Genomic DNA, 72,089 nt, shown 5'->3' on the forward strand with positions numbered 1-72,089 from the left:
GGGGGGTATTTGTACTTCCCTGGCTTGTTCGGGTCACAAGAAGCGAGATAGGCCACCAGTACATCAGATGTGATCAATTTTGCGCGATTCGCACCACAGCTTGTAGACTCTCTAACTTTCACAAAGACCAAATAATATCCACTAATTTGGGTTATTTTTTACCAAAGATATGTAGCAGTATAAATTGTGGCCAAAATTTATGAAGAAAAATGTATAATTTGCATAATTCTGTCACAGAAACAAAGAAATATGCGTTTTTTTTCAAAAATTTTGGTCTTTTTTCATTTATAGCACAAAAAATAAAAACCCCAGAGATGATCAAATACCACCAAAAGAAAGCTCTATTTGTGGGAAAAAAAGGACAAAAAATTCATTTGGGTACAGTGTTGCATGACTGAGTAATTGTCATTCAAAGTGTGAGAGCACCGAAAGCTGAAAATTGGTCTTGGCAGGAAGGGTGTTTAAGTGCACAGTAAGCAAGTGGTTAATGTTAGGTGCATTTCACACATGACATGTCAATTTTGACAGACTGCTAGCTCAGCAATGATCACTCTGTTTATGCGTTGCATTTAAAAATGGAAAGGTAGAAAAAGTAAAACTCAATGGGCAGGGGCATTTTGAAAGCGCTAAATACAGTGCTTCCAAGCCACTCAAAAAAAGCTGCTTGGAGGAATTTTTCTAACATCCCGCAAGTGCACTGCCCCAGTGTGAAAGCACACAATGCACAGAATGGGAGGCAGATTCCAGGCACTTTTTAGAGGCCATTTTTAGTGCTAAAATGTCTGAAACCTGCCTCAGTGTGAAAGGGGTCTTAAGGAGATTGTATAGTGTATGACCACCCTAAATGTGCATAACAAGACAGAAAAACTAGGTCTATGCAATGCGTTTTTGTTATGGTTGAAGTCAAGATCTCAAATAGTATACAAGTCCCTGGCATATTCCCTAATCTGTAGTGTCTTAAAGTGGTTGTATACTCATTTTTTTAACTTTTACCTACAGGAAAGCCTATAATAAGGCTTACCTGTAGGTAAAAAAAATATCTCCTAAACCAGTACGGTTTAGGACATATTCCCCTCGGTATGCACCGCTGACTGCAGCGGCGCATGCGCACAAGGGGATTCTCGGTCTGAAAATCCGGCAGTGGCCGACCGGCCGGAATGAAATCTCCCACGCACATGCGTGGGAGTGACGACATCGCGGCTCCGGCCACTCACAGCGCCGGAGCCGCGATACCCGGAAGAAACACAGAGGGAGCATGTCAGCTCCCTCGGCGTGGATCGGGCCAGATGTCGGGGCCTCGTTCTAAGGTAAGTATTTCATAATGAGCCACTTGGACGGGCGGCTCTCCTCTTCTCTGGCTGCCTTGCACACCAGCACCACAGATGAGCTGCTGCTGTAGTACCTGAACACATGAAGTCTATCTCCTCCTGGTCAGGTAGGTCAATCAGAGTTTGTATGTCAGGGACCAGGTCAGTGTGTGTCAGGTAGGTCAGTGTATGTATGTCAGGTATGTCAGCGTGTGTCAGGTAGGTCAGTGTGGGTCACGTAGTTCATCCTTTTTTCCCCACAAATAGAGAGGTTTTTTTTTTTTTTAGGTATTTGATTGCCTCTGCAATTTTTTTTTTTGCGATATAAACGGAAAAATCTAAAAAATATTGAAAGAAAATTATATTTTCTGCTTTTTGTTATAAGAAAAATCCAATAAACTCAATTTTATTCATACTTTTAGGTCAAAATGTATTCAGCCACATGTCTTTGGTAATGTTAATAAGTGTATATTTATTGGTTTGTGCAAATGTTATAGCGTCTTAAAACGATGGTACATTTTCTGGAATTTACGCATCTTTTAGTTTATGACTGCCTATCTCATTTCGTACAAGGTTGCTTCAGCTGTTGCTGTCCGAAAAGAGTCATCATACAGGCGTGCCATAGCCTTGAAGAACTGATCCAAGGTATTCACAGAAGGGCTGCATTGTTCCAGCAGGCCATGGGCCCACGTCTGGGGATCGTCCCTCAACAGTGAAATGGTGAACCCCACCTTGGTCGCTTCTGAAGAAAATGTCTAAGGTTGCAGGGAGAAGTAAAGAAAACATGAGTTCTTGAAGGATCTGAATTTCCTTCGGTCCCCATAAAAGTGCTCTGGGGCTGGGACTCGTGGTTCTGGAGAGGTTGAAGTTGTAAAAACAGGAACTTGACCAGAGGAGGTGGGCGGTTCAAGAGTGCTGCAGGTGTTCCTTCAGCCAGAGATATCTTTCTTGGAGCTCCTGAATAGCTGGAGTAAGGGCCTTAACTTCTTGTAAAATGGCCTCCATTGGGGAGTCACCTCTGTCGGCCTCTGGCATGGCTGGATTATACTGTCACGATCAGGAGTGAGGCCGAGATGCTGAGAGGGCTCCCCTTGCGGCCGAGTGCAGCACAACCCTGAAGATGACACAGGGATGCAGTGCCCACAGTAGCACAGGTTGCCAGGTAGCAGCAGCAGAGGACAAGAGCCTGGGTAAACAAGTCTCTGGGGGCAACCGTGCTAGGAAGTCCAAGAGCGGAGCAGCAGAAGTCCAGAAGAGTAGTCAAGCCAAGCCGGGATCGGGTGCAGGGAGCAGACAAGGAACGTCGGGTACAAGCCAGGAGTAAGAGCCAGGAGAACAACAGGAGCAGGTCGAGCAAGCCGGGTCGGTACACAGGAGATCGGATAGCAGAAATCACGGGTACAGGTACACAGGGGAGCTGACAATAATCCAGCGGTGCAGCACTGTCAGGCGAACGTTTAAATAGGCGAGGTGCCCAGGTCACGTCGTGAGCGCGTCGAGGCGATCGTACGGCTACGTCGAGTACGTTGCGTGTTCGTATCAACACCGCGTATGCCCGCCTGGTTAGACGTAGCGTCGGCCGTTCGTCTTGAAACTACCTTACGCTTCCGTAGGCGCTGACGCGCGTTAACACGAACGTACCTCGTGAGATTGCGCCTATTTCCCTGACAGTTGGTAATACGCTGAGAATAGAAAAAATTGTCTATCAGCATAGAGGTTGCCCTGATAAATTTGAAAAACTATGGGGGCCGTGGCTGGATACTAGTTTTTTTTCTGGATAAAAAAAAAAAGAAGGTCGACAACTTTATGTCAAACAAGGGGTCCGCTAGCAGGAGGAACAGACGCATTAGTCTTCCCAGGGGATCAGTTTTCACTGATCTATGCTTTTCCTCTAGTTCTGATACTTCCGCGCCTTGTCCGCAGGATTAAGCAGGAACAAGAAGAGGCGATTCTGGTGACCCCAGCCAGGTCCCAGAAGATCTTAATTTTTCAAGATCATAAAGATGGCAGTAGGAGTCCTTTGGACTCTGCCATTATAGCCAGACCTTTCTTGCACAAGGTCCGGTATTTCATCCAACTTTATGGACAAGGAGTTTATAAAAAGATAAAGATAAGACTCTATAAAAGATCGTGGGTGATCTCCTTCAGTAGTGTCTACTTTGACTAATGCCAGGAAGCCGGCTTCCACAATTACTTCCTATAGAATCTGGAAGGCATAGGTTTCTTGGTATGGATCCAGGAGTTGGCACCCCAGGAAGTATGTCAATAGGCAGGATTCCTGCCTATGTGATCTGAAATGAAGCTGGTCTTGACTTTTATCAAGAGCCAGATCCAGGCCATGTCGATGTCTTTTCCTACGGCCTGTTGCTTCCTACTCTTGGTGCGTAGCTTATTCAGGGGGTAACACAGTTTATCCCCCATATCAAGGCACCTCTAAATACTTAGGATTTAAAATTGGTCTTGTCGGCTTTGTTAAATCAGCCGTTTGAACCTTACGAGAAATTCTCTTGGTTCTTTGACAAGTAAGATAATCTTTTTTTGCTTGCCATTTCTTCTACTAGAAGAGTATTGGAACTAACGACTCTGTCTTGTAAGAGCCATATTTCATCATGCATAAGGAGGAGGTGGTTTGATGTCCTCATCCTGAATTCTTACCAAAGGTGGTAACAGGTTTTCATTTAAACCAAGATATTATTCTTCCCTTTTTCTCCCCAGAAGCCTTAATCTGGGGAAGAGAAAGCACTACAGTCACTTGATGTAGTAAGAGCGATCAGAATCTATTTAAATGCGACCGCTGAGATTCGCAAAACACGGGTTTTGTTTGTACAGCCAGAGGGTCCAAGATATGGACAGGCAGCATCAAGAGCCACTATTTTCCAAATGGATTTGTCAAGTGATTGATCAAGCTTCAGCTTAAAGAAGAAAATTCTTCCTTCTCATATTAAGAGCACATTCATCCAGGGCGATTAGTGCCTCTTGGGTGGTGCATTATTAGGCCTCTATGGCTAAGATCTGTAAGACCGCAACTTGGTCTTTGGTTCAGACGTTTATCTGTTTTTTTCAAATCGATATTAAAGGTCATGAGGATATTGCCTTTGGGCACAGTATACACTGCAGACTGCAGTATGAGTCCTCTGGCCTGCTGTTTCCTTGATTCTGTCTCCCCCCTTCAGTTGCCATTGCTATGGGACATCCCACATAGTTATTACTATGGCTCTGTGTCCCCTGATGTAAGAAAAGAAAATAGGATTTTTAAAACAGCTTACCTGTAAAATCCTTTTCTTTGATGTACATCAGGGGACACAGAGGTCCCTCCCTTCTTCTTCTTATACACTTTGATTGCTTGGCTACAAAACTGAGGACTCCCAATAATGGGAGGGGTTACATGGGGGAAGTTCACGCCTTAAGGGGCGTGCCAGTGTCCAGCACCTGATATGTCGATATAACCCACATACCCTGTTTCCCCGAAAATAAGACCTAGCATGATTTTCGGTGATGGCTGCTAACCTTCAATCCTGTGTCTGGGTTTTGCTGGAAACTTGTAGCCTCGAGTTCTCATCCCAGGAGTCAGGTGGGCTCCTATCAAGAGGTCAGAGTGTGTATCTGTGCAGTAAAGCTGAACGATTCTGGCTAAAATGAGAATCATGATTTTTTTTGCTTAAAATAAAGATCACGATTCTCGCTGCGTAACATCATCTTTTACAATATATAAAAAAATCGGGCTAGCGTCACTGTTTTTCTATTTATTTTTTATTTGTTGAAGTGTATTTTTTCCCAAAAAACTGTGCTTGAAAGACCCCTGCACAAATACAATGTGACATAAAATATTGCAACAACCGCCATTTTATTGTGTAGGCTCTGTTAAAAAAAATATATGTAATGTTTGGAAGTTCTAAATAATTTTCTAGCAAAAAATACTGATTTTAACTTGTAAGCAACAAGTGTCAGAAAAAGGTTTAATCTTTAAGTGGTTAAACTGACCTCATTTACACAAAGTTCATCCCTTTCATCTCTAAAAGTACTAAATGTTACAATGTTTATAGTTATCTCCCAGCGCTGACAATTTTGTGAAAAATGTGGCAAGCTACCTGTTTTTTTGACAGCTGAGTGAGTAGAGAACTTTCTGCACTTGTTACGGGAATGAATCAGGGAAATGCGCATAGAGATCGGGAGGGGGGGTTGAATCAAGATCACAATTTTTGAATGAATAATTGTGCAGCTCTACTGTGCAGCAAGGTGCAGCAATCTTCAAGGCTAAGCGAGTCTGAACAGCCGCTGGTCTGAGGGACTGGTATGCATAGCAGCAGGACTATGGAAGATTCTCGGTCTGAAAATCCGGCAGTGGCCGACCGGCCGGAATGAAATCTCCTGCGCATCGACATCGCGGCTCCGGCCACTCACAGCGCCGGAGCCGCGATACCCAGAAGATACACAGAGGGAGCATGTCAGCTCCCTCGGCGTGGATCGGGCCAGATGTCGGGGCCTCGTTCTAAGGTAAGTATTTCATAATGAGCTAGTATGCGGTGCATACTAGCTCATTATGCCTTTTGATTTGCAGGTGTTAAAAAAAAAATAGCGGGTTTACTACCGCTTTAATACAGTAAACATAAGGAACACAGCAAATCAATTTCCCTCATGCTTCTATGTGAAAAAAAAACAGCACACCCAGCTATTTTTGGTCACCGACAGGGGTGGACTGATGTGAAACATCCATAGTTTTTGCCGTATCCAGGGCAGAGGGAGTCCCTTTTAACGGCAAAAAATGCGCCATCTTGGACAGGCGGTCTACTACCACCAAGATGGTCGTAAACCCTTCAGAGGGAGGTAACTCTACAATAAAATCCATGGAAATTTCTTTCCATGGTTTCTCCGGGACTGGCAGTGGCCTTAACAGACCCCAGGGTCTGGCGTTAGATCCCTTGTTACGTTGGCAGATGGTACAGGAGTCAACGTATTCTTTACAGTCTGCCCTTAAGGTAGGCCACCATAAGGACCGCTGTACAAGGTCAATCGTCTTCCGGACTCCAAAGTGGCCTGCTAGTTGGTGGTCATGGAAAGTCTTTAATACCAGTAACCTGGCTTGCCGAGGAACAAAAATCTTGTCCCGATGCCATAGAAGCCCTCCTTGGCTTCTCAGGGAAGAAACTTCAGTTTCCATACACTGACTAGTGGCCTGCTCAATTGAAGACCTTAGATCCGGTTGAATCAGTAAGAAATTTTGGGGGGACAAAATTGTACTGGGTGGGACTCCTTCCGGGGTATCAGGAAACATCCGGGATAAAGCATCCGCTTTACTGTTCTTAGACCCTGGGCGATAGGTTATGTGGAAATTAAACCTTGAAAAGAACAAAGCCCATCGGGCCTGTCGGGGTCTCAGACGCTTGGCTGTGCGGAGGTACTCTAAGTTCTTATGGTCGGTAAAAATTAGAATGGGGTGAGCGGCACCTTCCAGGAGATACCTCCATTCTTCAAGAGCGGTTTTAATCGCTAGAAGTTCCCGATCCCCCACATCGTAGTTCCTCTCTGGGGAACTCATTTTCCGAGAGAAAAAGGCTACGGGATGCAGTAATGCCTTAGAACCTTGACGTTGAGATAAAATAGCCCCTGTGGCCACCTCCGAGGCGTCAACTTCCAGCACGTAGGGCAAGGCGGGATCTGGATGCTGCAGGATTGGTGCAGTGGTAAAGAGGGTCTTGAGCTGGTCAAAGGCGGACTGAGCTGCTGGGGACCAGTGGAACTTGGTGTGTTGGCGAGTGGTCTGGGTGATGGGGGCTACAATGGTGGAGAAGCTCCTTATGAATCTTCGGTAAAAGTTTGCAAACCCGATGAATCTCTGAACACTCTTTTTGTCAGAAGGAGCGGGCCAATCCAGGATAGACTTCACTTTCTGCGGGTCCATGGCAATTCCACCTGTGGTGATGAGACTAAATACTCGAAATGCCCGAATCTTGTTCTGAAAGCGGTCTTCCACTCGTCCCCCTCCCGGATACGGACAAGGTTGTAAGCCCCACGTAGATCGAGTTTGGTGAAGATACGTGAGGTGTGGAATCTTTGGAAGAGTTCGGGGATGAGCGGAAGTGGGTAACAGTTTTTAATGGTAATATTATTTAATTCCCTGTAGTCCACACATGGTCTTAAAGTCTTGTCCTTTTTTTCCACAAAAAAGATGCCTGCACCGGCAGGGGATGAAGAGGGACGAATGAATCCTTTGGCCAGGTTCTCATCTATGTATTGTCTCAGGGCCTCAAGTTCAGTCTCAGAAAGGGGAAATATCCGGCCAAAGGGAATGGGAGCCTCGGGTAATAACTCGATGGGGCAATCATAGGGGCGGTGTGGAGGTAGGGTATCGGCTTTCTTCTTGTCGAACACATCTCTAAATTCCTGGTAAACTGCTGGTATGTGAGGAACTGGACTGGGTACATGTTGAACGGTCAGACAACTGGGCAAGTCATGGGATACGGAATCCAGGCAATGCTGTTGGCAATAGGCAGATGTGAAGGATACCACCTTCTTGAGCCAATCGATCCAGGGGTTGTGAGCCTGTAGCCAAGGAATCCCTAGGATAACAGGGAACATCGGAGAACTCAGAACATCGAATTTAAGGAATTCCTGATGACCTGAATCGGTGATCGCCAGGATGGGTATTGTTTCCCTGGTGACATGGCCAGAACTAGGTAAGGAGCCATCGGCCAGATGGACAGTCAATCTCTGTTTCTTGAGGTTAAGTGGGAGAGCCAGACTCTTAGCCAGGGTTAAGTCCAGGAAGCAGCTACAGGCTTCGGAGTCAATTATTGCCTGTAGAAGAACTCCTTTACCTGCCACCATCAATGTGACCGGAAGGGTGATATGGGCGGAAGCCGACTTTGCTACCTGAAGGTGAAAAGGAGTGCAGTTGACTGGTTTACTTGCTCTTGTGGGGCAGTTGTTAATGAAATGTCCTGATTCCCCACAATAGAAACAAAGGTGTGCCTGTCGGCGATGAAGTCTCTCTTCGGAGGTTAAAGCGGGATGAGGCATGCCCTTCCAAACGGAGGTTACTGCTGGGCGAGCTGAAGGTGGAGCCTGGATAGAACAAGAAATCTGAACGCGTTCAGACTGGCGCTCCCGTAGACGCCTGTCGAGCTGGATAGTGAGTAGGATAAGATCCTCAAGGGTAGAGGGAACCTCTAATCTGGCTAACTCATCTTTGAGGGCTTCAGACAACCCCACCCGATATTGATATCTTAGTGCTGCTTCATTCCAGCCGGAATCAGAGCTCCAGGTACAAAATTCTACTGTATAGTCCTCTGCAGGCCGCTCACCCTGGCGAAGGGCGTACAAGGTTGCTTCAGCTGTTGCTGTCCGAAAAGGGTCATCATACAGGCGTGCCATAGCCTTGAAGAACTGATCCAAGGTATTCACAGAAGGGCTGCATTGTTCCAGCAGGCCATGGGCCCACGTCTGGGGATCGTCCCTCAACAGTGAAATGGTGAACCCCACCTTGGTCGCTTCTGAAGAAAAGGTCTAAGGTTGCAGGGAGAAGTAAAGAAAACATGAGTTCTTGAAGGATCTGAATTTCCTTCGGTCCCCATAAAAGTGCTCTGGGGCTGGGACTCGTGGTTCTGGAGAGGTTGAAGTTGTAAAAACAGGAACTTGACCAGAGGAGGTGGGCGGTTCAAGAGTGCTGCAGGTGTTCCTTCAGCCAGAGATATCTTTCTTGGAGCTCCTGAATAGCTGGAGTAAGGGCCTTAACTTCTTGTAAAATGGCCTCCATTAGGGAGTCACCTCTGTCGGCCTCTGGCATGGCTGGATTATACTGTCACGATCAGGAGTGAGGCCGAGATGCTGAGAGGGCTCCCCTTGCGGCCGAGTGCAGCACAACCCTGAAGATGACACAGGGATGCAGTGCCCACAGTAGCACAGGTTGCCAGGTAGCAGCAGCAGAGGACAAGAGCCTGGGTAAACAAGTCTCTGGGGGCAACCGTGCTAGGAAGTCCAAGAGCGGAGCAGCAGAAGTCCAGAAGAGTAGTCAAGCCAAGCCGGGATCGGGTGCAGGGAGCAGACAAGGAACGTCGGGTACAAGCCAGGAGTAAGAGCCAGGAGAACAACAGGAGCAGGTCGAGCAAGCCGGGTCGGTACACAGGAGATCGGATAGCAGAAATCACGGGTACAGGTACACAGGGGAGCTGACAATAATCCAGCGGTGCAGCACTGTCAGGCGAACGTTTAAATAGGCGAGGTGCCCAGGTCACGTCGTGAGCGCGTCGAGGCGATCGTACGGCTACGTCGAGTACGTTGCGTGTTCGTATCAACACCGCGTATGCCCGCCTGGTTAGACGTAGCGTCGGCCGTTCGTCTTGAAACTACCTTACGCTTCCGTAGGCGCTGACGCGCGTTAACACGAACGTACCTCGTGAGATTGCGCCTATTTCCCTGACAGTTGGTAATACGCTGAGAATAGACAAAATTGTCTATCAGCATAGAGGTTGCCCTGATAAATTTGAAAAACTATGGGGGCCGTGGCTGGATACTAGTTTTTTTCTGGATAAAAAAAAAAAGAAGGTCGACAACTTTATGTCAAACAAGGGGTCCGCTAGCAGGAGGAACAGACGCATTAGTCTTCCCAGGGGATCAGTTTTCACTGATCTATGCTTTTCCTCCAGTTCTGATACTTCCGCGCCTTGTCCGCAGGATTAAGCAGGAACAAGAAGAGGCGATTCTGGTGACCCCAGCCAGGTCCCAGAAGATCTTAATTTTTCAAGATCATAAAGATGGCAGTAGGAGTCCTTTGGACTCTGCCATTATAGCCAGACCTTTCTTGCACAAGGTCCGTTATTTCATCCAACTTTATGGACAAGGAGTTTATAAAAAGATAAAGATAAGACTCTATAAAAGATCGTGGGTGATCTCCTTCAGTAGTGTCTACTTTGACTAATGCCAGGAAGCCGGCTTCCACAATTACTTACTATAGAATCTGGAAGGCATAGGTTTCTTGGTATGGATCCAGGAGTTGGCACCCCAGGAAGTATGTCAATAGGCAGGATTCCTGCCTATGTGATCTGAAATGAAGCTGGCCTTGACTTTTATCAAGAGCCAGATCCAGGCCATGTCAATGTCTTTTCCTACGGCCTGTTGCTTCCTACTCTTGGTGCGTAGCTTATTCAGGGGGTAACACAGTTTATCCCCCATATCAAGGCACCTCTAAATACTTAGGATTTAAAATTGGTCTTGTCGGCTTTGTTAAATCAGCCGTTTGAACCTTACGAGAAATTCTCTTGGTTCTTTGACAAGTAAGATAATCTTTTTTTGCTTGCCATTTCTTCTACTAGAAGAGTATTGGAACTAACGACTCTGTCTTGTAAGAGCCATATTTCATCATGCATAAGGAGGAGGTGGTTTGATGTCCTCATCCTGAATTCTTACCAAAGGTGGTAACAGGTTTTCATTTAAACCAAGATATTATTCTTCCCTTTTTCTCCCCAGAAGCCTTAATCTGGGGAAGAGAAAGCACTACAGTCACTTGATGTAGTAAGAGCGATCAGAATCTATTTAAAGGCGACCGCTCAGATTCGCAAAACACAGGTTTTGTTTGTACAGCCAGAGGGTCCAAGATATGGACAGGCAGCATCAAGAGCCACTATTTTCCAAATGGATTTGTCAAGTGATTGATCAAGCTTCAGCTTAAAGAAGAAAATTCTTCCTTCTCATATTAAGAGCACATTCATCCAGGGCGATTAGTGCCTCTTGGGTGGTGCATTATTACAGGGCTCGACAAAACCCGGGCGCCAAGTCGCATTTGCGACTAGAAGTAGCGAACTGGCGCCTGGGGCAGCACAGCTGGGGGTATGCTGTCTCCGCGGACCCCCCCGGCGCGATCGCGTCGGGCCGCGCCGCCGGCGGCCGGTAATTTAGCCCCCGGCTTTGAGGCCTTCTACGATCCTAGGGTTCCTTCTGGAATCTGGCGCCCTCTTGTGGTGGCCGTTGGAATTACAACGAGCAATGCTAATGGATGCAATGCTAATTTTCCCTGCCTGCCAGCCTATCTTCCTTCCCTTTACTCAGAACCCCTAAAAATTATATATATATTTTATTCTAACACCCTAAAGAATAAAATGGTGGTCGTTGCAATACTGTCTGTCACACCGTATTTGCACAGCGGACTTACAAGCGCACTTTTTTGGGGAAAATGTATTTAATAAAAAAAAAAAAACACAACAGTAAAGTTAGCCCAATTTTTTTTAATATTGTGAAAGATAATGTTGCGTCGAGTAAATCGATTCCAAACATGTCATGCTTCAAAATTGCGCCCGCTCATGGAATGGCGACAAACTTTTACCCTTTAAAATCTCCATAGGCGACATTTAAAAAATTCTACAGGTTGCACTTTTTAAGTTACAGAGGAGGTCTGGGGCTAGAATTATTGCTCTCACTCTACCGATCGCAGCGATACCTCACATATGTGATTTGAACACCGCTTTCATATATGCGTTCGCTTCTGCACGCAAGCTTGGCGGGACGGGGCGCGTTTAAAATATATATTTTTTTATTTTAACTTTTATTTTTATTTTTTCACTGTTCTTTAAAAAAAAAAAAAAAGTGTGTCACTTTTATTCCTATTACAAGGAATGTAAAAATCCCTTGTAATAGAAAAAAACATGACAGGTCCTCTTGTATATGTGATCTGGGGTCAGAGACCTCACATCTCATATTTACACTAAAATGCAATTTAAAATAAATAAATAAAATGTCCCTCTAAGAGCTATGGGCAATGACTTGGAGACAAGTGAGGGGCTGGGGGCTATCTTCCCCTCACTCGTCTCCATGTCAGGCCAGGGACAGGTCCGGATCGCCGTCACGGACCCGGCTCCTAACTTATTTAGCTGGCTCCTAGATTCCAAGCAAATTTGTCAACCCCTGCATTATTAGGCCTCTATGGCTAAGATCTGTAAGACCGCAACTTGGTCTTTGGTTCAGACGTTTATCTGTTTTTTTCAAATCGATATTAAAGGTCATGAGGATATTGCCTTTGGGCACAGTATACACTGCAGACTGCAGTATGAGTCCTCTGGCCTGCTGTTTCCTTGATTCTGTCTCCCCCCTTCAGTTGCCATTGCTATGGGACATCCCACATAGTTATTACTATGGCTCTGTGTCCCCTGATGTAAGAAAAGAAAATAGGATTTTTAAAACAGCTTACCTGTAAAATCCTTTTCTTTGATGTACATCAGGGGACACAGAGGTCCCTCCCTTCTTCTTCTTATACACTTTGCTTGGCTACAAAACTGAGGACTCCCAATAATGGGAGGGGTTACATGGGGGAAGTTCACGCCTTAAGGGGCGTGCCAGTGTCCAGCACCTGATATGTCGATATAACCCACATACCCTGTTTCCCCGAAAATAAGACCTAGCATGATTTTCGTGATGGCTGCTAACCTTCAATCCTGTGTCTGGGTTTTGCTGGAAACTTGCAGCCTCGAGTTCTCATCCCAGGAGTCAGGTGGGCTCCTATCAAGAGGTCAGAGTGTGTATCTGTGCAGTAAAGCTGAACGATTCTGGCTAAAATGAGAATCATGATTTTTTTTGCTTAAAATAAAGATCACGATTCTCGCTGCGTAACATCATCTTTTACAATATATATAAAAATCGGGCTAGCGTCACTGTTTTTCTATTTATTTTTTATTTGTTGAAGTGTATTTTTTCCCAAAAAACTGTGCTTGAAAGACCCCTGCACAAATACAATGTGACATAAAATATTGCAACAACCGCCATTTTATTGTGTAGGCTCTGTTAAAAAAAATATATGTAATGTTTGGAAGTTCTAAGTAATTTTCTAGCAAAAAATACTGATTTTAACTTGTAAGCAACAAGTGTCAGAAAAAGGTTTAATCTTTAAGTGGTTAAACTGACCTCATTTACACAAAGTTCATCCCTTTCATCTCTAAAAGTACTAAATGTTACAATGTTTATAGTTATCTCCCAGCGCTGACAATTTTGTGAAAAATGTGGCAAGCTACCTGTTTTTTTGACAGCTGAGTGAGCAGAGAACTTTCTGCACTTGTTACGGGAATGAATCAGGGAAATGCGCATAGAGATCGGGAGGGGGGGTTGAATCAAGATCACAATTTTTGAACGAATAATTGTGCAGCTCTACTGTGCAGCAAGGTGCAGCAATCTTCAAGGCTAAGCGAGTCTGAACAGCTGCTGGTCTGAGGGACTGGTATGCATAGCAGCAGGACTATGGAAGCATAGCCAGGTTGGCTAGCATTTTCTCCAGTTCATGTTTTGATGTTGAAGAACTCTTGTATGGGAACCTATATTCATGGACTTTTTTAACACTAGGGCGGTGCTGGCGTCGGCGGTAAAGTGCTGCTATTTTTAGCGGGGCTTTACCGTCGTTTTAGCAACAGTATGCGGCCACTAGTGCTGCAGTTTTAACCCCCGCTAGCGGCCAAAAAAGGGTTAAAACCGCCCACAAAGCACCGCTGCAACGGCGCTTTGCCGGCAGTATAGCCGCACTGCCCCATTGATTTCAATGGGTAGGAGCGGTGAATAAACCGCTCCAAAGATGTGGCTAGCAGGACTTTTTTCACTGCCCTGCTAGCGCACCACTCCAGTGTGAAAGCGGCTGTTTTTTTCAGGCGCTACATAAGTGCTATTTTTAGTGCTGTAGCGCCTGAAAACCACCCCAGTGTGAAGGGGGCCTTAGGCTCCATTCACATCTATGCATGTTGCTTTTGAGCGTTTTTGCAGTGCTTGTTGCGTTTTTGGACATGCGTTTTTGCCGCGTTTATTATTTTTTTTCTTCACTGTGGTTGCTTGCCAACCAGCTATATACAGTGAAAAAAACAAAAAAAAAAAAAAAAACTGCAAATCGCAGTAAAAATGCAGTGCTTGCGTTTTTTGATGCAGCTCCATTGACTTCTATTAATGAAAAAACGCTGCATTTTTGCATGAAAAAAATGCCCCGCCCTTTCCAAAAATGCAGAGGCACAAAAATGCATTAATGTGAACATGTTCCATAGGAACCCATGTTAAAAAAAATGTCCCTGCATCTCTGCAAAATGCATCAAAAAACGCGTTAGTGTGAATCCAGCCTTAAAATCCAGTCAAGGCCAGTGTAAATGAGGCCTAATAGTCAATAGTCTGGTGTAAAATGCATAAAAAAGCACACCTATGCTTTTTTTTTTGTGCATTTTCAGTTTTGCATAAACACCCTACAGTCCATTTAACATGGTTTCTGTGAGGATCAAGGTATAAGAATAAAAATGGTTGACAGTATGTTTCACTAAATGCTTATCTCGTCTGTTTTCAGTTGTTTTAAAGACACATCATCCTTAAGGCCGGATGGGTGCAGTCACGTACACATAAGAGGAAACCATGTCGTAAGGGTCATCTGCCACATCAGCTCTAAAAGCAGAAGACACTTAGAAATTGCCTTTTATAGAAGTTGTTTTGTTTCAACATTTTTAACGCCTGTCTTTTTTAGTGTATAAAAAGAGCTGTGTGATAATAAAGGACCTCAGAGTGAGTGCGACCGTCTGAGCAGACATACTGAGAACTTCTTTCCGTGTCTCCTTGCTTAGATAAGACTCTAATAATAATTGGGAAACGGTAACATAACTTATGAATAGGTGACTTGCAGTAGTCACACCTAACATTTTTGGTGCACGAACAAGGGACTTCGCTAAAGAAACTACAAGAGGCGAACGAACATAAGGACGGAACGAAGAGGTCGGGCACATCAGGAACCACAGACAAAACCTGCGCAGGTAAGAAAAGCTTTATTTTCTTATAAACTCTGTGCTTCTTAGATTTGTGCCCACCCGATCTGTCTGTATTGTTCTTCAGGTAAAACCAACCTCTGTAGTAAGCGAGTCTTGAATTTAATATTTGACTTATGTTACCGTTGTTTCTTGTCTGTCTCCTTGTCATCTGTCTGTTGTGACTGAGATAAGCCCTGTTTGTATGGTGTGAATTGAAACATATATCATCCCAATGGGTAACGGAATGCGCCCTTAACTCGTAAGAGTACTTTGGGGTCCGACACTTAAGTTTGATATACGCTTTTTGATTCATGAGCCTAAAAACGGGTTGAAAGTATAAGTCCTGACTGCCTCGATAAAGCAGGAATAAGAAACGAATGCTGAGAGATTCCATGGTAATGGGAAGGGAATAAGGTCTCCACAAAGTCCGGAGATCTAGTTATATGTGTTTGGCCACCAAAAGGAATGCTTGTATATGTTGTAGCCGTCAGTCTGGTCATAATATTTGTCAGTTAGCTAGCATATAAAGTAATTCGATTTCAGAAATCTCATCCAGGAGAGGTTTTTAGTATTTTGGCACCCTAGGAGGAGAAGGCAACGAGACACTTAGTAAGTGATCCAAACGCCACCTAGGCAGGACTGTCAAAATGGGCCAGACACATGGTAAACCCCAGGAGGAATCTCAGAAATGTTATGCTGTTAAAGACATAATTACAATGTTGTATGGGAAGGACAAGGCACAGGGCACGAATAGGGTTCTCAAGAAATTTGGAATGGATGGAGAAAATGGGCTAAGTGTAGAAGGTTGGGGGAATATAAAGAGAGACAGACAGGGAGAGGTCCTGCAGAACAGATGGGTATCACAAATACAATGTTTAATTAAGGTTTCCAACAGGGCTAAAGAGGAGGGATGGAAGTATTGTCATGAACAGGGTGGATGGGACATGAAGGTCCAACGCAAGAGTCTCCCTTCTGCTCCCGAGGATGGAGTAAAAACGGAAGGTACTCCACCTCCTTATACCACTACCACACCAGGTAGCGAAAGACCAAAACTTTATCCTTCCTTAAGAGGAAGAGGATGGGTATGCCGAGTATGCGGTACCCAGAATACAGACTGGGCACAGGAATGTGTACATTGCGGAGCTCAAAGACCAGAGTCCGTAGCTCCAGTCCACAGTCGGACTAGGGTAATACAAGTAAATAATCCAAATGCGGGTCAAGCAGGACAGCCACCTACAGTGACTCAACAAGTCGTTCTGAGGACATGGACACCTTGGTCGGCTGACACTCTTATGGCATTAATACAGAATGCTCCTGATCCCGTAGCAAAACCTGCCGCATTCTGTAGATTCGTGACACAATTACTAGACACACATGAAGCAACTTGGCAAGATGGGGAAGATTTGTGTAGACATAAAATGACACTAACGATGTTTAATCAATTTATGAATGAAATTGCTCCACATAGACCACAAGGGGATCCAGCGACAAATCCACCAGGAGTACACCCCCGCCATATAGACTCTAGACTCCTGTTTATTAATCAGTTATGAGAATTTTGCCAAAGGAAACAGCAGGAAAGGGGTTCGACAGCGCCCATAAAACAGGCCCCAGGTCAGACTGTTACAGAATTTTACCTCAACATGGAAAGCATGATGGCTGACGAAGGTCTAGATTTAGCCTTACCCGTCACCATTAGGGCTTTCAATCGACAGTTTATGGAAGGACTAGTACCCCAAATAGGTGACAAACTGAAGGCATGTACTCCCGAATGGAGAGCCATACGGGACAGAGGAACATTGTTGCAGAAAGCACAAGGCATAGAGGCTGATTTAGCAGAAGCTAAACCCAGAAGGACACCGGGAGTTAACACTGTTGCCCGGGTCAATGAAGGAGGGAATTCCTCCCGTAAACCTCTTACCTGTTATTACTGCAACAAGGTGGGACATATAAAAAGAGACTGTAGGAAAAGAATAAAAGACGAACAGGAAGGAAACACGGACAGAGACACGAGGGACTACAGACAGAGGCGTACCAACGATAGGGACGATCCGACCGCATGACTTGCCCCAGTCCTAGCTGAATCAGAGAATAAAATGCTCCACATGTTGATGAAGGTGGAAGGTAAACATATTCCTTGTTTAGTTGACACAGGAGCATCACGCAGCTTATTATCTGATTCAGTAGTCCCTCCACACATGACATCCCGTGACACCATACCCATAAGTGGTTATGACGGTCTTTTGTCCGATGCCCCACTGACTAAACCTTTAAAAGTAAAAATAGGGAATCACATGTTTTTGTCACGCTTTTTGATTTCCAGAGGAGCCCCTACTAATTTATTAGGAGCAGATATTCTTCAGAAAATAGGAGCAAACATTACTTATCATCCAGATGGTATGGTCACCTTAGCAATAGGAGATGACCCAGAGGGTATAGAAATCTGTAATAAAATACAATGTTTGGAAGTAGAACCAGAACTGTCCAATACACCCTCGCCGGAAATAGATCAAATTCTGTCTAGCCTTCCGGAAGGGCTATGGGAAACACATCCAGCAGACGTTGGGCTTTTGCCCATACCCCCGGTTACTCTACAGCTGATTCCAGGAGCAGTTCTCCCCCAGCAGAAACAGTACCCACTCAGTGCGCCCCAGGAAGCAGCTATAGAACTACAAGTGGAGGCTCTACTCAAAAGTGGAGCATTAAAAGAAATACAGTCACCAGCCAATACCCCATTGTATCCGGTCAAGAAAAAGACATTGGGGGATGGCCCAGTAAAGTATAGAATGGTACAAGACCTAAGGGCGGTAAACAAAATATTGGCCCCAATAACGCCACTAGTACCAAACCCGCATACTTTACTTTCAGAAGTACCATCAGATAGCTCCTCATTTACTGTTATAGACTTGGCTAATGCTTTCTTTTCTGTACCCCTGGCGGAGGAATGTCAACCGTGGTTTGCGTTCCGTCTCAAAAACCGCCAGTTGACCTGGACACGCCTACCGCAAGGAATGGCGCATTCGCCAACTCTATACTCGCAAGCCCTACAGACAGTGTTGGGGGAATGGCAACCACCTGACACTTGTGTATTGTTGCAATATGTAGATGACCTATTGTTATGTTGTCCGGATAACGATACTTGTTTAAAAGCCACTCTATCATTGTTACAATTCCTGGCTGAAAAAGGGTGCAAAGTGAATAGAACTAAGTTACAGGTATGCCAGAAAAAGGTTGTCTTTTTGGGCCACTGTATATCCCAGGGTACTCGACACCTCACTGAAGAACGAGTCCAGGCCATAAGACAAATGAATGTCCCACGCAACTTTAAGCAACTTCGTATGTTTCTGGGAATAGTGTCATATTGTAGACAATGGATACCACATGCCAGTTCTCTGATGCAGCCATTATATGATTGCTTGAAAATAGTACCCTATGTACTCACAGAAGCAGGTCATAAGTCTTTTAGCACCTTAAGAAAGTTACTAATTTTGGCACCTGCGATCGGGATCCCTGACTATACCAAAACATTTCATTTGTACATTGCTGAAATCACGGGACACGCAACAGGGGTGTTGACACAACAACACATCAAACAAAGGCCGGTAGCATATTTCTCAGCGGCTCTCGATCCTGTCTCTAGAGGATCACCGTCCTGTGTACGAGCAGTCGCAGCAGTGTCAATTATCATTGACAAATCCTCAGAAATTGTCTTAGACAATCCTGTAGTGGTACATACCACACATGACATACACGCCATCTTGTCACAAGTTCAGCCAAAGCACATATCAATGGCGAGGCAGCTGCGTCTGCAATGCACCTTGCTCCTACCTCCCAATGTTACCTTCCAGCGATGCACTTCCTTTAACTTAGCACAACTTCTACCCTTACAGACAGATTTGACAGGGGGGAGTAATGGTGAAGGCACAGCACAAGAAACTCAGGATTCTGACACACTTTCATTTCATGACATAACATCTGATGAACACGATTGTTTTCAACTTATGGAACAAGAGATCACGGGGTTCCCACATGTCACAGACACACCCATTGCAAATGCAGAACACACACTGTACATAGATGGTAGTAGATTTGCCGATGACAAAGGTAAATATCACACAGGTTATGCTGTGGTAACGGACACACAGGTAATTGAGGCAAAGTCATTACCAGCACACATGTCTGCACAGGAAGCGGAACTAACAGCTTTAGAAAAAGCCTTAGAACACTTAGAGGGACAAGAAGGGAACATTTACACTGACTCTGCCTATGCTTATGGTGTTGCACATGATTATGGCCACATATGGAAAGCTAGAGGTTACCTTACAGCAGCAGGCACACCTGTTAAACATGGTGAAGGAATCAAAAGAGTCCTGAACAATCTTCAAAAAGTTAGACAGTTCTCTTCTGGTACGGTCTTCTGGTGCCTTTGGGGGTCTGCTTCTGGTGCGGTCTTCTAGTGCCTTTGGGGGTCTTCTTCTGGTGCGGTCTTTGGGGGTCTGCTTCTGGTGCCTTTGGGGGGTCTGCTTCTGGTGCGGTCTTCTGGTGCCTTTGGGGGGTCTGCTTCTGGTGTGGTCTTCTGGTGCCTTTGGGGGGTCTGCTTCTGTTGCAGTCTTTGGGGGTCTGCTTCTGGTGCGGTATTCTGGTGCCTTTGGGGGTCTGCTTCTGGTGGGGTCTTCTGGTGCCTTTGGGGGGTCTGCTTCTGGTGCGGTCTTCTGGTGCCATTGGGGGTCTGCTTCTGGTGCGGTCTTCTGGTGCCTTTTGGGGGGTCTGCTTCTGGTGCGGTCTTCTGGTGCCTTTTGGGGGGTCTGCTTCTGGTGCGGTCTTCTGGTGCCTTTTGGGGGGTCTGCTTCTGGTGCGGTCTTCTGGTGCCTTTGGGGGGTCTGCTTCTTGTGCGGCCTTCTGGTGCCTTTGGGGGGGGTCTGCTTCTTGTGCGGTCTTCTGGTGCCTTTGGGGGGGGTCTGCTTCTTGTGCGGTCTTCTGGTGCCTTTGGGGGGTCTGCTTCTGTTGCGGTCTTTGGGGGTCTGCTTCTGGTGCGGTCTTCTGGTGCCTTTGGGGGTCTGCTTCTGGTGCTTTTGGGGGGTCTTCTGGTGCCTTTGGGGGGTCTGCGTCTGGTGCCTTTGGGGGGTCTGCTTCTGGTGTGTTCTTCTGGTGCCTTTGGGGGTCTGCTTCTGGTGCGGTCTTTGGGGGTCTGCTTCTGGTACGGTCTTCTGGTGCCTTTGGGGGTCTGCTTCTGCTGCGGTCTTCTAGTGCCTTTGGGGGTCTTCTTCTGGTGCGGTCCTTGGGGTCTGCTTCTGGTGCCTTTGGGGGTCTGCTTCTGGTGGGGTCTTTTGGTACCTTTGGGGGGTCTGCTTCTGGTGCGGTCTTCTAGTGCCTTTGGGGGGTCTGCTTCTGGTGTGGTCTTCTGGTGCCTTTGGGGGTCTGCTTCTGGTGCGGTCTTCTGGTGCCTTTGGGGGTCTGCTTCTGGTGCGGTCTTCTGGTGCCTTTGGGGGTCTTCTTCTGGTGCGGTCTTTGGGGGTCTGCTTCTGGTGCGGTCTTCTGGTGCCTTTAGGGGGGGGTCTGCTTCTGGTGCGGTCTTCTGGTACCTTTGGGGGGGTCTGCTTCTGGTGTGGTCTTCTGGTGCCTTTGGGGGTCTGCTTCTGTTTCAGTCTTCTGGTGCCTTCTTTGGGGGTCTGCTTCTGTTTCGGTCTTCTGGTGCTTTTGGGGGGTCTGCTTCTGGTGCCTTTGGGGGTCTGCTTCTGGTGTGGTCTTCTGGTGCCTTTGGGGGGTCTACTTCTTGTGCGATCTTCTGGTGCCTTTGGGGGTCTGCTTCTGGTGCGGTCTTCTAGTGCCTTTGGGGGTCTTCTTCTGGTGCGGTCTTGGGGGGTCTGCTTCTGGTGCCTTTGGGGGTCTGCTTCTGGTGCGGTCTTTTGGTACCTTTGGGGGGGTCTGCTTCTGGTGTGGTCGTGGTCATCTGGTGCCTTTGGTAGGTCTGCTTCTGGCGTGGTCTTCTGGTGCCTTTGGGGGTCTGCTTCTGGAGCGGTCTTCTGGTGCCTTTGGGGGTCTGCTTCTGGATTGGTCTTCTGGAGCCTTTGGGGGTCTGCTTCTGGTGTGGTCGTCTGGTGCCTTTGGGGGTCTGCTTCTGTTTCGGTCTTCTGGTGCCTTCTTTGGGGGCCTGCTTCTGTTTCGGTCTTCTGGTGCTTTTGGGGGGTCTGCTTCTGGTGCCTTTGGGGGTCTGCTTTTGGTGTGGTCTTCTGGTGCCTTTGGGGGGTCTGCTTCTTGTGCGGTCTTCTGGTGCCTTTGGGGGTCTGCTTCTGTTGCTGTCTTTGGGGGTCTGCTTCTGGTGCGGTCTTCTGGTGCCTTTGGGGGTCTGCTTCTGGTGCGGTCTTCTGGTGCCTTTGGGGGGTCTGCTTCTGTTGTGGTCTTCTGGTGCCTTTGGGGGGTCTGCTTCTGGTGTGGTCTTCTGGTGCCTTTGGGGGGTCTGCTTCTTGTGCGGTCTTCTGGTGCCTTTGGGGGTCTGCTTCTTGTGCGGTCTTCTGGTGCCTTTGGGGGGTCTGCTTCTGTTTCGGTCTTTGGGGGTCTGCTTCTGGTGCGGTCTTCTGGTGCCTTTGGTGGTCTGCTTCTGGTGCCTTTGGGGGGTCTGCTTCTGGTGCCTTTGGGGGGTCTGCTTCTGGTGTGGTCTTCTGGTGCCTTTGGGGATCTGCTTCTGGTGCAGTCTTTGGGGGGTCTGCTCCTGGTACGGTCTTCTGGTGCCTTTGGGGGTCTGCTTTTGGTGCGGTCTTCTAGTGCCTTTTGGGGTCTTCTTCTGGTGCGGTCTTTGGGGGTCTGCTTCTGGTGCGGTCTTTTGGTACCTTTGGGGGGTCTGCTTCTGGTGCGGTCTTCTAGTGCCTTTGGGGGGTCTGCTTCTGGTGTGGTCTTCTGGTGCCTTTGGGGGGTCTGCTTCTGGTGTGGTTTTCTGGTGCCTTTGGGGGTCTGCTTCTGGTGCCTCAAAAGTCCTTGCACCAGCCCTGCCACCACCAAATCTGCGGTGGAAGCGTCAGTTACTTCAAGAGTCCTTTTTACAATGAGAAAGACCTCCTCAGAGCAGTCTTTTGGGTGGGTGAATAACCCTTTGCTCTTGCTGTTCTTTAGGTTCTGGGGTTACAGGCACACTGGTTTCTTCTTCCTGCATATCAGCTTCAGTTTCCTCAATGAAGGATGGAAAGTCTTAGGTGTCTGTTGTCAGCAGGTAAGATTGAGCGTCTTCCAACTCTTCAAAAGGTGGACTTTAAGGTCCAAACTCAGGATCCTCTGGCCTGAGAGTCACCTCAATCACCTTGGGAGGAGAAGAAAAGGGGAGGTGGCAGGCCCTGACATTTGAGATGGCCACAGACAATCTTTCTCTTTATCCTCTGTTTTCATCTTCAGAAACGGGTAGAGAGTGAGATACAGTCACTGGCTGAGATCTTTGTGAGTCCATGGGTGTGAACTGTAAATCTGGCTCTGGTGGCACGTTGTGGAAAATGTTAGATGGGGGGTGTCATAAGAGTCCCCCTGCGTTCATTCTCCCCTAGCTAAAGAGCTGACTGGGGCAGACTGACGCTGGTTGAGATCCGTTAGGTAACGTTAACACCACTTGATCTTACCGGATTTAACGAATATCTATTAGCCTGAATGATTTTTGGCCAGAAAATTTGATAAGGGGGGCTAACCCTTCCTTATGTACCACCTAATATCTCTATTTTGATGTGGAATATCTCTGAAATGATGTGAGATCAAACGTTAAAACCAATTGCTCTTCCCGGATCTAATGAATATCTATTTTTCAGGGCTGGTTTAGCCCTTACTTCTCTGGGTTGGCTGCTCAGCTGTCGGCTAATTGCCAGCTCTCATCTCTCTCCACAGTTACCAGCTGTTCCTTATCATGCTCGTCTGACCTGCCTACTTAAAGCTGTCCAGCTGACTTCATCTCTGCCTTTGCCTTGGTCACATCACAAGAAACCATCTCCTGCAGTTCTGTTTAAAGACTGGCTTGCTGACATCCCTTCTGGCTCCTTTTTCCGCTTGCTGCTGTTTCACTTGGATCCCTGACTTCTGGCCTGGCTGATTACCCGATCTGGTTATTGAACTCTGGCCTGGCTGACTACTCGATCGGGTTGCTGGAGTCTGGCTATGCTTTGACTACACTTTCTCTACTTACCTTTTTATTTTTATTTAATAAACAAGTGTGATTTAATTGTACTTCTGTCTCGGTCTGATTCATGGTTTCTGACACTATTAGCCTGAATGATTTTTGGGCAGAAAATTGCATGTGGGGGGGCTAACCCGTCCATATGTACCACGTAATATCTGTATTTTGATGTGTAATATCTCTGAAATGATGGGAGATCTAACATTAAAACTACTTGATCTTACCGGATCTAAGGAATATCTATTAGCCTGAATGGTTTTTGGGCAGAAAATTAAATAAGGGGGGCAACCCCCCTCATTATTCACTTAATAAGTCTCTAATTATGTGAGATCGAACGTCAAAACCACTTGATCTTACCGGATCTAATGAATATTTTTTTCTGGCCAAAATTGCATGTGGGGGGATAACCCGTCCATATGTACCACCTAATATCTCTATTTTGATGGGAAAGGAGATAAGGGGAGGGGGCAGCCCCCCTCATTAATCTCTTAATAAGTCTCTAATTATGTGAGATCTAACATTAAAACCACTTGATCTTACCGGATCTAACAAATATTTATCAGCCTGAATGATTTTTGGCCAGAAAATTTGATAAGGCGGGCTGATGACGGGTTAGCCCCCCCTGCAAATAACTGTTAATATTGCTTCTTCTGTATGAGATCTAATGCAAACAACAGTTGATCTAACCTGATCTAAAAAAGATCTAACAAACTGAATACGATTTTTTAAAATACTGTACATTGTAGTAAATCACAGCAGAGGGAGGCTAGAGGTTACAGAAAGGTCACTGTGCAATACAAACAACCAAACATTGAATACCAAAAATGGTCCTCAATTACCAAAAAAAGCCCGGACCTTCTAGGCTAAATATTATCCTTGGAGGCCAAAAATGGGCCCCAGTGAAAAAAAACAGCACACCCAGCTATTTTTGGTCACCGACAGGGGCGGACTGACCAGTCGGTCACTCGGGTGCCGCCCGAGGTCATTAGGTGCCCGGCCCGGTCTCGGCCAGATGAGAGGCCACTTGAAGCGGATGTGCCGTATCACATGCCGCGATCATGCCAATTACAATACTGCAAACGGTACTTCTAATGGCACGCTGCTCCCCGCCGCCCCCTCCTTCCCTCCCGTCCGTCCCAGGGGATGTCACAACGCATACGGTACAAGCACCTGGGACGGACGGGAGGGGAGGAGGGGCCGGTGGGGAGCAGCGCACCGTTAGCAGTATTGTAATTGGCATGATCGCGGCATGTGATACGGGCACAGCAGATAAGTGGAGGGGCCGGCAGGGAGCTGCGCCGTTATTATCGGCATCCGGTAAGTGAAGCCTGGGCCTGCCACAAGTGATGGGAGGCGGCAGTACAGAATGCATGTGGCCCCGGATCCCCCCAACCCACAGTGTCCCCCTCTGCGAGTGCCCCCCCGTTTGTGAGTGTCCCCCTGTGTGTTTGTCCCCCTGTGCCCCCGTGTGAGTGTGTCCCCCTGTGTTTGTGTCCCCATGTGTGTGTCCCCCTGTGTGTTTGTCCCCCTGTGCCCCCGTGTGAGTGTGTCCCCCTGCGTTTGTGTCCCCATGTGTGTGTCCCCCTGTGTGAGTGTCCCCCTGTGTGTGTGAGTGTCCCCATGTGTGTGTGAGTGTGTCCCCCTGTGTTTGTGTCCCCATGTGTGTGTCCCCCTGTGTGTTTGTCCCCCTGTGCCCCCGTGTGAGTGTGTCCCCCTGTGTTTGTGTCCCCATGTGTGTGTCCCCCTGTGTGAGTGTCCCCCTGTGTGTGTGAGTGTCCCCATGTGTGTGTGAGTGTCCCCCTGTGTGTGTGTGTGTCCCTGTGTATGTCCCCCTATGTGTGCGTCCCTGTGTGTGTCTCCCCGTGTGTGTCCCCCCCCCGTGTGTGTGAGTGTCCCCGTGTGTGTGCGTCTCCCCGTGTGTGTGTCCCTGTATGTGTGTGTGTGAGAGTGTCCCCATGTGTGGTGAGTGTGTGTCCATCTGTGTGTGTGTGTCCCCCTGTGTGTGTGTGTGTCCCCCTGTGTGAGTGAGTGTGCGTGTCCCCCTGTGTGTGAGTGTGTATCCCCCTGTGTGTGTGGTGTGAGTGTGTGTGTGCCCCCCTGTGTGTGGTGTGTGTGAGTGTCCCCGTGTGTGTGTGTCCCTGTTTGAGAGAGTGTCCCCTGTGTGTGTGTGTGTCCCCCTGTGTGTGTGTGTCTCCCCTTGTGTGTGTGTGTGTGAGAGAGTGTCCCCCTGTGTGTGTGTCCGTATGAGTGTGTGTGTGTCCCCATGTGATTGCGTGTGCCCCCCGTGTGAGTGTGCGTGTCCCCATGTGTGGTGTGAATGTGTGTGTCCCCCTGTGTGTGTGTGTGTGTGTGTGTGTATGTTTCTTCCCCTGTGTGTGTGTCTCCCCCTGTGTGTGTATTTCTTCCCCTGTGTGTCTCTCCCCCTGTGTGTGTGTCTCTCTCCCCCTGTGTGTGTGTCCCCCTGGGTGTGTGTCCCCCTGTGTGTGTGTCCCACTGTGTGTGTCTTCCCCTGTGTGTGTGTGTGTGTCCCTGTGAGTGTGTGTCCCCCTGTGTGCGTGTTTTCCCCTTGTGTGAGTGTCCCCCTGTGTTTGTGTGTGTGAGTGTCCCCATGTGTGTGTGAGTGTGTCCCCCTGTGTTTGTGTCCCCATGTGTGTGTCCCCCTGTGTGTTTGTCCCCCTGTGCCCCCGTGTGAGTGTGTCCCCCTGTGTTTGTGTCCCCATGTGTGTGTCCCCCTGTGTGAGTGTCCCCCTGTGTGTGTGAGTGTCCCCATGTGTGTGTGAGTGTCCCCCTGTGTGTGTGTGTGTCCCTGTGTATGTCCCCCTATGTGTGCGTCCCTGTGTGTGTCTCCCCGTGTGTGTCCCCCCCCGTGTGTGTGAGTGTCCCCGTGTGTGTGCGTCTCCCCGTGTGTGTGTCCCTGTATGTGTGTGTGTGAGAGTGTCCCCATGTGTGGTGAGTGTGTGTCCATCTGTGTGTGTGTGTCCCCCTGTGTGTGTGTGTGTCCCCCTGTGTGAGTGAGTGTGCGTGTCCCCCTGTGTGTGAGTGTGTATCCCCCTGTGTGTGTGGTGTGAGTGTGTGTGTGCCCCCCTGTGTGTGGTGTGTGTGAGTGTCCCCGTGTGTGTGTGTCCCTGTTTGAGAGAGTGTCCCCTGTGTGTGTGTGTGTCCCCCTGTGTGTGTGTGTCTCCCCTTGTGTGTGTGTGTGTGAGAGAGTGTCCCCCTGTGTGTGTGTCCGTATGAGTGTGTGTGTGTCCCCATGTGATTGCGTGTGCCCCCCGTGTGAGTGTGCGTGTCCCCATGTGTGGTGTGAATGTGTGTGTCCCCCTGTGTGTGTGTGTGTGTGTGTATGTTTCTTCCCCTGTGTGTGTGTCTCCCCCTGTGTGTGTATTTCTTCCCCTGTGTGTCTCTCCCCCTGTGTGTGTGTCTCTCTCCCCCTGTGTGTGTGTCCCCCTGGGTGTGTGTCCCCCTGTGTGTGTGTCCCACTGTGTGTGTCTTCCCCTGTGTGTGTGTGTGTGTCCCTGTGAGTGTGTGTCCCCCTGTGTGCGTGTTTTCCCCTTGTGTGAGTGTCCCCCTGTGTTTGTGTGTGTGTGTGTGTCCCTGTCCTTGTGTGTGTGTGTGAGAGTGTCCCCCTGTGTGAATGTCCCCCTGTGTGTGTCTCCCCGTGTGTGAGTGTCCCTGTATGTGTGTGTGTGTGAGAGAGTGTCCCCCTGTGTGGTGTGAGTGTGTGTCCACCTGTGTGTGTGCCCCCTGTGTGAGTGAGTGTGCGTGTGTATCCCCCTGTGTGTGTGTGTGTGAGAGTGTATCCCCCTGTGTGTGTGTGTGTGGTGTGAGTGTGTGTGTGTGTGTCCCCCTGTGTGCGGTGTGTGTGAGTGTCCCCCTGTGTGTGTGCCTCCCCTTGTGTGTGTCTTCCCTCTTTGTGTGTGTGTCTCCCCCTGTGTGTGTATGAGAGAGAGTGTCCCCCTGTGTGAGTGTGTGTCTCTGTGTGAGTGTGTCCCCCTGTGTGGTGTGTCCCCCCTGTGTGTGTGTGTGTCCGTGTGAGTGTATGTCCCCCCATGTGATTGTGTGTCCCCCCCGTGTGAGTGTGTGTGCTCCCCTGTGTGAGTGTGCGTGTCCCCCTGTGTGTGGTGTGAGTGTGTGTGTTCCCCTGTGTGTGTGTCTCCCCCTGTGTGTGTATGTCTCCCCCTGTGTGTGTGTGAGTGTCTGTTTCTTCCCCTGTGTGTCTCTCCCCCTGTGTGTGTGTGTGTGTCTCTCCCCCTGTGTGTGAGTGTGACCCCCTGTGTGTGTCTCCCCCTGTGTGTGTGTCCCCCTGTGTGCGTCAGTGTGTCCCTGTGTGTGAGTGGTTCCCCCTGTGTGTGTAAGTGTGTCCCCCTGTGTGTGTGTGTGTGAGTGTGTCCCCCTGTGTGTGTGTGTGTCCCTGTGTGTGTGTGTCCCTGTGTGTGCGTGTGCGTTCTTCCTCCAGTTTCCCCCTGTGTGCTCCCCCCGTGTCTCCCTGTGCAGGTGTGGTGCCCAAGGGGGCCCCATGAGCTTCTATTGCCTGGGGGCCCCATTAGCTGTCAGTCCGCCCCTGGTCACCGAGGACCTTTTTGGCATTCAAAGGTCAGGAGTGTGCCTTTTTTAGTCACCAAGGACCATTTTGGGCATTTAATCACTTCAGCGCAGGACCATTTGGCTGGCCAAAGACCAGAGCACTTTTTGCGATTCGGCACTGCATCGCTTTAACCACTTGCCGACCATTGCACTCTGATGTACGTCCCTACTTTGGGAACAAACAGAGGCATCTTTAGGGGGTGGCCGTAGTCTGGGACCAGTAGCCCAGAGTCTCGGTCCAGAATGCAGGGAACGGGGGGCGTGGCTACCGAGCTACTGCATGGACGTGTGAGCAGATAGCTCCGTGCTGGAGACCGGGGAACGACGCTTAACGGAGAGGACTTTAACTCTAACTAACCACTACCTGCGTGGGAACTATCCCTCATTACCTCGGCATGGCCAAAAAGAGGAAAGGAGTCTCACAGCTCCATAAACTTCAACACTTCTTCCCGCAGAAAGACCACGGCCTACTCCAAGATGGCGCCGGAGACGCCTCGCCGCCTACCTCCAGCGAGTCTGCGACATCCTCTCCGAGCCCGAAACACAGCCCCAGCGTGTCCAGAGACCCTCCGGATGTCTCATCCCCGCTGTCCCGGAGCCCGGCGAAATCTAAACCCCGTCTGACGGTGGACGTGACCGCCGACAAGGTGAGCGGGGACCACGAGGGCTTGGATGATACTAGGGAACTAGCTGAAACGCTCCATTCGTTCCCCACCACCAACCAGCCGGTGTCTGACACCACGTTGAAAGACATGCTGGTGTCCCTTCGCAGCTCCCTCCACGCGGACCTAATGGACTGCATGCGGAGTTTTAAGGCAGACATGGGGGAGCTGGGAGACAGAGTATCTCATGTGGAGGAAAAAATGGGCGATTATGCCACCTCTTATAACTCATTAGTTGATGCCCATAATGAGCAAGCTGACGAGGTGTCCTGGCTTAGGTCAAAGGTCGCTGACCTTGAAGATAGATCCCGCCGCAACAACCTCAAAATTAGGGGGATCCCCGAAGTGATCACCCCGGGCCAACTATTGCAATATGCTCAAACTATGATGAGATTCTTTCTGCCGGACGCCACTGACTCTGATTTAGTGATTGACAGGATCCATCGACTCCCCAAACCGTCCCATCTACCAGACAACATCCCTAGGGATGTCCATATGCGGGTACATTTTTACCACATTAAAGAAAATTTCATGTCTGCTCATCGCAAAAACAAACAACCACCTGAATGCTATGCACATATTCAGCTTTTTGCGGACTTGTCCCAGTACACCATGCAGAAACGTAAAGCCCTGTTATCCATTACTAAAGCTCTGCGTAACCACGCCATCTTATACCGCTGGGGATATCCGGCTAAGTTACATATCACTAAAGATGAGCAGGTGTCTGTGGTCAATTCTCTGGAGGAAGGACTGAAGCTGCTTAGAGCATGGGACATCCTTCCAGCTCAATCAGAATCTCACACGTCTCCACCAGCTTCAATGGATGTTAGCGACACCTGGCAGGTTGTATCCAGGAAACAGAATGCAGGGAACAGGGGCAGACTGAGCCTTGGTTGGCTCCAGCTCCAGCTTTAGCTCTGCCCCGCTTCCACCCAACTTTACTCTTGGTCGCTGATTGCTATAGCCGCCTGGCGGCTAGCAACCATTAACGTCACTGCCCACTGTGCCCACACTGCCCAACATTCAAAGCAGAGGAGGATTGCACTTCCTCCTCCTCCGCGCTAGTGCTCGTGGGGCCTGGCCTACGACTTCTGGTCTGGATTGTCCCGCAGCTGTTATGGTAGCGTGGATTGTAGAGCCCAGGAGGGAGAGAAAGGGATGACGCCGCCACCCTGAGCAGCATTCGCAGCGGCTCCCTTAGCCTACACTCCTGCAATCTTAGTCCTCTCCCAGCTTGCTGTGCTGGAGCAGGAAGAAGGCAGAAATGACAATGCGGCGGCCGCACCACATCAATACCCACTTGGACGGGCGGCTCTCCTCTTCTCCTCTGGCTGCCTTGCACACCAGCACCACGGATGAGCTGCTGCTGTAGTACCTGAACACATGAAGTCTATCTCCTCCTGGTCAGGTAGGTCAATCAGAGTTTGTATGTCATGTCCCCCTATGTGTGTGTCCCTGTGTGTGTCCCCCCATGTGTGTGTGTGTCCCCCGTGTGTGTGAGTGTCCCCGTGTGTGTGTGTCTCCCCGTGTGTGTGTCCCTGTATGTGTGTGTGTGTGAGAGTGTCCCCCTGTGTGGTGAGTGTGTGTCCCCCTGTGTGTGTGTGTCCCCCTGTGTGTGTGTGTGTGAGTGTGTATCCCCCTGTGTGTGTGGTGGGAGTGTGTGTGTCCCCGTGTGTGTCCCCCTGTTTGAGAGAGTGTGTCCCCTGTGTGTGTGCCTCCCCTTGTGTGTGTCTCCCCTTGTGTGTGTGTGTGTGTCCCCCTGTGTGTGTGTCCCCCTGTGTGTGTCTCCCACTGTGTGTGTGTCTTCCCCTGTGTGTGTGTGTCCCTGTGTGTGTGTGTGTCCCCCTGTGTGTGTGTGTGTGTCCCCCTGTGTGTGTGTGTGTGTCCCCCTGTGTGAGTGTCCCCCTGTGTGTGTGTCCCCCTGTGTTTGTGTGTGTGTGTGTCCCCCTGTGTGTGTGTGTGTGAGAGTGTCCCCCTGTGTGAGTGTCTCCCCGTGTGTGTCTCCCCGTGTGTGAGTGTCCCTGTATGTGTGTGAGAGTGTCCCCCTGTGTGAGAGTGGGCATTTAATCACTTCAGCGCAGGACCATTTGGCTGGCCAAAGACCAGAGCACTTTTTGCGATTCGGCACTGCGTCGCTTTAACCACTTGCCGACCATTGCACTCTGATGTACGTCCCTACTTTGGGAACAAACAGAGGCATCTTTAGGGGGTGGCCATAGTCTGGGACCAGTAGCCCAGAGTCTCGGTCCAGAATGCAGGGAACAGGGGCAGACTGAGCCATGGTTGGCTCCAGCTCCAGCTTTAGCTCTGCCCCGCTTCCACCCGACTTTACTCTTGGTCACTGATTGCTATAGCCGCCTGGCGGCTAGCAACCATTAACGTCACTGCCCACTGTGCCCACACTGCCCAACATTCAAAGCAGAGGAGGATTGCACTTCCTCCTCCTCCGCGCTAGTGCTCGTGGGGCCTGGCCTACGACTTCTGGTCTGGATTGTCCCGCAGCTGTTATGGTAGCGTGGAGTGTAGAGCCCAGGAGGGAGAGAAAGGGATGACGCCGCCACCCTGAGCAGCATTCGCAGCAGCTCCCTTAGCCTACACTCCTGCAATCTTAGTCCTCTCCCAGCTTGCTGTGCTGGAGCAGGAAGAAGGCAGAAATGACAATGCGGCGGCCGCACCACATCAATACCCACTTGGACGGGCGGCTCTCCTCTTCTCCTCTGGCTTCCTTGCACACCAGCACCACGGATGAGCTGCTGCTGTAGTACCTGAACACATGAAGTCTATCTCCTCCTGGTCAGGTAGGTCAATCAGAGTTTGTATGTCAGGGACCAGGTCAGTGTGTGTCAGGTAGGTCAGTGTATGTATGTCAGGTAGGTCAGCGTGTGTCAGGTAGGTCAGTGTGGGTCACGTAGTTCATCCTTTTTTCCCCACAAATAGAGAGGTTTTTTTTTTTTTAAGGTATTTGATTGCCTCTGCAATTTTTTTTTTTTTTTTTTTTTTGCGATATAAACGGAAAAATCTAAAAAATATTGAAAGAAAATTATATTTTCTGCTTTTTGTTATAAGAAAAATCCAATAAACTCAATTTTATTCATACTTTTAGGTCAAAATGTATTCAGCCACATGTCTTTGGTAATGTTAATAAGTGTATATTTATTGGTTTGCGCAAATGTTATAGCGTCTGAAAACGATGGTACATTTTCTGGAATTTACGCATCTTTTAGTTTATGACTGCCTATCTCATTTCTTGAGGTGCTAATATGGCATGGTTGACTTCTTTTTTTCCCTTGTTTCCCAAGGTGACCATCTTGGTGTTTGTCAAGAGGGTTGAGGGTGCCAAAAGTGAGTGCCTATGGCAACATCACCCTGAAAGCATCTGATACTAAGCAGGGACGGGCCTGGTTAGTACCTAGATGGGAGACCGCCTGGGAATACCCTCTTGAGAAATGCCAAGATGGTCACCTTGGGGAACCACAAAAAAAGGCAGTCTCCCATCCAGGTACTAAGCAGGCCCATCTCTGCTTAGTCTTCAAGACCAGATGAGATCGGGTGCTTTCAGAGTGGAGTGGCCATAGGCAATCTCTTCTGGCACCCAAAACCCTCTTGAGAAATGCCAAGAAGGTCATCTTGGGAAACCAGATATACAAAACAGGTCAACTAATGCAGGTACTAACCAGGCCCGACTCTGCTTAGCCTCCAAGATCAGGTGCTTTCAGGGTGATGTGGCTGTAGGCAATCTCTTTGGGCACACTCCACCCTCTTGACAAACGCCAAGATGGTCATCAAACAAGGGAAAACAAAACAAGTTAACGGCAAAAAAAAAAAAAGATGCCTATGGCACATGCTATTCTCAGGCGGTCTCCCATCCAGGTACTGACCAGGCCTGACCCTGTTTAGCCTCCGAGATCAGACGAGATTAGGGCTTTGAGGGTGATGTGGCCATAGGCAATCTCTTTGGGCACCGTCAACCCTCTTGACAAACCTCAAGATGGTCACCTTGGGAAACAAGGGAAAAAAACAAGTCGACGCAAAAAAAAAAAAAGAAGACTGCAGCTCCTGGTATTCCCAGGCGGTCTCCCCTCCAGATGCTAATCAGGCCCGAACCTGCTTAGCCTCCAAGATAAGACGAGATTTTGAGCTTTCAGGGTGATGAAGCCAAAGACAATCTCTTTGGGCACCCTAAACCTCCTTCACAAATGCCAAGATAGTCACCATGGAAAACAAGGAAAAATAAGTCAACGCCAAAAAAAAATAAAAGAAGCCTATGCTACCTGGTATTCCCAGGCAGTCTCCCATCCAGGTACTAACCAGGCCTAAGCCTGCTTAGCCTCCGAGATTAGACAAGATTGGTCGCTTTCAAGGTGATGTGGCCATAGGAAATCTCTTTGGGTGCCCTCAATCGTCTTGACAAACGCCAAGATAATAACCTTGGGAAACAAGGGAAAAAAATAAGTCAACGCCCCCCCCCCCCCAAAAAAAAAAGAAGCCTACATCACCTTGTATTACCAGGCGGTTTCCCATTCAGGTACTAACCAGGCCCTACCCTGCCCATAGGCAATCTCTTTGGGCACCCTCATCCCTCTTGACAAATGCAAAGATGGTCACTAAGCCCGACCCTGCTTAGCCTCCGAGATCAGACGAGATCGGGCGCTTTCACGGTGATATGGCCATAGGCAATCTCTTTCGGCACCCTCAACCCTTTTGACAAACGCCAAGATGGTCACCTTAGGAAACAAGGGGAAAAAAAACAAGTCAACATAAAAAAGAAAAAAAAAGAAACCTACGGCACTTGGTATTCCCAGGGGGTCTCCCATCCAGGTTTTAACCAGGCCCAACTCTGCTAAGCCTCCAAGATCAGATGAGATTGGTTGCTTTCAGGGAGATGTGGCCGTAGGCAATCGCTTTGGGGACTCTCAACCCTCTTGAAAAATCCCAAGATGGTCACCTTGGTAAACAAGGGAAATTAACAAGTCAACTCCCAAAAAAAAAAAAAAAAAAAAAAAAGTCTATGCCACCTGGTATTCCCAGGCAGTCTCCCATCCAGGTACTAACCAGGCCCGACCCTGCTTAACATCCGAGATCAGATGAGATCAGGCGCATTCAGGGTGATGTAGCCGTAGACCATCGTGCTGGCCACTCTAAACCCTCTTGACAAACGGCAAGATGGTCACCTCTGCAAACAAGCAAAAAAATTAAAACAGGTCTTCAACGCCAACAACATATAAAAAAAAAAGCCTACGGCACCTGGTATTCCCAGGGGGTCTCCCATCCAGGTTCTAACCAGGCCCGACCCTGCTAAGCCTCCGAGATCAGATGAGATCAGTTGCTTTCAGGGAGATGTGGCTGTAGGCAATCGCTTTGGGCACCCTGAACCCTCTTGAAAAAAAAGCCCAAAAAAGAAAAAAAGAGAAGCCTATGGCACCTTGTATTCCCAGGCAGTCTCTCATCCAGGTACTAACCAGGCCTGATCATGCTTAGCCTCCGAGATTAGTCACTTTCAGGGCAATGTGGCCATAGGCAATTTCTTCGGACACCCTCAACCATCTTGACAAACGCCAATATAGTCACCTTGGGAAACAAGGGAAAAAAACAAGTAAACGCAAAAAAATAAATAAGCCTACGGCACCTGGCCATCCAGGTATTAACCAGGCTCAGCCCCTGCTTAGCCTCCGAGGTGAGACAAGATGGGGCGCTTTCAAGGTGATGTGGCCGTAGCCAATCTTTTTGGGCACCGTCAACCCCCTTGACAAATGCCAAAATACACTTTGGGAAACAAGGGAAAAAACAAGTCAACGCCCCAAATGAAAAAAAAAAGGAAGCCTATTCCTAGGTGGTCTCCCATCCAGGTACTTACCAGGCCCGACCCTACCCATGGGCAATCTCTATGGGCACCCTCATCCCTCTTGACAAATGCAAAGATGGCCACTAGGCCCGACCATGCTTAGTCTCCGAGATCAGATGAGATTGGGCGCTTTCACGGTGATATGGCTGTAGGCAATCCCTTTGGGTATCCTCAACCCTTTTTGACAAACGCCAAGATGGTCACCTTGAGAAACAAGGGAAAAAAACAAGTCAATGCCAAAAAGAAAAAAAAAAGAAGCCTATAGCACCTGATATTCCCAGGCGGTCTCCCATCCAAGTACTAACCAGGCCCGCCACTGCTTAGTCTCCGAGATCAGATGAGATGGTTCGCTTTCAGGGTGATGTGGCCGTAGGCAAGCTCTTTATGCAACTTCAACCCTCTTGACAAATGCCAAGATGGTATCCATGGGTAAAAAGAGAAAAAAAGAAAAGAAACCTACAGCACCTAGTATTCCCAGGCGGTCTCCCATCTGCGTACTAACCCAGCCCGCCCTTACTTCTCAGAGTAGTAGGGTGATGTGCCGTAGACAATCTCTTTGGGCACCCTCAACCCTCTTGACAAATGCCAAGATTGTCACCTTGGGAAACAAGGGAAAAAAACAAGTCAACACCAAAAAAATTTAAAAAAATAAACCTACGGCACCTGGTACTCCCAGGTGGTCTCCCATCCAGGTACTAACCAGGCCCGACCCTGCATAACCTCCGAGATCGGACAAGATAGGGTGCTTTCAGGGTGATGTGCCCATAGGCAATTGCTTTGGGCACCCTCAACTCTCTTGACAAACACCAAGATTGTCACCTTGGTAAACAAGGGAAAATAACAAGTCAACGGCAAAAAAAAAAAGAAGCCTATGCCACATGGTATTCCCAGGCAGTCTCCCATCCAGGTACTAACCAGGCCTGACCCTGCTTAGCCTCCGAGATTAGGCCATTTGACCTGACCATCCGCATCAACTCTTATGGAGTTGATCTTTGCCCGAGGCAAGAGCACCTTTTTCGTGGGCTCTGTCTACGATCAGACCCAAGTACTCCAGCTTTTTTAGCAGTATTAAGGAAGATTTCTCTAGGTTTAGAATCCGAACTCTTCAGATGGTTGTAGTGCGTATGCTTTGCTCCAAATGAGCCAACTGATTAGTAACAGATTGTCTAGGTATGCTACGACTTATGCCATGTGCCCTTAATCTGGCTAGAGGTGGACCCAGCACTTTAGTGAACACCTGGGGTGCTGTGGCTAGCCCAAAGGGTAGGGCTACGAACTGGAAATGCTGCTGTTCCAACTCAAACCGTAGAACTCTTGATGAGTGGGAAATATAGGGACATGCAGATATGTATCCCTGATGTCGATTGATACCAGAAGCTCTCCTCCTAGGATATAAACTACTGACCTGATAGTCTCCATGCGAAAGGCATGTATCTTTAGGAACGGCTTTAGATTTTTTAAATCTAGAATGGGTCTGACATGTCCCTTTGGTTTCGGTACTGTAAAAAGGTTTGAATAAAACCCCAAGCCTTGCTCCTTTTTGGGGGATCTGTATGATCACCCTTTGAGATATTAATTGGTCTAGTGCTTGACCTCAGGAAGCAAGACGGTAGAAAGTGCCAAAATTCCAGCTTGTACCTCATCGTTACAGTGGAGATGACCCATCTGTCCAGAATTTCTTGCTTTCCAGAATTCTGGAAACTGTAGAAGTCTTCCCCCCACTTTGGTGAGGGGTGTTGCCTCTTCACGATGAGGCTTTATGATTCTGCTTTGCATGTTTCCGACCCCAGGACTTCTTTTAAAGCCTGGGTCTGACTTTGGGATTTTCCTCTAGAGTGTGACGGTGGAGGCCGTCACCTCTGCCTAGAGGCGGAAGCCCCTGGCATAGGGGGAAAGAGCCCTTTTAAATGAAGGGCGTTTATACTTTCTTTTGACTGGCAAAAGAGTACTTTTCCCATTAGAAATTGTTTGGATATATTTGTCCAAGTTTTCTCCAAATAGTCACTCCCCATGAAAAGGAGCCCAGTTACAAGGTCTTTACATGATGCTTCAGCTGACCAAATTTTTTAACCACGGGATTCTACGCATATGCACAAGCATAAGACATGACGCCTGGTGAATAGAATCTTTAATAGCATATATGGCAAAGCATAATGCTTTTGGTAGTTCAGCCAAATCTCTGGCTTGTTGTGCAGGAAACTCTCTAAGGGCCTGTTTAAATTGGTCCTTTAGGGATTGACAGACGCTTATTGCAGCGACTGCAGACTAAGTAGTTTCACCTGCCATGGAAAAAGTAGATCTTAACAGGGATTTCAACTCCTTATCTGTTGGATCCTTAAGAATCGGTGCATTGTCTACTGGACAAGTTAGGTCTTTATTCACATTGTAAATTGCAGTGTCAACTGCTGGTATTTTCCATCTTTTGTGTGTCCCCCTGTTTGAGAGAGTGTGTCCCCTGTGTGTGTGCCTCCCCTTGTGTGTGTCTCCCCTTGTGTGTGTGTGTGTGTCCCCCTGTGTGTGTGTCTCCCTGTGTGTGTCTCCCACTGTGTGTGTGTCTTCCCCTGTGTGTGTGTGTCCCTGTGTGTGTGTGTGTCCCCGTGTGTGTGTGTGTGTGTCCCCCTGTGTGTGTGTGTGTCCCTGTGTGTGTGTGTCCCACACCTGCACAGGGAGACACGGGGGGAGCACACAGGGGGAAACTGGAGGAAGAACGCACACACAGGGACACACACACACAGGGACACACACACACAGGGACACACACACACACAGGGGGACACACACACACACACAGGGGGACACACACACACACACAGGGACACACACACACAGGGGAAGACACACACACAGTGGGAGACACACACAGGGGGACACACACACAGGGGGACACACACACACACACACAAGGGGAGACACACACAAGGGGAGGCACACACACAGGGGACACACTCTCTCAAACAGGGGGACACACACACTCCCACCACACACACAGGGGGATACACACTCACACACACACACAGGGGGACACACACACACAGGGGGACACACACTCACCACACAGGGGGACACTCTCACACACACACACATACAGGGACACACACACGGGGAGACACACACACACGGGGACACTCACACACACGGGACACACACACACACGGGGGGACACACACAGGGACACACACATAGGGGGACATGACATACAAACTCTGATTGACCTACCTGACCAGGAGGAGATAGACTTCATGTGTTCAGGTACTACAGCAGCAGCTCATCCGTGGTGCTGGTGTGCAAGGCAGCCAAAGGAGAAGAGGAGAGCCGCCCGTCCAAGTGGGTATTGATGTGGTGCGGCCGCCGCATTGTCATTTCTGCCTTCTTCCTGCTCCAGCACAGCAAGCTGGGAGAGGACTAAGATTGCAGGAGTGTAGGCTAAGGGAGCCGCTGCGAATGCTGCTCAGGGTGGCGGCGTCATCCCTTTCTCTCCCTCCTGGGCTCTACACTCCACGCTACCATAACAGCTGCGGGACAATCCAGACCAGAAGTCGTAGGCCAGGCCCCACGAGCACTAGCGCGGAGGAGGAGGAAGTGCAATCCTCCTCTGCTTTGAATGTTGGGCAGTGTGGGCACAGTGGGCAGTGACGTTAATGGTTGCTAGCCGCCAGGCGGCTATAGCAATCAGTGACCAAGAGTAAAGTCGGGTGGAAGCGGGGCAGAGCTAAAGCTGGAGCTGGAGCCAACCATGGCTCAGTCTGCCCCTGTTCCCTGCATTCTGGACCGAGACTCTGGGCTACTGGTCCCAGACTACGGCCACCCCCTAAAGATGCCTCTGTTTGTTCCCAAAGTAGGGACGTACATCAGAGTGCAATGGTCGGCAAGTGGTTAAAGCGATGCAGTGCCGAATCGCAAAAAGTGCTCTGGTCTTTGGCCAGCCAAATGGTCCTGCGCTGAAGTGATTAAATGCCCAAAATGGTCCTTGGTGACTAAAAAAGGCACACTCCTGACCTTTGAATGCCAAAAAGGTCCTCGGTGACCAGGGGCGGACTGACAACTAATGGGGCCCCCAGGCAATAGAAGCTCATGGGGCCCCCTTGGGCACCACACCTGCACAGGGAGACACGGGGGTAGCACACAGGGGGAAACTGGAGGAAGAACGCACACGCGCACACAGGGACACACACACACAGGGACACACACACACAGGGACACACACACACAGGGGGACACACTCACACACACACACACAGGGGGACACACTTACACACACAGGGGGAACCACTCACACACAGGGACACACTGACGCACACAGGGGGACACACACACAGGGGGAGACACACACAGGGGGTCACACTCACACACAGGGGGAGAGACACACACACACACAGGGGGAGAGACACACAGGGGAAGAAACACACACTCACACACACACAGGGGGAGACACACACACACAGGGGGAGACACACACACACAGGGGGAGACACACACACAGGGGGACACACACACTCACACAGGGGGGACACACAATCACATGGGGGGACATACACTCACACGGACACACACACACACAGGGGGACACACACACACAGGGGGGACACACCACACAGGGGGACACACTCACACAGAGACACACACTCACACAGGGGGACACTCTCTCTCACACACACACAGGGGGAGACACACACACACACACAAAGAGGGAAGACACACACAAGGGGAGGCACACACACAGGGGGACACTCACACACACACAGGGGGACACAAACACACGGGGACACTCACACACGCCACACACAGGGGGACACACACACACACACACACACACTCACACCACACACACACAGGGGGATACACTCTCACACACACACACACACACAAACACAGGGGGATACACACTCACTCACACAGGGGGCACACACACAGGGGGACACACACACAGGTGGACACACACTCACACCACACAGGGGGACACTCTCTCTCACACACACACATACAGGGACACTCACACACGGGGAGACACACACGGGGAGACACACACAGGGGGACATTCACACAGGGGGACACTCTCACACACACACAAGCACAGGGACACACACACACACACACACAAACACAGGGGGACACTCACACAAGGGGAAAACACGCACACAGGGGGACACACACTCACAGGGACACACACACACACACAGGGGAAGACACACACAGTGGGACACACACACAGGGGGACACACACACAGGGGGACACACACACAGGGGGAGAGAGACACACACACAGGGGGAGAGACACACAGGGGAAGAAATACACACACAGGGGGAGACACACACACACAGGGGAAGAAACATACACACACACACACACACACACACACACAGGGGGACACACACATTCACACCACACATGGGGACACGCACACTCACACGGGGGGCACACGCAATCACATGGGGACACACACACACTCATACGGACACACACACAGGGGGACACTCTCTCACACACACACGGGGAGACACACACACAGGGGGACACACACACACAGGGGACACTCTCTCAAACAGGGACACACACACACGGGGACACTCACACACACCACACACAGGGACACACACACACACTCACACCACACACACAGGGGGATACACACTCACACACAGGGGGACACGCACACTCACTCACACAGGGGGACACACACAGGGGGACACACACACACACAGGGGGACACACACACACAGATGGACACACACTCACCACACAGGGGGACACTCTCACACACACACATACAGGGACACACACACGGGGAGACGCACACACACGGGGACACTCACACACACGGGGACACACACACAGGGACGCACACATAGGGGGACATACACAGGGACACACACACACACAGGGGGACACTCACACACACATGAGGACACTCACACACACAGGTGGACACTCACACAGGGGGACACACACATGGGGACACAAACACAGGGGGACACACTCACACGGGGGCACAGGGGGACAAACACACAGGGGGACACTCACAAACGGGGGGGGCACTCACAGAGGGGGACACTGTGGGTTGGGGGGATCCGGGGCCACATGCATTCTGTACTGCCGCCTCCCATCACTTGTGGCAGGCCCAGGCTTCACTTACCGGATGCCGATAATAACGGCGCAGCTCCCTGCCGGCCCCTCCACTTATCTGCTGTGCCCGTATCACATGCCGCGATCATGCCAATTACAATACTGCTAACGGTGCGCTGCTCCCCACCGGCCCCTCCTCCCCTCCCGTCCGTCCCAGGTGCTTGTACGGTATGCGTTGCGACATCACCTGGGACGGACGGGAGGGAAGGAGGGGGCGGCGGGGAGCAGCGTGCCGTTAGAAGTACCGTTTGCAGTATTGTAATCGGCATGATCGCGGCATGTGATACGGCACATCCGCTTCAAGTGGCCTCTCATCTGGCCGAGACCGGGCCGGGCACCTAATGACCTCGGGCGGCACCCGAGTGACCGACTGGTCAGTCCACCCCTGTCGGTGACCAAAAATAGCTGGGTGTGCTGTTTTTTTTCACTGGGGCCCATTTTTGGCCTCCAAGGATAATATTTAGCCTAGAAGGTCCGGGCTTTTTTTGGTAACTGAGGACCATTTTTGGTATTCAATGTTTGGTTGTTTGTATTGCACAGTGACCTTTCTGTAACCTCTAGCCTCCCTCTGCTGTGATTTATTACAATGTACAGTATTTTAAAAAAATCGTATTCAGTTTGTTAGATCTTTTTTAGATCAGGTTAGATCAACTGTTGTTTGCGTTAGATCTCATACAGAAGGAGCAATATTAACAGTTATTTGCAGGGGGGGCTAACCCGTCATCAGCCCGCCTTATCAAATTTTCTGGCCAAAAATCATTCAGGCTGATAAATATTTGTTAGATCCGGTAAGATCAAGTGGTTTTAATGTTAGATCTCACATAATTAGAAACTTATTAAGAGATTAATGAGGGGGGCTGCCCCCTCCCCTTATCTCCTTTCCCATCAAAATAGAGATATTAGGTGGTACATATGGACGGGTTATCCCCCCACATGCAATTTTGGCCAGAAAAAAATATTCATTAGATCCCGTAAGATCAAGTGGTTTTGACGTTCGATCTCACATAATTAGAGACTTATTAAGTGAATAATGAGGGGGGTTGCCCCACTTATTTAATTTTCTGCCCAAAAACCATTCAGGCTAATAGATATTCCTTAGATCCGGTAAGATCAAGTAGTTTTAATGTTAGATCTCCCATCATTTCAGAGATATTACACATCAAAATACAGATATTACGTAGTAAATATGGACGGGTTAGCCCCCCCACATGCAATTTTCTGCCCAAAAATCATTCAGGCTAATAGTGTCAGAAACCATGAATCAGACCGAGACAGAAGTACAATTAAATCACACTTGTTTATTAAATAAAAATAAAAAGGTAAGTAGAGAAAGTGTAGTCAAAGCATAGCCAGACTCCAGCAACCCGATCGAGTAGTCAGCCAGGCCAGAGTTCAATAACCAGATTGGGTAATCAGCCAGGCCAGAAGTCAGGGATCCAAGTGAAACAGCAGCAAGCGGAAAAAGGAGCCAGAAGGGATGTCAGCAAGCCAGTCTTTAAACAGAACTGCAGGAGATGGTTTCTTGTGATGTGACCAAGGCGAAGGCAGAGATGAAGTCAGCTGGACAGCTTTAAGTAGGCAGGTCAGACGAGCATGATAAGGAACAGCTGGTAACTGTGGAGAGAGATGAGAGCTGGCAATTAGCCGACAGCTGAGCAGCCAACCCAGAGAAGTAAGGGCTAAACCAGCCCTGAAAAATAGATATTCATTAGATCCGGGAAGAGCAATTGGTTTTAACGTTTGATCTCACATCATTTCAGAGATATTCCACATCAAGAGATATTAGGTGGTACATAAGGAAGGGTTAGCCCCCCTTATCAAATTTTCTGGCCAAAAATCATTCAGGCTAATAGATATTCGTTAAATCCGGTAAGATCAAGTGGTGTTAACGTTACCTAACGGATCTCAACCAGTGTCAGTCTGCCCCAGTCAGCTCTTTAGCGCGGGCTAGGGGAGAATGAACGCAGGGGGACTCTTATGACAATACATATAAAAATACATCTAACATTTTCCACAACGTGCCACCAGAGCCAGATTTACAGTTCACACCCATGGACTCACAAAGATCTCAGCCAGTGACTGTATCTCACTCTCTACCCGTTTCTGAAGATGAAAACAGAGGATAAAGAGAAAGATTGTCTGTGGCCATCTCAAATGTCAGGGCCTGCCACCTCCCCTTTTCTTCTCCTCCCAAGGTGATTGAGGTGACTCTCAGGCCAGAGGATCCTGAGTTTGGACCTTAAAGTCCACCTTTTGAAGAGTTGGAAGACGCTCAATCTTACCTGCTGACAACAGACCCCTAAGACTTTCCATCCTTCATTGAGGAAACTGAAGCTGATATGCAGGAAGAAGAAACCAGTGTGCCTGTAACCCCAGAACCTAAAGAACAGCAAGAGCAAAGGGTTATTCACCCACCCAAAAGACTGCTCTGAGGAGGTCTTTCTCATTGTAAAAAGGACTCTTGAAGTAACTGACGCTTCCACCGCAGATTTGGTGGTGGCAGGGCTGGTGCAAGGACTTTTGAAACACCACAAGACCGCACCAGAAGCAGACCCCCAAAGGCACCAGAAAACCACACCAGAAGCAGACCCCCCAAAGGCACCAGAAGACCACACCAGAAGCAGACCCCCCAAAGGCACTAGAAGACCGCACCAGAAGCAGACCCCCCAAAGGCACTAGAAGACCGCACCAGAAGCAGACCCCCCAAAGGCACTAGAAGACCGCACCAGAAGCAGACCCCCCAAAGGTACCAAAAGACCGCACCAGAAGCAGACCCCCAAAGGCACCAGAAGCAGACCCCCAAAGACCGCACCAGAAGAAGACCCCAAAAGGCACTAGAAGACCGCACCAAAAGCAGACCCCCAAAGGCACCAGAAGACCGTACCAGGAGCAGACCCCCCAAAGACTGCACCAGAAGCAGACCCCCAAAGGCACCAGAAGACCACACCAGAAGCAGACCCCCCAAATGCACCAGAAGCAGACCCCCCAAAGGCACCAGAAGCAGATCACCAAAGGCACCAGAAGACCGCACCAGAAGCAGACCCCCAAAGACCGAAACAGAAGCAGACCCCCCAAAGGCACCAGAAGACCGCACAAGAAGCAGACCCCCAAAGGCACCAGAAGACCGCACAAGAAGCAGACCCCCCAAAGGCACCAGAAGACCACACCAAAAGCAGACACCCAAAGGCACCAGAAGCAGACCCCCCAAAAGCACCAGAAGACCGAAACAGAAGCAGGCCCCCAAAGAAGGCACCAGAAGACCGAAACAGAAGCAGACCCCCAAAGGCACCAGACGACCACACGAGAAGCAGACCCCCAAAGGCTCCAGAAGACCAATCCAGAAGCAGACCCCCAAAGGCACCAGAAGACCGCTCCAGAAGCAGACCCCCAAAGGCACCAGAAGACCACGCCAGAAGCAGACCCCCCAAAGGGACCAGATGACCACGACCACACCAGAAGCAGACCCCCCCAAAGGTACCAAAAGACCGCACCAGAAGCAGACCCCCAAAGGCACCAGAAGCAGACCCCCCAAGACCGCACCAGAAGAAGACCCCCAAAGGCACTAGAAGACCGCACCAGAAGCAGACCCCCAAAGGCACCAGAAGATCGCACAAGAAGTAGACCCCCCAAAGGCACCAGAAGACCACACCAGAAGCAGACCCCCAAAGGCACCAGAAGCAGACCCCCCAAAAGCACCAGAAGACCGAAACAGAAGCAGACCCCCAAAGAAGGCACCAGAAGACTGAAACAGAAGCAGACCCCCAAAGGCACCAGAAGACCACACCAGAAGCAGACCCCCCCAAAGGTACCAGAAGACCGCACCAGAAGCAGACCCCCCCCAAAGGCACCAGAAGACCGCACCAGAAGCAGACCCCCAAAGACTGCACCAGAAGAAGACCCCCAAAGGCACCAGAAGACCGCACCAGAAGCAGACCCCCAAAGGCACCAGAAGACCGCACCAGAAGCAGACCCCCAAAGGCACCAGAAGACCACACCAGAAGCAGACCCCCCAAAGGCACTAGAAGACCGCACCAGAAGCAGACCCCCCAAAGGTACCAAAAGACCCCACCAGAAGCAGACCCCCAAAGGCACCAGAAGCAGACCCCAAAGACCGCACCAGAAGAAGACCCCCAAAGGCACTAGAAGACCGCAGCAGAAGCAGACCCCCAAAGGCACCAGAAGACCGTACCAGAAGCAGATCCCCAAAGACCGCACCAGAAGAAAGACCCCCAAAGGCACCAGAAGACCACACCAGAAGCAGACCCCCCAAAGGCACCAGACGCAGACCCCCCAAAGGCACCAGAAGACCACCCAAAAGCACCAGAAGCAGACCCCCAAAGGCACCAGAAGACCGCACCAGAAGCAGACCCCCAAAGACCGCAACAGAAGCAGACCCCCCAAAGGCACCAGAAGACCGCACAAGAAGCAGACCCCCCAAAGGCACCAGAAGACCGCACCAGAAGCAGACCCCCCAAAAGGCACCAGAAGACTGCACCAGAAGCAGACCCCCCAAAAGGCACCAGAAGACCGCACCAGAAGCAGACCCCCAATGGCACCAGAAGACCGCACCAGAAGCAGACCCCCCAAAGGCACCAGAAGACCACAACAGAAGCAGACCCCCCAAAGGCACCAGAAGACCGCACCAGAAGCAGACCCCCCAAAGGCACCAGAAGCAGACCCCCAAAGACCGCACCAGAAGAAGACCCCCAAAGGCACTAGAAGACCGCACCAGAAGCAGACCCCCAAAGGCACCAGAAGACCGTACCAGAAGAAGACCCCCAAAGACCGCACCAGAAGCAGACCCCCAAAGGCACCAAAAGACCACACCAGACGCTGACCCCCCAAAGGCACCAGACGCAGACCCCCCAAAGGCACCAGAAGAAGACCCCCCAAAGGCACCAGAAGCAGACCCCCAAAGGCACCAGAAGACCGCACCAGAAGCAGACCCCCAAACACTGCAACAGAAGCAGACCCCCCAAAGGCACCAGAAGACCGCACAAGAAGCAGACCCCCCAAAGGCACCAGAAGACCGCACAAGAAGCAGACCCCCCCAAAAGGCACCAGAAGACCGCACCAGAAGCAGACCCCCCAAATGGCACCAGAAGACCGCACCAGAAGCAGACCTCCCAAAAGGCACCAGAAGACCGCACCAGAAGCAGACCCCCAATGGCACCAGAAGACTGCACCAGAAGCAGACCCCCAATGGCACCAGAAGACTGCACCAGAAGCAGACCCCCCAAAGGCACCAGAAGACCGCACCAGAAGCAGACCCCCAAAGGCACCAGAAGACCGCACCAGAAGCAGACCCCCAAAGACTGCAACAGAAGCAGACCCCCCAAAGGCACCAGAAGACCACACCAGAAGCAGACCCCCCAAAGGCACCAGAAGACCACAACAGAAGCAGACCCCCCAAAGGCACCAGAAGACCACACCAAAAGCAGACCCCCAAAGGCACCAGAAGCAGACCCCCCAAAAGCACCAGAAGACCGAAACAGAAGCAGACCCCCCAAAGGCACCAGAAGACCACACCAGAAGCAGACCCCCAAAGGCACCAGAAGACCACAACAGAAGCAGACCCCCCAAAAGCACCAGAAGACCGAAACAGAAGCAGAACCCCAAAGAAGGCACCAGAAGACCGAAACAGAAGCAGACCCCCAAAGGCACCAGAAGACCACACCAGAAGCAGACCCCCAAAGGCACCAGAAGCAGACCCCCAAAGACCGCACCAGAAGCAGACCCCCAAAGACCGCACCAGAAGCAGAGCCCCAAAGGCACCAGAAGACCACACCAGAAGCAGACCCCCCAAAGGCACCAGAAGCAGACCCCCAAAGGCACCAGAAGACCGCACCAGAAGCAGACCCCCCAAAGGCACCAGAAGACCGCACAAGAAGCAGACCCCCCAAAGGCACCAGAAGACCGCACCAGAAGCAGACCCCCCAAAAGGCACCAAAAATTTGGCCTCACTGGACCTAGAGTTGCCACCTCATCCCTTTAAACCCAAACACATATGAATTGCACAGGTTCTGAAACCAATTTAATGCAGATAAGGCACCAAGTGAGTTTAATTACCACCTGAATCAGCCACAGAACCCGTGAAATTCACATGTGTTTGGTTTTAAAGGGATGAGAGGGCAACTCTAAGCCCTTGTACACACGGTCGGAGATTCCGACAACGAAATCCGTCTTTTGTCCGACGGATTTTGTCCGAAACTGTTGTATACACACGGTTCACACATAGGTTCTTTACCACATGATCAGCTGTGTCCAATCACAACAAATGTTAGATGACATGCTAGTACATTTTTGGCAGACAATGGTCTGTTGTCAGATTTTTGCATCGTATGTACACAAGCTTGTTGCACAAAAGTCCAAAGTACAAGCACGCATGAGCGGAATAAATGCTCACCAAACACGACATTAGCAGAAGGTGCCCAAAGGGTGGCGCCCAAGAGCTGAAATTCCACGTAGTACATCACTGCATTCGTGTTTGTTGGCCGACAATTGTGTATAATCTTGTATGCAGGACAAGTTTACGGCACACGCCTTTCGGACAAAAGTCTGACGTTTTGTTGGCCAAAAATCCAATCATGTGTACGAGGCTTAAGGCTTGGTAGACAGATGTGGCTCGCAGCAGGGGTCCAGTTATAGTCCATTCACACAGGGGCAACATGACTTCGAGCGAGACTTTGGGAGGCAACTTGGACACGACTTGAGTATGAATCACAGCACGACTTGAGGCAACTTATAAGGCAACTTGAAGTTGCTTCCAGGACAGGGGACTTTACCAGTGGTCAATCACATAATAATCAGCTCTGTGGGAGGGAGGGGTTTGCCTATTTTTACTTCCTGGAAAGTTACTTCAGTTAAGACAGGGGATCAGACTTGGAGGCAACTTCTATAGAAATCAATGGGTACAAGTTGCCTAGAAGTCAGATTGAAGTAGTTGCCACCTGTCCAAAATTAACCCAGACAGTATGGGTTTTGAAACATGTGTCCAGGTCTCTGGCCACCTGAGACCCGGGCACATTATTCCTTTCAGACCCGTCAGTGGCTCCCTTCCTGCACGGCCGTGTCTCCTCAATTTCGGGGTCCGCAGCGGCGTATCGCTTATTAATTTCTGCTCCTGTTTAGCTGTCTGAGACTCTGAGTACAGAACGCGAGGCGGGAGGCCGAGGCGGAGCCTCCATGGTGCTCTCCTCCAATCCCCTGGCTGGCTGCAGAAGGGACAAGGACAAGGAGGTGGCCGCTAGCGGGGGTTAAAACTGCAGCACTAGTGGCCGCATACCGTCGCTAAAACGACGGTAAAGCCCCGCTAAAAATAGCAGCACTTTACCGCCGACGCCAGCACCGCCCTAGTGTTAAAAAAGTCCATGAATATAGGTTCCCATACAAGAGTTCTTCAACATCAAAACATGAACTGGAGAAAATGCTAGCCAACCTGGCTATGCTTCCATAGTCCTGCTGCTATGCATACCAGTCCCTCAGACCAGCGGCTGTTCAGGCTCGCTTAGCCTTGAAGATTGCTGCACCTTGCTGCACAGTAGAGCTGCACAATTATTCGTTCAAAAATTGTGATCTTGATTCAACCCCCCCTCCCGATCTCTATGCGCATTTCCCTGATTCATTCCCGTAACAAGTGCAGAAAGTTCTCTGCTCACTCAGCTGTCAAAAAAACAGGTAGCTTGCCACATTTTTCACAAAATTGTCAGCGCTGGGAGATAACTATAAACATTGTAACATTTAGTACTTTTATAGATGAAAGGGATGAACTTTGTGTAAATGAGGTCAGTTCAACCACTTAAAGATTAAACCTTTTTCTGACACTTGTTGCTTACAAGTTAAAATCAGTATTTTTTGCTAGAAAATTACTTAGAACTTCCAAACATTACATATATTTTTTTTAACAGAGCCTAGACAATAAAATGGCGGTTGTTGCAATATTTTATGTCACATTGTATTTGTGCAGGGGTCTTTCAAGCACAGTTTTTTGGGAAAAAAATACACTTCAACAAATAAAAAATAAATAAAAAAACAGTGACGTTAGCCCGATTTTTTTATATATTGTAAAAGATGATGTTACGCAGCGAGAATCGTGATCTTTATTTTAAGCAAAAAAAAATCATGATTCTCATTTTAGCCAGAATCGTTCAGCTTTACTGCACAGATACACACTCTGCCCTCTTGATAGGAGCCCACCTGACTCCTGGGATGAGAACTCAAGGCTGCAAGTTTCCAGCAAAACCCAGACACAGGATTGAAGGTTAGCAGCCATCACCGAAAATCATGCTAGGTCTTATTTTCGGGGAAACAGGGTATGTGGGTTATATCGACATATCAGGTGCTGGACACTGGCACGCCCCTTAAGGCGTGAACTTCCCCCATGTAACCCCTCCCATTATTGGGAGTCCTCAGTTTTGTAGCCAAGCAATCAAAGTGTATAAGAAGAAGAAGGGAGGGACCTCTGTGTCCCCTGATGTACATCAAAGAAAAGGATTTTACAGGTAAGCTGTTTTAAAAATCCTATTTTCTTTTCTTACATCAGGGGACACAGAGCCATAGTAATAACTATGTGGGATGTCCCATAGCAATGGCAACTGAAGGGGGGAGACAGAATCAAGGAAACAGCAGGCCAGAGGACTCATACTGCAGTCTGCAGTGTATACTGTGCCCAAAGGCAATATCCTCATGACCTTTAATATCGATTTGAAAAAAACAGATAAACGTCTGAACCAAAGACCAAGTTGCGGTCTTACAGATCTTAGCCATAGAGGCCTAATAATGCACCACCCAAGAGGCACTAATCGCCCTGGATGAATGTGCTCTTAATATGAGAAGGAAGAATTTTCTTCTTTAAGCTGAAGCTTGATCAATCACTTGACAAATCCATTTGGAAAATAGTGGCTATGGATGCTGCCTGTCCATATCTTGGACCCTCTGGCTGTACAAACAAAACCTGTGTTTTGCGAATCTGAGCGGTCGCCTTTAAATAGATTCTGATCGCTCTTACTACATCAAGTGACTGTAGTGCTTTCTCTTCCCTAGATTAAGGCTTCTGGGGAGAAAAAAGGAAGAATAATATCTTGGTTTAAATGAAAACCTGTTACCACCTTTGGTAAGAATTCAGGATGAGGACATCAAACCACCTCATCCTTATGCATGATGAAATATGGCTCTTACAAGACAGAGTCGTTAGTTCCAATACTCTTCTAGTAGAAGAAATGGCAAGCAAAAAAAGATTATCTTACTTGTCAAAGAACCAAGAGAATTTCTCGTAAGGTTCAAACGGCTGATTTAACAAAGCCGACAAGACCAATTTTAAATCCTAAGTATTTAGAGGTGCCTTGATATGGGGGATAAACTGTGTTACCCCCTGAATAAGCTACGCACCAAGAGTAGGAAGCAACAGGCCGTAGGAAAAGACATTGACATGGCCTGGATCTGGCTCTTGATAAAAGTCAAGGCCAGCTTCATTTCAGATCACATAGGCAGGAATCCTGCCTATTGACATACTTCCTGGGGTGCCAACTCCTGGATCCATACCAAGAAACCTATGCCTTCCAGATTCTATAGTAAGTAATTGTGGAAGCCGGCTTCCTGGCATTAGTCAAAGTAGACACTACTGAAGGAGATCACCCACGATCTTTTATAGAGTCTTATATTTATCTTTTTATATACTCCTTATCCATAAAGTTGGATGAAATACCGGACCTTGTGCAAGAAAGGTCTGGCTATAATGGCAGAGTCCAAAGGACTCCTACTGCCATATTTATGATCTTGAAAAATTAAGATCTTCTGGGACCTGGCTGGGGTCACCAGAATCGCCTCTTCTTGTTCCTGCTTAATCCTGCAGACAAGGCGCGGAAGTAGCAGAACTGGAGGAAAAGCATAGATCAGTGAAAACTGATCCCCTGGGAAGACTAATGCGTCTGTTCCTCCTGCTAGCGGACCCCTTGTTTGACATAAAGTTGTCGACCTTCTTTTTTTTTTTATCCAGAAAAAAAACTAGTATCCAGCCACGGCCCCCATAGTTTTTCAAATTTATCAGGGCAACCTCTATGCTGATAGTAATACGCTGAGAATAGACAAAATTGTCTAACAGTGGTGGTCCACTACCGGACCGATGGAGTCCGATTTCCAGTGGAGCATTATCAACTTGCGGGCAATAAAGAGCGCCCTGGTCAGAGCCTCTCTAGTATGCCATTCCCAGTCCAACTCATCCAGCAAGTTCAGAATGCAACACCGAGGATCCCAGGGGACTGACACCCGAAACACCGTGCTCAGGGTGCCCCTCACCCCCCTCCAATAGACATGAAGTTTGGGGCATCGCCACAGCATCACCACCGTGATCCCTTTTTACATCTGGTACACACCGGTGTCGGTGTAAGGCCCATAGAGTGTAGCCTACGGGGAGTATAGTAAATTCTCAGTATGGTGTACAGTTGGGTAAGTCTATGCGTCACATTCAGCGAGCAGATTGCCACCGATTGCAACACCTCCTCCCACTGCTCATCTTCCAGGGGTCCCACATCTAATTCCCATTTCCTTTTAACCGCAGGGGGTGTTTCAACAAGAACCTGCTTAAAAGGGTAGCATAGCTCTGCGAGATAAATCCTTTTGAGTTGGCAGCTGATTTAAGCTGGGACACAAGAGGCAATCCCTCCAGCTGCCAGTCCGAAACCTTTGATTGGGCCAGAAAGGCGTGCCTAAGTTGCATATAATAAAAGTACATATGTGCCCGGAGTTGATATCTTGCTCTCAGAGTATCAAAGGATAACAGTTGACCATTACTGATTATCTGCGTTAGATAAAACACTCGAGGGGAGTGCCACCTTTCCTTATGCTGCAGCTTTGCTAATTCAGGATATGACTCATTAGCCCAGATAGGGCTGTATTCACTAATACTCGTAGCTCCCTGCAAATATTTGGTTTTGTTCCATACTTTCTGTATTAAGTTATATGTGGGGAAACTTTTTTGGGGGGGTTTGCCGAAGGCCTGAGCCTCCAGGGCAGTCGGAACAGATCCCCCGCCCACCGTGTACAACATGATGGCCTCAGAAGCGCTAGGGACTCTGCCAGTGGGGTCACTCTCAGGGGCCATAGTGCCTATTAAATGTTGTAGTTGAGAGGCTAAATAGTACAGCCAGGGGTTCGGCAGCGCAAGCCCCCCGTCCCACTTTGGGTGTTGGAGATGCTCTAATTTAATCCTAGGGGGTCGGCCTTTCCATATTAGCTCACGAAAGATGGAGTTCACTATCCTAAAAGTCTTCAGCGGGATCACCACAGGAGAGTTGTGCAACATGTATAACAGTTGGGGCATTAGGATCATTTTAATAAGGTTCACCTTGCCTGCAGCCAACATACACAGCAAATTCCAAGTCTTAGTCCTGGAGCGAAACCTGGTCAGCAGCGGTGCAATGTTTAACGCAACATAGTCTCTGATTTGCGGTGTCACCTGTATCCCCAGATATTTAAACTGGAGGGCGATAGGGATCTCTCCCACTTGTCCCCCCTGCTGTGGTTGTGGCTCATCTATAGGCATAAGTGCGGATTTGGACCAGTTTATCCTAAGACCAGAGAACTCCCCAAAGCGGGTCACTGTATCTAATGTGTTATCCAGAGACTGTGCTGAGTCCCCCAGCAAAATCATATTATCATCTGCATAAAGCATCACCTTTTCCTGTCTATCCCCATAGCAGAAAACTGTGATGCCTCTGTGCTCCCTGATCCTAATGGCCAGTGGTTCTATTGCCAGGGCAAACAGCAGGGGAGATAAAGGGCCTCGACCAAGACAGAATGACAAAGATAGCCTACCGGCCTCCCTAATGGCCGCGCTCGGGTGGTAATAAAGCAGCCGTACTCAGGATATGTACCCAGCGCCAAAGCCAAAACGCCTCAGTATCTCCCAAAGATACGGCCGTTGTCGACTTTCTTAATGAATCTGGACACGAATAGCTCCATGTCAGGATACCCCATCTGACATATTGCTAGGAAGATATCGAGGTGAAGAGATCATTCTCCCAGAAATAATTGTTGGCGTCTCAAGTAGTACACCTGAAATATTAAAATTGCCACTAGGCAAGGAGTGTTATGTTCTGCCACAGCTAGAACATTATTCACCTCTTTTTTTGGGTTGCACGACTCCCCTGGTGATTGATGTAAACCACCGCCGTGGCTCTGTCAGACTGAATCCTGTCAGGACAGTCCCGTAATCTGACCACCAAGATTCTATGGCCAGATGTACTGCCTGAAAACCTCCAACAAAGTTGATAGGCAAGGTCCTCTAACCTGGACCATCTCCCCTGGACAGAATCTTCTTCCAGGGCTGCTCCCCAGCCTAGAAGGCTGGCATCTGTTGTTAACACCTTGCAGGATGAAGATTTTCCCTCCTGCTGGATAACAACCACCAATTTAGGCTCTAACCTATGTCGGGAGCCAAGTCACTGCTGTGTCCTTTATTGACATAGGGATTAAAGGGCATAGCACTAAGCACTATATGGTTGACAGAAGACGACACTCCCAGAGTGTCAGTTTCTGCATAGACATTAACTGAGAATTTCTCTTGATCAAAGCTGAGATCAATCGAGCAGGGAGCAGGAGAGTATTTACATTTCTCTTCACAGGTACAGTTTTAATTTATAAAAAAAAAAAAAGAAGTTTAGTGACATTTAGGCCTCATGCACACGGACATTTTTACAGCCGCTTTTTTGAGCCTTTTTTGCAGCTTAAAAACGCCTGTCCATGTTAGTCTATGGCTTCATGCCCACCTAGGCGTTTTTGAGCTGCAAATGGCATAGGCGTTTTTAAGCTGTAAAAAGAACCCAGGACCAGTGCGTTCCGTGGCGCGGAGCTAGAGCTGTAAAAACGCAAATCGCGGGAAACGCGCACAAACGCGCATAAACGCGCAACATAATTTCTTTGTTTTCTGAGTGCTATAGCCAAGAGATGTGTTTCTTTCAAAAACGCTACATAACGCTAATGCTAAAAAACGCGCAAACACGCCAATGCAAAACGCGGTAAAAATCGAGGCGTCGGAGCTAGCTTTGCAGCCAGTATTTTAAAACGTCCGTGTGCATGAGCACTTAAAGTATATGTATAGCCAAAACTTTTTTTTGTTTTTAAAGTTTTGGATAGAGTGAGAACAGGTTAGTTTTTATTGTTGTCTGTATCCCCATAAAGAATGATAAGATGCAGCTCTCTATACTAGTGACCATTGTCAGGGGAGCAGAAAATTATGCCAAATCATAAAATTTTAAAGTACAACTGTAGGCATTTCGGATAGAGTAAGGAAGGGCTATAACACGTCCAATTTTTTCTTGTTATCTGTGCCCCATTGGAGAGATTTACCTTTATTTCCTGTCCCATAGCCTAAACAGGAAGTGAGAGGAAATCCCTGCAAATTAGTGGAATCCATTGGGGCCCGCCAGGTCACCAGAACGAATGTCCCCATTGGAAGATTTCCCCTCTATAACTGTTCTAGGGACAACCCAAAATTTGGCATTTTCTTTTACTGACACTTTTGATGATAATAGGAAACAAATATAAAGAATGAATATTCCTAATGGGGCATAGGTAGCAATACAAACCTAAAAGGTGTTCCAGTCCCTCTCCACTCTGTCCAAAACTTAAAAAAAAGTTTTGCATTTAGCTTTATTTTAAAAATAGTTGGTATCTACTTAGTAACCAGCAATTGTTGAGATGATTAACACTTTAGTCAGCACAGTAAAAAACGCACCCTAAATCATAGGTGGTTAGTCTTCTTCCCCATTCCCTCCCCCCACCAAGGCATTAGTAATCATTTGTAGATAGTGAAATCTCAAACTCAGAAGACCACACCAGAAGCAGACCCCCAAAGGCACCAGAAACAGACCCCCCAAAAGCACCAGAAGACCGAAACAGAAGCAGACCGCACCAGAAGCAGACCCCCCAAAAGGCACCAGAAGCAGACCCCCCAAAAGGCACCAGAAGACCGCACCAGAAGCAGACCCCCCAAAAGGCACCAGAAGACCGCACCAGAAGCAGACCCCCAAAGGCACCAGAAGACCGCACCAGAAGCAGACCCCCAAAGACTGCAACAGAAGCAGACCCCCCAAAGGCACTAGAAGACCACACCAGAAGCAGGCCCCCCAAAGGTACCAGAAGACCGCACCAGAAGCAGACCCCCCAAAGGCACCAGAAGCAGACCCCCAAAGACTGCAACAGAAGCAGATGCAGAGGTTCTTGGGCAGGTACCTGGGCTTACGGGATGTCCTGAAGCAGGCCAGGAAAGTCTGTGTGCATTTCCGCCAATCATTTAATGCCTGTGCTCAGCTGGCTGAGCTCCAAAAGGAGTTGAACCTGCCCAAGAACCGCCTTATATGTGACATGCCCACCAGGTGGAAATCTCTGTTTCCAATTGAGATTGTTTCAATATTTTTTCTTCTTGCTCCATGCTTGATGAATATTCCCCTCAATACACATTTTAATGTTTCCCATTGAATTGGGAATGATGTTTCATCTCCTTCATGAGTTATTAAAAATTATTTTATAGCTTGTTGTATCTCTACCTCACATTTATTATCTTTGATTAGATTATCATTCAATCTCCATATCCCACTCCTTTTCTTTGTCGCAATTACTGCAAACTCTAGATATATTGGGGCGTGATCTGACCATAGAAATCCCCCTATCTCTGATATTGGCTTCATTATTAAACCTTCCCTATTTACAAAAAAATAATCTAATCTGTGGTATGAGTTGTGAATATTTGAATAGTATGTATAATTTTTCTCCATTTGATGTTGGGCCCTCCATATATCAGTTAGCTGGTATTTTCTCAAGACATTTTTAAATTCCTTTATTTTTATGTTATTCTTCTTTTTTTGCATATTAATATTTGTAGTGTCCCTTTTTATATCCATCAGGAAATTAAAGTCGCCTCCCACAATTACTATTCCCTCAGCTTTCTCCATTGCGTCTGATAGGGCTTTTATTCCAGTCTCTATTTGCCCATAATTTGGAAGGTACAAATTTATTATTGTAAATATTTTTCCATACAGCTTAAGTTTTATTATTAATAACCTCCCATCCTTACCTTCATATTTTTGTATTATTTGGACTGGTATATCCTTATGAAACGCAATCGATACACCTTTTGATTTAGAGTAAGGAAATGTATCATGTATCCACACACTATAATTTCTATTATTTATTTTAGGTATGTGATCTGATCGAAAGTGTGTTTCTTGAAATAGCACTATATCAATTTTCTGTTTATTCATAAAATTCAATATTTGATTTCTTTTAGAGGGGGAGTTTAGACCTCTGACATTAAAGGAGCAAAACCTTACATTTCCCATAAAGAAAAAAAAAAAAAGAAAAAAAAAATAATAAAAACACGCAAACACTTACTATACTAACACAAATATCACTTAATACCTTCCAATCTACTTCCTTATCCTACCCAATCCATTACCACTCATTCGCCCTAAAATTTACACCCACATATACTCCAACCCACTCCTTTGACACCTCTTATCCCCTAATTATTGACTATACTAGTCTATCTTACCCTAGGTAAGGTCCCTACCATTCGGCCGTTACATGCTATTTTTCTATTCCTATTCGAATTATTCTCCTTTTCTATATACATCTATTTGCCTTATCATTTATTTATACATCTTCCATCTTACCATCAAACTTTGAGATATTTTTTCCCCTTCCAACTATAATGAGGAGACCATAGGAAAATAAACCAGGGGAGAGAGAGGGATATGGTGGAGAGTAGTGAAGAGGGGGAGAGAAAAAAAATATATATATATTAAAAAAAAATTAAAAAAAAAAAAAGGGGAGGGGGTAATATTACACACCAATTACTAAGTGTTTAATTAAGGTTAGATATACCACTACATATCTAACATATCCAAACTATATATTAACCTCCCATATCAATAGTGTTTTATTAACCCTAAATTAACATAACCAACCCCAATGTGTATATTTAATAATCTTGTTAACAAATTCATTATTACTATTAAGGCCTGTGACATATCAAATATAATACATCCATACAATTTAGTGACTCTTTCTTGCCTTTTCGACTTCCTTTTACCCATTACCATTATACCCCCCCTACATCCCCTCCCTCCCAACACCTATCCTCACCACCCCTTCCACCCTTTACCCACCTATATCCAACCCCCCCCCCCCCCCCAATCCACTCCCCCTCCCCTCCACCTCAGCCCCCATTTCCCTCCTATCTCCTTCTAATAAAATCCTTAGGCCAGTCTAGTATTTTCACTTCTGGAAGCTGCAATTTCTTCTGAAAGTCCTCTAAATCAGCCATTTCTCTAAATATTACAGTCTGTCCTTCATGCTGAACCTGTAGCTGAAAGGGAAATTTCCATCTATATTGCTTATTTTTAATCCTTAACTGCTCCAATAATGGTTTCAGAGCCCTTCTTTTATCCAATGTTAATTTAGATAAGTCTTGAAAAAAAAGCAAATTTGATCCTTCATACTGTATATGATTATTTTTCCGTACTGCCGCCATGATCTTCTCCTTAGTTTAAGGATAGTGAAGTTTACATATCACATCTCTAGGCATATTGACATCCCCTTTCCTTGGTGCCATAGCCCGGTGCACTCTATCAATTAATATTTCTGCTTTTGATAAGTCCTGCAATATATTACTAAAGATCTTTTGAATTACTTCCAGGAGCATTTCTGAAGTCACGCTTTCCTTTAAGCCTCTTATTCTTATATTATTCCTTCTACTTCTGTTTTCTTGCTCATCCATAGTACTTACTGCTTGCTTTAAATCCTTTTCTTGCTGTTGCATTTTTTCCTTCACCTGCTTTAGCTCCTTCTCCAAACTTTCCATTCTTATATTCATACCTTCTATTTTACCATGCGTTTCCAACGCAATTGTTTTTATCTCTTGGATTTCTGTTTTATACGCTTTCTCCATCCTCTGAACATAGTGATCCATATCCACCCTTGTGGGTAAGGAGGTCATATAAGCTTTAATATCCCATTCTTCCTTCTCCTTCTCCTTTGTCATCTATTTCCATTTCCAGGATATCTTCTCCTGATATACCAGATACTAAAGATGATTCCACAGAGTTTATTACCTCCTGAGATAACTGTGATGAATGTGTTATATGTGATGTTTGCATCGATATTTGAGGCTGTAATTGTTGGAAAAATTCCTTAATATGAGTGGTTTGTGTGGCTTGAGCCTCTGTATTGCTTTTACCTTTACTGTCCTTTTTATTCCCTCCAGAGCAAAGTGGTTTATTACCCTTTTTAGGTGCCATTATTTATATATATATATATATATATATATATATATATATATATATATATATATTTTCCTTTCTTTTTTCTTTTCTTCTCCTCCTCCCCTTTACTCTATTCCCATTTATCACTGTTTATGCTCCAAATCAAAGCCTCTCATATAACCTCTCATATACTATTCAAAAGCATCTACTTAAGATAGCTGAGGAAAAAAAAAAAAAAAACACACCATAGAAAAGATGCTATTAAGTTGCCAGTAATCACAGATATAAAGGTTGCTTACAGATTATTGGTAGCGATTTTCAAGCTTCATGGGGATATGCAAAAAATGCCAGAAAAATGCAATTAAGTTGCCAGTAATCGCAGATATAAAGGTTGCTTACAGATTATTGGTAGCGATTTTCAAGCTTCATGGGGATATGCAAAAAATGGCAGAAAAATGCAATTAAGTTGCCAGTAATCGCAGATATAAAGGTTGCTTACAGATTATTGGTAGCGATTTTCAAGCTTCATGGGGATATGCAAAAAATGGCAGAAAAATGCAATTAAGTTGCCAGTAATCGCAGATATAAAGGTTGCTTACAGATTATTGGTAGCGATTTTCAAGCTTCATGGGGATATGCAAAAAATGACAGAAAAATGCAATTAAGCTGCCAGTAATCGCAGATATAAAGGTTGCTTACAGATTATTGGTAGCGATTTTCAAGCTTCATGGGGATATGCAAAAAATGCCAGAAAAATGCAATTAAGTTGCCAGTATTCGCAGATATAAAGGTTGCTTACAGATTATTGGTAGCGATTTTCAAGCTTCATGGGGATATGCAAAAAATGCCAGAATCATGCAGTCACTCAGCCCCCCCTGAGCCTTCAGTGATATCACTTTATGCAAAATTGCATCACAGTTTGTGCTCCACCTCGAAACCTCCCATATACTATTCAGCAGCGACCAGCGATAGCAGATGAAAAATAGAGTGCAGTTTAGTCCCCAATATTCACAAGTATATAGGCTGCTCACAAGCTGTTAGCTGTGCTTTTTAGGCTTCAAAGAGAAAAGCGCCCCCCCCCTGAGCTTTCAGCGGTATCGCCTTGTTCAAGATTGCTTCTCCTTTTACTTTTTTACTTTATTTCCTTACTAACCTTGAACAGTGTCCATAGAGTGGTGGTCAGCATCATATTTTGCTTGTTCAGCTTTACTTTCTCCTGTCACCTTTCACCATCCTTTCACCATCCAGCTCTGTTCTTTTTCGTACCCCCTCGGAGGTTCACGAGCTCTCCCGAGGTTCCCCGAAATCTTTCCGGGATCTCCCGATCTCTGCCGTCCTCTGCCCGACTCCTCTGTGACACTTCCGAGGCTTCCGAAGGGAGGATCACATCTGTCGGCTCCGTCTCTCAAGCCTTAGACACGGACCGGCGTTCGGATCCACTCCCTCCCCCAGCCTCTCTCAGCTTCAGATCTGGCGGCGCAGGGACCGGCACTCCACGGGGTCCTCCAATCCACCGGACGTACGGCTCCACAGAACGGCGTTCCACTGGCTCTCCACCTCCTCACAGTGATCACGCCAGGCACTCCATCCACTTAGCCACAGGTGAGGGGGTGAAAGGGATATCCCTTATGCAGCTTGGAAATTTGCTGTGTTAGCAATCCCTGAGTGAGTCCTTCCAGGGAGATTTCATATGCGGCTCAGAGTCTCCATAACGTAGCTTAACTTCTGTGCAGATATTAATATGTAGGCTCCATAATCTCTTTATGCCACAGCACAGGCACCAGCAGCAGCAGCTTCCTACACCAGTGTGTCAGCATGCCGACCTCATGGAGCTCACCTAGTCAGCAGCTCCTCCCCCCTCCATCAGGTGTCTGGTGCCTTTGGAGGTCTGCTTCTGGTGCCTTTGGGGGTCTGCTTCTGGTGCCTTTGGGGGGTCTGCTTCTGGAGCGGTCTTCTGGTGCCTTTGGGGGTCTGCTTCTGGTGTGGTCTTCTGGTGCCTTTAGGGGTCTGCTTCTTTTTCGGTCTTCTGGTGCCTTCTTTGGGGGTCTGCTTCTGTTTCGGTCTTCTGGTGCTTTTGGGGGGTCTGCTTCTGGTGCCTTTGGGGGTCTGCTTCTGGTGTGGTCTTCTGAGTTTACAGTGGTGTGAAAAAGTGTTTGCCCCCTTCCTCATTTCCTGTTCCTTTGCATGTTTGTCACACTTAAGTGTTTCGGAACATCAAACCAATTTAAACAATAGTCAAGGACAACACAAGTAAACACAAAATGCAATTTGTAAATGAAGGTGTTTATTATTAAAGGTGAAAAAAAATCCAAACCATCATGGCCCTGTGTGAAAAAGTGATTGCCCCCCTTGTTAAAACATACTATAACTGTGGTTGTCCACACCTGAGTTCAATTTCTCTAGCCACACCCAGGCCTGATTATTGCCACACCTGTTCACAATCAAGGCATCACTTAAATAGGAGCTGCTTGACACAGTAAGGTCCACCAGAAGATCCTTAAAAGCTACACATCATGCCGAGACCCAAAGAAATTCAGGAACAATTGAGAAAGAAAGTAATTGAGATCTATCAGTCTGGAAAGGGTTATAAAGCCATTTCCAAAGCTTTGGGAATCCAGCGAACCACAGTGAGAGCCATTATCCACAAATGGCGAAGACATGGAACAGTGGTGAACCTTCCCAGGAGTGGCCGGCCGCCCAAAATTACCCCAAGAGCGCAGCGACGACTCATCCAAGAGGTCACAAAAGACCCCACAACAACGTCCAAGGAACTGCAGGCCTCACTTGCCTCAGTTAAGGTCAGCGTTCATGCCTCCACCATCAGGAAAAGACTGGGCAAAAATGGCCTGCATGGCAGAGTTCCAAGGAGAAAACCACTGCTGAGCAAAAAGAACATCAAAGCTCGTCTCAATTTCTCCACAACACATCTTGATGATCCCCAAGACTTTTGGGACAACATTCTGTGGACCGATGAGACAAAAGTGGAACTCTTTGGAAGGTGTGTGTCCAAGTATATCTGGCGTAGAAGGAACACTGCATTTCATAAAAAGAACATTATACCAACAGTAAAATATGGTGGTGGTAGTGTGATGGTCTGGGGCTGTTTTGCTGCTTCAGGACCTGGAAGACTTGCCGTGATAAAAGGAACTATGAATTCTGCTGTCTACCAAGAGATCCTGAAGGAGAATGTCCGACCATCTGTTCGTGTACTCAAGCTGAAACGAACTTGGGTTCTGCAGCAGGACAATGATCCTAAACACACCAGCAAGTCCACCACCGAATGGCTGAAGAAAAACAAAATGAAGACTTTGGAGTGGCCTAGCCAAAGTCCTGACCTGAATCCTATTGAGATGTTGTGGTATGACCTTAAAAAGGCCGTTCATGCTCGAAAACCCTCTAATGTAACTGAATTAGGACAATTCTGCAAAGATGAGTGGGCCAAAATTCCTCCAGGACGCTGTAAAAGCCTCATTGCACGTTATCGCAAACGCTTGGTTGCAGTTGTTGCTGCTAAGGGTGGCCCAACCAGTTATTAGGTTTAGGGGGCAATCACTTTTTCACACAGGGCCATGATGGTTTGGATTTTTTTCACCTTTAATAATAAACACCTTCATTTACAAATTGCATTTTGTGTTTACTTGTGTTGTCCTTGACTATTGTTTAAATTGGTTTGATGTTCCGAAACACTTAAGTGTGACAAACATGCAAAGGAACAGGAAATGAGGAAGGGGGCAAACACTTTTTCACACCACTGTAGGATTTCACTATCTACAAATGATTACTAATGCCTTGGTGGGGGGAGGGAATGGGGAAGAAGACTAACCACCTATGATTTAGGGTGCGTTTTTTACTGTGCTGACTAAAGTGTTAATCATCTCAACAATTGCTGGTTACTAAGTAGATACCAACTATTTTTAAAATAAAGCTAAATGCAAAACTTTTTTTTAAGTTTTGGACAGAGTGGAGAGGGACTGGAACACCTTTTAGGTTTGTATTGCTACCTATGCCCCATTAGGAATATTCATTCTTTATATTTGTCCTGTTTCCTATTATCATCAAAAGTGTCAGTAAAAGAAAATGCCACATTTTGGGTAGTCCCTAGAACAGTTATAGAGGGGAAATCTTCCAATGGGGACATTCGTTCTGGTGACCTGGCGGGCCCCAAATGGATTCCACTAATTTGCAGGGATTTCCTCTCACTTCCTGTTTAGGCTATGGGACAGGAAATAAAGGTAAATCTCTCCAATGGGGCACAGATAACAAGAAAAAATTGGACGTGTTATAGCCCTTCCTTACTCTATCCGAAATGCCTACAGTTGTACTTTAAAATTTTATGATTTGGCATAATTTTCTGCTCCCCTGACAATGGTCACTAGTATAGAGAGCTGCATCTTATCATTCCTTATGGGGATACAGACAACAATAAAAACTAACCTGTTCTCACTCTATCCAAAACTTTAAAAACAAAAAAAAAGTTTTGGCTATACATATACTTTAAACTTCTTTTTTTTTTTATAAATTAAAACTGTACCTGTGAAGAGAAATGTAAATACTCTCCTGCTCCCTGCTCGATTGATCTCAGCTTTGATCAAGAGAAATCCTCAGTTAATGTCTATGCAGAAACTGACACTCTGGGAGTGTCGTCTTCTGTCAACCATATAGTGCTTAGTGCTATGCCCTTTAACCCTTATGTCAATAAAGGACACAGCAGTGACTTGGCTCCCGACATAGGTTAGAGCCTAAATTGGTGGTTGTTATCCAGCAGGAGGGAAAATCTTCATCCTGCAAGGTGTTAACAACAGATGCCAGCCTTCTAGGCTGGGGAGCAGCCCTGGAAGAAGATTCTGTCCAGGGGAGATGGTCCAGGTTAGAGGACCTTGCCTATCAACTTTGTTGGAGGTTTTCAGGCAGTACATCTGGCCATAGAATCTTGGTGGTCAGATTACGGGACTGTCCTGACAGGATTCAATCTGACAGAGCCACGGCGGTGGTTTACATCAATCACCAGGGGACTCGTGCAACCCAAAAAAAGAGGTGAATAATGTTCTAGCTTTGGCAGAACATAACACTCCTTGCCTAGCGGCAATTTTAATATTTCAGGTGTACTACTTGAGACGCCAACAATTATTTCTGGGAGAATGATCTCTTCACCTCGATATCTTCCTAGCAATATGTCAGATGGGGTATCCTGACATGGAGCTATTCGTGTCCAGATTCATTAAGAAAGTCGACAACGGTCGTATCTTTGGGAGATACTGAGGCATTTTGGCTTTGGCGCTGGGTACATATCCTGAGTACGGCTGCTTTATTACCACCCGAGCGCGGCCATTAGGGAGGCCGGTAGGCTATCTTTGTCATTCTGTCTTGGTCGAGGCCCTTTATCTCCCCTGCTGTTTGCCCTGGCAATAGAACCACTGGCCATTAGGATCAGGGAGCACAGAGGCATCACAGTTTTCTGCTATGGGGATAGACAGGAAAAGGTGATGCTTTATGCAGATGATACTATGATTTTGCTGGGGGACTCAGCACAGTCTCTGGATAACACATGAGATACAGTGACCCGCTTTGGGGAGTTCTCTGGTCTTAGGATAAACTGGTCCAAATCCGCACTTATGCCTATAGATGAGCCACAACCACAGCAGGGGGGACAAGTGGGAGAGATCCCTATCGCCCTCCAGTTTAAATATCTGGGGATACAGGTGACACCGCAAATCAGAGACTATGTTGCGTTAAACATTGCACCGCTGCTGACCAGGTTTCGCTCCAGGACTAAGACTTAGACTTTTGCTGTGTATGTTGGCTGCAGGCAAGGTGAACCTTATTAAAATGATCCTAATGCCCCAACTGTTATACATGTTGCACAACTCTCCTGTGGTGATCCCGCTGAAGACTTTTAGGATAGTGAACTCCATCTTTCGTGAGCTAATATGGAAAGGCCGACCCCCTAGGATTAAATTAGAGCATCTCCAACACCCAAAGTGGGACGGGGGGCTTGTGCTGCCGAACCCCTGGCTGCCGAACCCCTGGCTGTACTATTTAGCCTCTCAACTACCTTTGTGGATCCCTGTCCACTTTAACCATTAATCTAGGGGCTCAGTATAGGCGGAACCGCACCTTCGGTTCATATATAGCGCTCCTCTTGCGCTGGGCATTTTTGAGGGTCTCTTACCCATCATTCCCTTACTTAATTTAATGCCCATAATGACTGGCCAGTCTTCTCTACGTGTGCCTATACCCTTTTGCCTCTAAACGACTTTATCTAGCAGATGTACTACATATACCTGTGAACAGCACTATTCTTCCCTTTCTCTATAACACTCTGATGGACAGTAGACAGTGACAACATAACATATAACCACCAATCAATACAGTTCGATTAAGAGGAGTAAAATAGGTACCCTTTGTCCCAAAAATGCCTTACCGATCAAGGAAGTCTGATAACTCAAATGTAAGCAAAAGGCTTACCTCAGCTGGCTGATTATCAGAAATTCCCGGATCGTCTCAAGCTCCTCGTTTCGGATACTCAGGGTTACCTGATAACCCCTCCTGGCTGGCTCACCACCTGAAATGGGTATTTTGATGATAGGCAACTCCTATCCTCATATTGATTAGTGGTTCCAAATTAATAACTACTGCAGTAGGGAACAGACACAAAAGATACGCTCAGCATCTTTCCAAATAACCGTTCTCTTTTATTATGACGCATGTGAAGGCTTTTATACACATGATTACGTAGGTATCACATTAATATTACAATTGTACGTTTATGGTAACAAGGGGCGTTACATAGGCAGGCTAATTCTAATCAAGACTTGAAAGAATGCAAAACATGTACTGAAAACATTGTTAGTGCCGTGTGCACAGTGAGGGCATCGTGCAATACATATAAAATAGAATACAATTATATACAGAACCTACAAATTTCCATTACAGGAGGAGGGTGTCTAACAATATCTACCTCTCATGATATCCTCTAGAGACAGATACACCCAGCTTAGGTTTCTTTACCGAGCTTACTACTCCCCGTAACGTCTGGCCAGAATTTACCCTAACAGAAATTATATGTGCCCTAAATGCGGCTTGGCCTCTGGTACTTTCTTCCATATTACATGGTCCTGTGTGTACTTGCAGACCTTCTGGAGGGGGGTGGCATCGGAGATCAATTCTATAGGCCAGTTTGAAGTCCCCTGTGATCTGCTACCCCTTTTATTGGGAATTGTAGATACGCTCCCAGCATCGCAGGCTAAAAAACTATTTGTATTCTACTCAGCCTTCTATGCTAGGAAAGCTATCCTAATTAAATGGCAGGACCCTAGTCCCTCAATGGTTTCTCAGTGGAGGGCCCTGATTGATGCGGCCTTGCCACTCTATAAATTGACGTACCTGGGAAGAAACTATCCCAAAAATTTGATAAGATATGGGGCCCCTGGACCAAAGAGAGACCACTTCCTTAGTCACTAAGCTGAAGACGGTATAAGAATCTCTAAGTAGGAAGGTGGTGGTGGTAGGGAGTGCCGGGGAATCTGTTTGCCTTTTTCAGTTAGCTGGGGATGACCTGTGTTTGGTATAGACGATGGTACCCCCCCTGTGATGGTGTGTACTACACTGACCTTACTTTCTGAATGCAATTCTGGCTTGACAAGGATACTACCTGATTGTATGTTGTAATCTGATATGTTATCTATGCTGCTTAGCCCAGATTGGATTTTTCTCTCTATTTACTCTTCTTGGTCTACCGCTGTAAAATGTCATGACAATCACTGCTGAGATTGTACCACTGTTCTGACATGTACTGTACAAATTTAATAAAATCTTATGTTAAAAAAAAAAAACAGGCCCGACCCGGCTTAGCATCCGAGATCAAGCACATTCAGGGTGATGTGGCCGTAGGCAATCTTGCTGGCCACTCTCAACCCTCTTGAGAAACGCCAATATGGTCACCTCTGCAAACAAGCAGAAAAACAAAACAGGTTGTCAACGCCAACAACATGTGGGAAGGCGGGACTTAGGCCCGCCTCCATTTGTGGGAAGAGCCTCGCCGTTATAAGACGGCCTTGGTTCCGCCCTGCCCTGCCGGATGTTTCCGGAGGTTGTGGGCGTATCTCGGGTTAGGAGTCTGGGTTAAGATCGCACGTGTCATTTCCGGTGCGACCGAGGACGGCATTTCCGGTGCATCTTGTGGAGGTGTTCGGTGGTGGTAGGCTCCTATTCTCTCTGCCGTCGTGCAAGGTAGTCGCAGGTTGTCAGAGGGGGTCATTTCAGGTGCAATCTGATGGGGGGAGGGGGGGGATTGTCACAATGTGTGGTTCATTTTAATCATTTGTAGGGATGGGGGGTGGTCACAGCCAGCAGAAGTCGCTGCCTAATTTTTTCGTTTCGAGGGGGAGGGGGGTAGCAGTGGTGTCATTATAGCGGTGCATTCTATAGGGGTATCACTGGCCAACATAGGTACGTTCTTGCTGGAGGTTGTGGGCGTTTCCCAGGGATCATGTTGGGGGGGAAGGGTGGTCTGACAGAAGGCGCTGCCTGCTGTTTTGCCCGGGGGGGTTGGTGCATGGGGGGGTATGTCACTGATTCGCAAACAGCGGTGTTTCCATAGGGGCATCACTGTCTGGGATAGGACATTTTTGCTGGCGATATTGTAAGAAGTAGGGCGGTGTCATGGTCATGCACGGGTAACGGCTGGGGTGTTTTGCAGTCATTTCTTTCCAGTTGTCATTTCATTGTCATGTTTCATTTTATGTTCACAGGCTCTGGCTCCTCACTGCAGGGCACTGTGGAATGTTGGGGGTTTCTCTTTTCAGTTATACTGCAATGTCATTTTATGCTATGTTTTCCTTTCCTTTTCCCTCAGGAACTACTTTGGAGCTGTGTATGGTTGTGAGTGGCCAATACAAGTTATACTTTTGTCAAACCCATAGTAAGTGCCTGTGCAGTCAGTTCTGGGTTGGTATTGTCGCTGGGAAAGCTCGGTCGGTGTGGGGTCCAGGCAGGGCACACATGCAGGGTTTAGGGTGGTTTTTCTGGGAAAGGGGGGGTGCGTTTGGTCCAGATGGTCAGGGGATGTTTTGGGGGAGGGGGGAAAGGGAGCCTCTCATGTTGCTGCGATCATGGTGGTCGTTATAAGCTCATTTATCATCAGGGCCTCTCTTATTCCCTTCGGGGTATTTTCTTTTTTTTTTTACACGGGTGGGATCAGTTGTATGTTTCTCTGGTCAGGTCTTGGTTTCTGTTGATTCAGCGGCGAGTCGCATGGTTATTTGGCTTGTCTCATTTCTTTTGTCCTTAGTCAGTTCTACGTACTGTCAAGTGTCGGCACGGTTGCAGGACCTCAGGGGTGTTTTCTTCTTTAGATTTGCAGTCTTGGCTATTCAGGTAGGTTTGGGTTACTTAGGGGTTTGTTACCTCATGGTAAGGCCCAAGTGGGAGGTCACCAAGTTGGGTTTCGCAACACGGCTTCACCACTGAGGTACTTATTTTATTTGTATGTTTACAGGTTGGGAGAAGGTCGGTCTAGGTTGTCCAGGATTGCTTAGTGGCAAGTCGTTTATTCATTTCCCTCATTTCACGCTGTATCATTTCACCTTTCTTATTATCCTACCTGACACATTTTAAGGTTCATGGGGCCTGAGTGTACGTTTTTAATTGCCTGCGGAATCACAGGTGGCTCGGCTCTATCTATTTCATGTCAAACACTTTTCCAGTTTTCTCTCTTTATCCCAATTTACGCACAGGAAGGTTGGTATGTTGGCAGTGGCAGTTGGTGAAGTTTTAGGATGGGGGGGTGCAAGACCACGCCCCTCAGATTTGGCCACTTCCACTTCTCACAAGCCACACCCCTTATCGAATCAACATCATATACCAGGCTGCACATTATACACAGGGCTCTACTAAAACAGATGAATCATGCTTATCTTGTGTATAACCACATCAGGCACCTTTTCTGCAACCTGTAAATCACACATATTTGCATTCTGCAACCTGTAAATCGCACATAACTGAATTCTGCAACCTGTAAATTGCACATATCTGCATTCTGTAAATCGCATTCTGTAAATCGCACATATCTGCATTCTGTAAATCGCATTCTGTAAATCACACATATCTGCATTCTGTAAATAGCACATATCTACAACCTGTAGATTTACAACATGTAAATCGCACACATCTACAACATGAAAATCGCACATATCTACAACCTGTAAATAGCACATATCTACAACCTGTAAATCACACATATCTGCATTCTGCAACCTGTAAATTGCCCATATCTGCATTCTGCAACATGTAAATCGCACATATCTTCATTTTGTAAATCACACATCTGCATTCTGTAAATTGCACATATCTACAACATGCAAATCGCACATATCTGCATTCTGTAAATCACATTCTGTAAATCACACATCTGCATTCTGTAAATTGCACATATCTACAACATGCAAATCGCACATATCTATAACCTGTAAATTGCACATATCTACAACCTATAAATCGCACATATCTACAACCTGCAAATCACACATATCTACAACCTGTGAATGGCACATATCTGCATTCTGTAAATCACATTCTGTAAATGGCACATATCTACCACCTGTAAATTGCACATATCTACAACCTATAAATCGCACATATCTACACCCTGTAAATCGCACATATCTACAACCTGTAAATCGCACATATCTACAACATGTAAATCGCACATATCTACAACATGCAGATCGCACATATCTACAACCTGTAAATCGCACATATCTACAACATGTAAATCGCACATATCTACAACATGTAAATCGCACATATCTACAACCTGTAAATTGCACATATCTACAAACTGCAAATCGCACATATCTACAACCTGTAAATTGCACATATCTACAACCTATAAATCGCACATATCTACAACATGTAAATCGCACATATCTACATCCTATAAATTGCACATATCAACAACCTGTAAATCGCACATATCTACAACCTGCAAATCGCACATATCTACAACCTGCAAATCACACATATCTACAACCTGTAAATCACACATATCTACATCCTATAAATTGCACATATCAACAACCTGTAAATCGCACATATCTACAACCTGCAAATCGCACATATCTACAACCTGCAAATCACACATATCTACAACCTGTAAATCACACATATCTACAACATGTAAATTGCACATATCTACAACATGCAAATCGCACATATCTACAACCTGTAAATCTTGTTTGGGGGGGCAGGTATGGGGGTTAATGCTGCCGACCACCGATAATAACCCTTTTTTTAAAATCTTGTTTGGGGGGTATGCTGCGGTGGTCGGCAGCATACCCCCTAAACAAGATTTAAAAAAAAGGGTTATTATCGGTGGTCGGCAGCATTAACCCCCATCCCTGCCCCCCAAACAAGATTTAAAAAAGGGTTATTATCGGTGGTCGGCAGCATATACCCCCCCTTATTATTAATAACCCTTTTTTTAAAGCTTCTTTGGGGGGGGGGGGGTGTATGCTGCCGGTCACTGATAACACTATTTCTTTAAATCTTGTTTAGCAGGGGGTGGGGGGTTGGGGTATGCTGCCGAGTGCGACCACCATAAGATAGATCGATGTGGAGGGGGTACCGGCGGCTGGACGGAATAAACGATCAAGATTGTTTAAGCTGCCATGCGGCAGCCCCTTACCTGATCCTCTCAGGCGGGCAGAATAGAGAAGTGCCGTGCCAACGTCACTTCCTTGAGTGACGTCGGAAGCACCGCCCATCGCTCACTCAAGTGCAAGTCTATGCACTTGCTCGGCCAGTCGATCACGCCGGAAGCTGTGGCGTGATCGGCTGCGCCACAGAGCGTTTTTTTTGGGCAAATGAAGCACCTTGTCTGCAATCTTGTGATTGCATAGACGTGGTGCTTCTTATATTGCACTGCGCCCGGCGCCAGTGCACATAGGGGGGGAATTTGAAAAAAATATATTTTTTCTTAAAGGGACATGTTTAAAAAAAATATATATATATTTTTTTTTTACTACATGGGAGGGGGAGCGACGCCCGGGTGCCCCTATGGACGGGCCTCCACTGTATGTTTGTGTCGGGAGGATTGGGGGAGGTTGGGGGAGGGGGGTGGGGTCCTCATTTCAGGGTATCAGCACTCACTCTAGCCTCGGGTTAGGTTTGTCAGGTTGGTTTTCCTAACTCACTGTCGCTTATGTCAAATTAGATCATGTCTCAGGTGGCAGATATCGAGGATTCTGAGATCGTCCCTCCTTCCCAGGCGGGGGAGTCTGAACATGGCAGCACATCCTCCATGAGGTCTTGGACGGTCCCCAGGTTGATGGCTGAACTTCGTCGTAGAGGTGTCGCTTATCTGGCTTCGGCTTGTAAAACTGAACTTTTCAGACTTTTATTCCCCACTGCTTCGGGTGCTACCCCTGAACAAGTGGGTGCGTCACTCACATTGATTGACTCCTCCCTTAGTGTGTTGGCGACATCTTTTCAGGAGTTACGATCCTAGGAGGAGGTTTTGGAGTGTCCTCTGTGCCCGGCACCAGTGGCACCTGTGGGTCTTGACATAGCTGCAGTCTCGGGGTTACCTCTGGTCTTCCCATCGGCAGCAGGTAATAGTGCTCGTTCATTTTCGGTCACTCCAGCCCATTTTATCCCGGCCAGTATAAAAAAAGATATCTTGGAGGGTAAGGACGTTAACTTGGCCTCCCTCTTGATCGTGGCCCATGACATTGCGGACAACAAGTCATATGCTTGTGGCGACGTGTCGGTGGTAGCCAAGACCATGGACCATAGGCTCAGTCGCAAACTTTCCATTCCTGATTTCTTGTTAGCCTTTAGCATCTTCAGGGATGTGGTTTGCTCAGTCAGTCCTCAGAAAAGGGAGGAGCTTGACCTATATTTTTACGCGGTGGTGGAGTTGGGACAGAAGTATGGTGGGTCGGCATTTTATGATTATCATCAGTCCTTTTCAGCTAAAGCAGGGGCGGTGTTCGCTCAGCAACAGGTCACAACTGACTGGAGCAAGGTGGACACTGAACTTTTTTGTCGGCATTTTGCTGGGTTGAGGTCCCCGGTCTGCGCCACTTGCCAGTCCTCAGCACATACTACTTACTGGTGCCTTCTCATGGGTCCCCTGTCAGTGCGGGGCACTTCCAGGGGCCTCTCTGGTGTTTTACCTTCCCCAGGGCTTTCCACTTCTTTTGATAAACTGGGCCGCCCTATTCAGTTTTTGGGGAAATCGCAGGTCTGTAACAATTTCAATCAGGGTTCATGTAATTACAGCCAGTGTCGTCTCCTTCATGTCTGTGCCAGCTGCTTTAGGGCACATCCCAAATCATTGTGTTCACTCAAGCAGGGGAAATCTTCCTGACTAAGCCGGATCAACGTCTTGGTTTTACAGGCCTTTTTGGAGTTTCATCCGTCTCCCTCTTTACGGCAATTCTTGGTGGAGGGTTTCACGCACGGGTTTCACATGGGCTCATCACCTTACCGCAGGGCACCTTTGAATGCAAGAATTTATTGTCCGCAGGCACAGACATGGAAGCGGTGGATCGACTGCTTCAATTGGAGCTGGGGAAGGGGTTCGTCATAGGCCCCTTTTCCACACCTCCGTTTCACCAGTGGAGGGTCAACCCTTTGGGGTTGGTCAGGGGGAAATTCTCCAATAAATTAAGGTTAATTTATGACTTGTCTGCGCCTCATTGTTCAGTAGTGCCTAGCTTGAATTCCCTGGTTCCCTCGGAGGAATTTTCACTGAAGTGCGCATCAGTGGATTTAGCTATCCAACGCATCATCTGTGCAGGAAGGAATGCTTGGCTGTCTAAAGCATATATTTCTGATGCTTTTAAGCTCCTTCCTATTCAGCCAGCGCTTTGGCGGTGGCATGGGGTCAAATGGAGGGATTTGTATTATTTTGCCACCAAGCTTACCTTTGGGTCTAGAAGTAGTCCTTGGCTTTTTAATGTGTTTGCAGAGGCGCTCAATTGGATTCTCAAGCAGAAGGAGCGTTGTCAGGAGGTTATTCATTACCTGGATGACTACCTTCTGATTGAGAGTGAGGGTCAGGTACCTTCGGATCTTCAGAAGTTGGTAGCTGTTTTTTCCGCTCTCAATGTTCCATTGGCAGACAAAAAAATGGAGGGCCCGGCTACCACTCTGACCTTTCTGGGTATCGTTCTGGACTCCCAGGCCATGCAGGACCAGCCTGCCAGAGGATAAGTTGGTCAGGATCAGAGAGCGGATCCATGGGTTTCTAATTTCCCAGGCCGCTACTAGGAAGGATTTGCAGTCGTTACTGGGCATGTTGAACTTTGCCATGAGGATCATTCCTCAGGGCAGGTCCTTCATTTCCCAGTTGCTGGCTTTGCTACCAATGGCCCCGGACTCGGATTCTAGGGTCATTTTAGATTCTGCAGCTTTGTCCGGTTTGCA

General features: G+C 47.7%; 5 pseudogenes; all 5 read right to left on the reverse strand.

The window, feature by feature from the left end:
* Positions 1-33,215: 33,215 nt before the first annotated feature.
* On the reverse strand, positions 33,216-33,334 carry LOC143931572 (5S ribosomal RNA; annotated as a pseudogene).
* A 107-nt stretch (positions 33,335-33,441) lies between these two features.
* Positions 33,442-33,560, reverse strand: LOC143932627 (5S ribosomal RNA; annotated as a pseudogene).
* A 110-nt stretch (positions 33,561-33,670) lies between these two features.
* LOC143932307 (5S ribosomal RNA) lies at positions 33,671-33,789 on the reverse strand (annotated as a pseudogene).
* Positions 33,790-34,536: 747 nt separating this feature from the next.
* LOC143931747 (5S ribosomal RNA) lies at positions 34,537-34,655 on the reverse strand (annotated as a pseudogene).
* A 276-nt stretch (positions 34,656-34,931) lies between these two features.
* Positions 34,932-35,050, reverse strand: LOC143932317 (5S ribosomal RNA; annotated as a pseudogene).
* Positions 35,051-72,089: the final 37,039 nt, after the last annotated feature.

The sequence above is a fragment of the Lithobates pipiens genome, unplaced genomic scaffold, assembly GCF_037356315.1.
Source record: "Lithobates pipiens isolate NorthernLeopardFrog02 unplaced genomic scaffold, aLitPip1_a1.2 Scaffold_25, whole genome shotgun sequence".
Classification (NCBI taxonomy): Eukaryota; Metazoa; Chordata; class Amphibia; order Anura; family Ranidae; genus Lithobates; species Lithobates pipiens.